Genomic DNA, 72089 nt, shown 5'->3' on the forward strand with positions numbered 1-72089 from the left:
TGAACCCGCACTGGTCGGGTTGGACCAGGTCCTGCAGGAGGGGTCGGAGTCTCTGAGCCAAGACAGTGGCGAAGAGCTTGATCTCCGTGTTGATCAGCTAGATCTGGCGGTAGTCTGCACAGTTCAAGGATGGCGGCTGCGTCATCGGAATTACCACTATTGTAGCCAAATCTGACATGACGGAAGAGGTCCAACAAATGGGGGGCCAAGATATCCTGAAAGGCCGCGTAGCACTCCTGAGGGTACCCATCGGCACCAGGCGTTTTACCAGGGAGTAAGAGCGAGATGGCATCCTGGATTTCCTCCAGGGTGACGGGCGGTCCAGAGTGTCTGCAGTCTCCTGAGAGAGAGAAGGCAGCTGGGTGTCAGTTCCGTCCAGCAGCTCAGCCAGAGGAGCGCCCGGGGGACGATCAGTGTAGAGGTGTGCGTAGAAGGCAGCAAAAGTTTGCTCTATGGCCGCGGACGCCACTTGGAGGGCTCCATTGTTTGAACGGACTTCGGGAATAATACGGTTGACTTTGGGATAAGACACAAGGTTGTGGAGGAGCCTTCCGTTCTTGTCTCCCCACCCATAAACGCGAGCAATTGACGAGCGCCAGAGCATCTTGGCTGACTCCAACGAGATCCGGTGGATCTCCTCGCAAACTGCTGCCAGTTGCCGGGAAGAGTCCTTCCGATCACCAGAGAATTGAGCAGCCTCCAGCTGCGCCGCTCGGGATTCCAATTGTTCAACTTGAACCGTCTGCTCCGATCGCTTTGTGTGGACCAACCCCCTAGCCACTCCTCGGACAACGGCCTTGGCAGCCTCCTGCAGCGTCCCCGGCGAGGGAACCGAGCCTGCATTGGTGGAAAAGAAATGACGGAGTTCCTGACCAAGTGACTCCACTAATTCCGAGTCCGGCAAGAACCAGGCGTTCAACTGCCAAACCGCTCGTGGACCCGTCGGAGGAAATCCCAGCCAGAGGGAGACAGGAGAGTGATCCGAGATCCCCCTGGGTAGGATTGCGGTGCCAGGGACCAGCTGGCAGTCGGTGGCCAGCATCAGGAGAAGGTCAATGCGAACGATCCTCGCGGGGCATCCAAACCCGCCAAACGTCGCTGAGACCAAGGGCCAAGGTCCAGCTTGATAGGATCTTAGCAGAGGTGACACGGGGCCCGGACGGGGTCCCCGTTGTATCATGCAGGGGCTGCAGAACGGCATTAAAATCTCCCCCAACCACCGTTAGTCCCTGCGGGAGGGAGTAAATAACTTGTGTAAGATGCCGAAGTGTCGGAGACAGGAGTGCAGGGGGAATGTAAAGGCTCAGGAGGCTCAAGGAGCGTTCTTGTATGGTACCCGATACTACCACATAGCGGCCCTGTATATCTGTCTCTGCAGTAGCCAGGGTAAAGGGAAGGCCTTTCCTAAGTAAAATAGCCACCCCCCGGGAGCCCCGTGTGATGCCGGAGAGTGCCAGACCCTGTCAAATCCGTAGCGGGCCAGGAAGTTGCACTGTGTACCTAGGAGGTGCGTCTCTTGGAGGAAAAGAATGTTTTGTGCGTGGAGGTGAGCAGCGTGGAGGACAGCTGTACGCTTGATCCAGTCTAAGAGGCCATTGACATTCCAGGAAAGGATGTGGATAGGTCTAGTGAGAGTGTGCGTCATCGGAAGAAATGGACTGGGGAGGGATGGATATCTACATGGGACCACGCCCAGCCGGAGGAGGGTACACACCTGGATGCAGGCTCAGAAAAGGGGCCATGAAAATTGGTGATCTGTTCATCAACTGTGAAGACCAAGATCGGAAGAAGTACGGCTGCCATCAGCCGCTCCCGATGGCGACCCATAGGCGGCAAAAATAACAAACTAGTGGAGGTTGTGATCTGCGTGTCAGCTGCGGACCTACCTGCGAGACAAAGCTAGTAAGGAGAACTGCAACCAGCGGCCCGTAGGCCGCAAAACGAAACAAACTGTCAAGGAATAATGATCCCCTGGCCCTCCCATCCCTCACAACACCCCCACCCTACACTTCTGAAGTGGAAGCAACTGTCGCCCCAAAACCCCAACAAGTAACCACCCCACCAAGAGGTGATACGCTATTCTAAAACGATTAGCAACAGTCAACCAGGAGCATGGCTGTGGAGGACCACCCTCCATGTATAGGGATGCATGCCCACATCAACATAACATGGAATGGATAGCGAAAAGTCACTGAGTAGTACAGATTCAGGATGGCCTTGCGAAGGTAATCCCTGGCCCTGTCATCCAGAGAAGCCAGGGAGGGACCCCGTCTGCCCGGCCGGGGACGGCCCGTTACCACAGGCCTCAAAGGGGGAACGGAGGCAGATAACCCGCGAACGAGTCACACCCTCTCCTCCCCACCAGAGCAGCGGATCACAGGGCTTCCAGACAGGTCCGAGTCCGACATGGCCCTCCACCGAGTGCCGTTTAGTGGCAGGGCGCTACCCGTGTCAATAAGGGAAGACACCAGGGTTGGGGAAGAAGCCCCCCGGCTCGAGGCCCGAGACGGGGAGTGTCGGGCCGTGCCCCGGCGACCGGGAGCCCCCCCCGGCAGTTGCCTCATCTTCTGGATCCAGTTCGGCGTCGCTGTGCCTAGGGTGCCTCTTTGCCTGATTGGATCTCCATTTTCCGGACAGGGGAGGCGGCTGTACGAGGTAGGAGGGGGTGCTCCTCCATAAGCCAGGTCCATGCTGCCTGCGGGGTGTCAAAGAAGAAGGTCTTATCCTGGAAAAACACCTTAAGGTGGGCCGGGAAAAGGAGTTCGTAGTGGAGGCCCAAGGCCCTGAGCTTCTGCTTGACCTCATCGTAAGACCGGCGTTGAGTCTGCACCTCTCTGGAGTAATTCAAGATCCTAATTTTGAAGTTTTGGAAGTGCAGTAGGCCTTGTGCCCTGGCGGCCTCCAGGATTGTATCCCGATCGCGGAAATTAAGGATACGGAGGATAATGGGGCGAGCAGGAGTGCCAGGAGGGGGTTTGGGAGCGAGGGAGCGGTGAGCACGCTCAACCTCAAACCAGGGGGAAAGTTTCTCTTTGGGGATCCATGACCAGACCCACTCCTCGATAAAGACATCAGTGCAACCTTTCTCCACTTCCTTCGGAAAACCCAGGAGGCGCAGGTTGTTTCTCCGGGCCCTATTTTCTGCGTCCTCGGCCCTTCGGGGGAACTCAGTGGTTTGCGTCTGCAGGCGGGCCACTTGAGACTTGAGAGAGCCCACGTCGTCCTCCACCGTGGAAAGACGAGATTCCGCCTCTGTAATGCGGGCCGTAGCGTTACGTAGGTCTTGTCGAATCAGCCCACATCGACCCGCACCTCCCCGATCCTGGTTTCCATCGAGGCCTGCGAGGCGCTGATCGCCTGCAGGATAGTGGAGAGGTCGCCCCCAGCTGCCCCAGGCGCTGCCCCGGACCAGACCGCCGGGTTGGGATCAGGCCAGGTGTATTGGACCATTATTGTTTGGGTGTAGGAGGGGGCGGCCTGCGTAGCGCGGTTTCTTCCCATGGTCACAAAGGGCAGGTGGGGGAATTTGACGGAGGGAGAGGGGGGACGCACCAGCGCTGCCGTCATAGCCCCCCGCCACCCTGTATGGTGTCCGAACCTCCTCCCACTCCCCTACAGCGAAGGAGGGCGGCCGCTGTCCGAGGCAATGTCGGTCCTCGGGGGGCCCCCGTCCTCATGGCCTCCCACAAGCTGCAACCACAAGATCTCTGACCTCCAGGGAAGAGGAAGAGGGGGGCAGGCACCCACGTGCGCCACCCGACGCAGCGGACAATCTGACCCTCCCCCAGCCGCAGTACACCCCACGGCCCGCAGCCACCAGACGAAGAAAGGCCTTTCAAACCACGGGGTCAAGGTGGACCAGGATGCCCGCCGGTCCCTCAGAGTCGGGCACTCCCTCTACCTGGCCCTGAGGCAGGCTGGGAGGACAAGCCACGTTATTGCAGTCTCTGCCGCCAGCGGTCAAGTGCCTCCACCGCCACAGGAAAAGTCCCGGGCCAGCTACCTCACCCCGTCATGGGTCTCGCAACACCCACCTCCCTCGCACCCCCAAGGCAGCGGGGGGCGTGATGAATCACTGTGGTCAGAGGGGGGAACCGAGGCTCGATGGGGGGCCCACTCCAGACTCAGAGCCAGGTCAGGCCCCAGGGCAATCCAATCAGCCCGTCAGTCGTACAGTGGTCAAGCCAGCCTTTCGCCGCAGCCGCAGCTCCGCCAGCTCGCGTCACCGTGGCCCGATACAGCCACCGAGGGGTTTAGGGGAACGGGGGCCTTCACATCACAACCCCCCGCCTCTTCACCTCCACCAAGTACAGCGCCGGGCGCCTCCAGCTGCAGGTCTCCTCTCGACACTCCGTTGGTCTCGCCACCCGGGGCTCAGCAGTTTCTCCAGGGCCCTCAGGCGGCCAGGCTCTGCCCGTCTTCCCGGGTCAGCCCAGATCCAGCCGTAGCTCAGCCGGCAGGAGACGCCACAACAGCGCGACCCAGTCGTACTCTCCCTCGGGTATCTCCGTCGCGGAGGGGGCCGTAAGCGCAGCTCTGCTTCCCACCCGCCTCCATTTCACTCCAGAGCCGGCCTACACTCCTCCACCGGCTCGGGGTCAGCAGGGCAGTCCACACGCCCAGTTCGCCTCAGCGAGGGCCGCAGGGGGGCGCAGGGGCGGACGATAGCAGCTTGGGCTCCCGGCCGCGAGGTCAGGCCTAGGGAGCTGCCATGTTGCGAGATGAAGGCCGCCCAGGGCAGAGGGCCGGCGAGGACGACACAAGTGCCTGGCAGGGCCCCAGAAGGAACAAGGCGATGCAGGTAGGGTTCAGAGTGCGCTCCCAGGACTCTGGGGCATCGATGGCTGGAGAAAGTGGGCTGATGCGAGGCGGATGACGGAGGGGGTCCGGAGCACTCTTAGAGTGCGACCGCCATCTTGACGCCTCAAGCCACGTCCCCTCCCTTCTACCTCTTGATGTTTTATTACTTAGGGGCATATGTACAAGCCCCTATCGCCACGGAACGTCACTTTTTCTGACGTTCCTGTGGAGATAGGGGCATTGCCTTATGTACCAGACAGCGTTAAGCTACTTAACGTGGCTTAACGCTGCCTTATACGTAAGGCACCCAGTGATGCTATGTTTAGGGTGAAAGGGGTGTGCAGTGGGTGCTGTTGTGGGCGTTCCACCACAACACTCATTGTACTTGACGCTGCCCCCTATGTATAAGGGTGGCGTACATAGAAGGCACGCCAAAATTAAGACCAGAAAAATCCTGGTCTTAAGTTGGCGAAACGAGGAGAAATGCATTATTTCTCCTTGTTTTTGCTTTTTCCATGTGTGCTGCTTTGTGTAGCACACATGGAAAAGGCAAAATGCCATGGTTTGTTTATGTACAGGAAGGTGTGCCTTCCTATACATAAACAAACCTTTAAAAAAAATGCCGTTTTGTAACTTTCATGCTGCATGAAGCAACACACATGAAAGTTACAAAATAGAATTTTAGGATTGTATATGTGCAGGAAGTGAAACCTTCCTACACATAACCAATCCTCCGCTGCACCCAGATACCCTTGCACTCTGGTGCAAGCGCGCCTGCTTTGGCACTAAGTTGTTAAATGGAGCACCATTGCAGGGGGAAATGCAAGGCTGCACCACATTCTTGTAAATATGGTGCAGCCTTGTGTTTCCGAAGTGGCGGAGCGTGTCATTATGCTCAGGAGGCTAACGACACGCTCCACCACTTCTTTGTACATATCCCCCTTAATTTCATATATATATAAAAATATCTCCGAACCTCTCTGCAGTACCCAGCCGGAACACAACCAAAGGACGAAATACAGATTCCAAGTGTTGTGGAAATGCAGGTCTTTTATTTCAAAGTTTTGTCAGACGCGTTTCGAATACCTCCGTATTCTTTCACAATTGACAAACAGATGGTCCGCTTTTAGTTTTTATACATTTTTTTGTGTGATGCTTTCACCTCATCTAAGTGATATATAGAAATAAAGGAAATACTATATACATATGCATGCTGGGACTTGTAGTTGTTTTGAGACAAGCCTAAATTTGATTGCTTAGCATGTTAACTTTATACAATATTGCAGCATGAATGCCGGTTCATATGAAATGTATATGGCGTTATGCACAGTTGTATTGATATTATAGCACAATGCACATTGTGATTAGATGGGTTTGCCACTTTCTGTGTATATTTCAATGAATATGAATAAATACATTAGTAAAATATGTCATACAAAAATATATATCTCTCTTTTAAAAAAAAAATATATATATAATAAATATGCATGTCATATATACAATATACAATATAAAAATAGAAATATACTATTAAAATATTGATACTCTACAATTATATACACACGTATCCCAAAATGAATTCCTAATTTCATATGGGCCTAACCACATTGATCTAGATTAGTCAAATAGAAAATGTGCAAATAGGGCAATGTGCAAAAATACAAAACAAGTGCAAATTTTACATTATTTTGTAGCAGCATAGAAGTATTTCCTTAAATAAAGTGCAAACAATCGATGTGATAATTACCCAACTTCATCAATTCAGTGCTCCTATTAAGAAAAATCTTGATTTTAACAAGATGTGTATTTTAAAATTTATAAGATAAAAATAATTTATGCTTATAATGTGAAAGACTAAAACCAATATTGAGAAAAATGGAAAAGAGACTGGGGCCACAGTTATGTTTTCAAAGTTATTTTATGAGATACAGGAGTTTGAGAACACATGGGAAACCTATAGCTAATGGACAGGACTTCAGAGAAAATGATGCAGGTCCTCAGTATTGTTTAATCCATTAGGCTGTCTGCTATCCAGTTCTACAATAAATTTGGATTCAAGCTGCCGCAGGCACTTTTCTCTATTGCCACCTCGCGGATTCTCCTTTACTGCTCCGATGACAAAATATTTTAAATCCGCTAGATTGTTTTGGTGGATTGCTTTAAAGTGTCTTGCGACAGGATACGTGCTATCGTTATTCACAATAGCACGCAAGTGTTGCAGAATTCTGACGTGTACTTGCTGCTTGGTACTACCCACATATCTGAGCCCGCAAGTACACGTCAGAATATAAACTGCATAGTCAGTTTTGCAATCATAGCATCCCTGAATTTTCAGTTCCTTCGGGCTAAAGGGTGTAGTGTATTTTTTGGTTGTTGTGCCAAACTTACAAGCTCGACAAGACGAGCATTTGTAAAAACCCTGTTTTTCTGGTAACCAAGGAGTACTTTTCTTTTTGGTACTGAGATCTGGGATGCTTTTAGCTATTTCGCTTCTCATGGAGATGCCTCTTCGATAAGTTATTGTGGGTTTTTGGGGCAACTCTGGTGTCATGACTGCATCTGTCTGCACTATCGACCAATTTCGATTAATTATTGATCGAATTTGGCGATGCTGGTTATTGTAGGTTAAAATTAACCTAGGTGTGTTTGAGGTTTCCTCACTTTCCTGCAGCATGATTCCTTCTGTATTTGACAGCAATGATTCCCTGGATCTACTATTGGCTTTGTCCAAAGCCCTTTGTAGATTGTTTGCCGTACAGCCTCTCCTACGGAATCTTTCAAACAGCTTCTCGCATGCATATATTTTGTTGTTCCTCACTACTACATATGCGTTCAATTCTGAGAAGCTCTCCGTAGGGAATGCTATCAATTAGGTGTCTGGGGTGGGCACTTGAGGCATGTAACGTAGAGTTACCGGCAGTGGATTTTCTATGCAGAGTTGTTCTTAATTCACCATTTTCTACATATACTTTTGTGTCCAGAAAATCTACTTCATTACAGCTTATATTCGAAGTGAAGTTAAGATTCATTTGGTTAACATTGATGTCATGTATAAAAGCATTGGCACTTTCATTATCCCCCTTCCACAAGACAAAGACATCGTCTATGAAACGTAACCACACTATTATGTGGTTCCCATATTTTGAGGATAGTTCTTGTCTGAGTGTCTGCTCCTCCCACCAGCCAACCACTAAACAGGCATAGCTGGGGGAGAAGCAAGACCCCATCGCCACGCCCCTGCATTGTCTGTATATCTTTTTGGAAAATGCAAAATAATTATTGTTTAGGCACCAGTCAATACTTTTCATGATTACTTTGTTGTGTTCATAATATTCGATGGGTCTGGTAGACAGGAAATGTTTTACTGCATCTAATCCCACTTGGTGATCTATACAAGTATATAAGGATTCAATGTCCATTGTTAACATTCTCATGCCATCTTCCCATTCAATATTGCTGATTTTGGTCAGAAAGTCACCAGTGTCCTTAACATAAGATGGTAATTCCCTGACCAGATCTTGCAAAAAGTAATCAATGTACTGTGATAGGTGCTCGCTTGCACTTTCAATAGCCGATATTATCGGGCGTCCTGGGACTGGAGTCCTCTCCTTGTGGGTTTTGGGAAGAAAGTATATGGACGGTAATACAGGTGAATCATTCCATAGAAAAGCATATTCCTCTTTGGAAATCATGTTGTCTCTTTTACATTGGAGTAGGTGTTTCCTCAATATTTCCAAAGCTCTTGTGTATTCTTTGTTGTTGGTTTCCACATAGAACTTAGTATCTGACAACTGTCGATTAGCTTCCCTTAGATAGTCTTGTTTGGGCCACAAGACTATGTTGTCGCCTTTATCTGAGGCTTTTATGATGATTTCAGTGTTGTTTCCTAGTTTGGTCATTAGACAATTGTATTGCAGTTGATTTGAATTTAGTTTTTTGGGGTGATGACTGACACGATGATGTAGGTCTTTTATGTCTTCCATCACCCTATCATGGAATATGTCTATCGCATCCTTCGGCATGACTGGTACAAACACTGATTTCGGTTTGAAAGGGCTTTTACCTGCCCCCAGCTGATTTATTGATGCCGATTATATATATATATTACAGGTAACTCCTCTGCCATTTCCCCTTAGCACGAGAAAGAAAACAGCGTGGACCACGTTAGCTGCTTGTCTTCAAGTTAATTTATTTCCATCCGAGGTGCAACAGCAGCCATGACACGTTTCGTCATGATCACATGACGCGCTCATGGTAACACAATTGGTTTAAATACTTTTTAACTTTTTTAACTTTTCTTCTACACAAACCATGTGACTAATTACCTTAGAACAGTGCCAAGAAACCAACCTGGTGTACGTGAGCTTAACAAATAAAGATTAACATAACATAACATAACATAACAAAATGTTAAAGTGACAGTGCATGAAGAATAAATAAAAAGTGCAAAATACCGTATATACATATATCCCTGAACAATAATCTGCCATATTGAGAGATCATGAAATAAATGCATAAAAATACAGACCCAATTAATCATCCAGTATAAATACTCTGTACATAAATATTTAAATACATAAATATATAAATAAATAAATATGTGCAAACATTGTCGAGAGGCAGTAAGGTTAAAACAGTAACTGTGTCTAATGATATCTCTTACATTGAACGGTTGTCGTTATTAACATTTAATAACAACTTGTTTTCCAATTTTATGAACCATACTGAATACCCTAGTTTCTAAGCCCCTTTCGAACTTTTATGCATACAAACGGTCTGATTTTATCCTCTATCAGCTCATAGTACATTCAAAAATAATCTTACTCCTATAATCCTTTGAATACTCTCAGTATAATTAAATTGTGCAGTTCATAGTTCGGGAGTTGAAAACATTCACAAATGGTGCAAGTGTTTGAGTTAATGTGTCAACTGTGCAAAACCCAATAAAAAAAATGTGAAGCAGGTAGCAGCTGTCCTGGTAATCTTTAAATTCAGTAAATGTTGATGATTCTGGAGGAAGAGAAATGCATGGAGAACAGAAATAGCCTTGTAAAGTTTGAGATTGTATAACTCATATGTCAATATTATGAAGTGTTGTATTTAACTTTACTACCTGCTATCTAATATCCCTAAACATGGGATGAATCATCTTCTAAAATAGGGGATTTAACATGGGGACATGAAGTAAAAATGAGAGCATGTGTAAACTGTGCGTTAGTATACATATAAATTAGCTAAAATCTACTTAATCACTATAAACATACAAAAATATACATATATAAATATATAAATATATTTTATAGATTGCAACCAAATAAATATCTAAAACCTACCACCTATGCACATATAGCATCCATTTAATCTTGCCCCAAATATGTATTGATAATTATTTAATATTTTAACTGCTAATCGCCCTTTTATTGACATTTGTTATCAGTCAAGGCTTGACCAAAGTTCTTCCGTTGCATTGAGGCCTCCCAGATATTTTGTATCCAGATTAAGAATGTACAGCATCTCTAATTTGTGAAGGGCCTTGGTCTGGTCACCACCTCTTTTCGAGATCGGGACCGAATCCACCAGATAATATTTAAGTTCCTTCGGATCCCCATTGTGTTTTTCATTAAAATGACGTGCCACTGGGTACGAGGGATCGTTGTTTTTGATGGCTCTAATATGCTGTAACACTCTTTTGTGGCCTTGTAAAACAGTACTCCCGACATATTTTAGTTTGCAAGGACATTCCAGTATGTAAATTACATGATCGGATTTGCAATTCAAGGCCTTGTCTATGACCCACTCCTTTTCACTGAAAGGGGACTTGCATTTGGTCATGGATACCCCGTGTTGACAGGCCTTGCATGTCTTGCATTTAAGAAAACTTTTTTGTTGGGATAACCATGTGTCCTTTGTCACTGGCCCACATGAATTTTTTTTACCGAAGTATCCTTCATAGACTTCCCCCGGCGATATGTTATTGCCCGTTGTTTGGAGACTGTTTTGCCAATAATCGGGTCCTGTTTGATGAGATGCCAATTTTTCTTGATAATCTTCCTGACTGCACCTTCATGCTGGTTGAATCTTAAAATAAATCTGAATTCATCATTAGACTGTACTTTGGTGGGGACATGGTGTCTAATTTTTAGTAGTGCATCCCTAGTTATTGAATTAGTGTTTCTTAGGGCCTCCTCTAGACACTTTTTACTATAGCACCTTTCCTTATTTATTTATTTATGCAATTTTATATAGCGCGAACTTTACCCGAAGGTTTCAGAGCACTTTACATAAGAACCATTTGAAAAACATAAGGACTTAGGATTACATGCGTTACATAAAGGATACAAACAGAAAAAAAAGCAAATGTACAAGATGTAAAGTCACACAAGGAGGAGATACAAATGGATATACTCTAAGAGTCAGAAAGGAATGGTAGATAGTACAAAGGTCTACTGCATATACTAGTGATTAGAGTTATCTCTATATACATAGGGAAGGGATACAAATGGATATACTCTAAGAGTCACATAGGAATGGTAGAGAGCACAACGGTCCTGTTCATTGCTACAAATGCTCTTCAGACATAAAAGTTCCCCATAGGGGATACTGTGGATTAGATGACCCGGGTGGGCGCTGGTAGCATGTAGAACAGAATTGCCTGCTGTAGGTTTTCTATGCAGAGCGTTTCAAGCTTGCCCTGTTCAATGAAAATTTCCATGTAAAAAAAATTGACTTGTTGGTTACAGATGTCGGCACTGAAATTTAAATTGAGGTCATTCACGTTGATCTCATTAATAAATGTTTTTGCCTCACTTGTAGTTCCTCGCCAGACTACGAATAAATCGTCAATAAACCTCCACCAGGCCTTAACGTGATTGGCCATAGTGTCTTTGTGTTTAACCATGAAAACCAGCTCCTCCCACCAGCTCATATGCAAACATGCATAGCTGGGGGAGAAGCTGGCTCCCATGGCAACACCTCTTGCCTGCTGATAGTAGTTGTTCTGAAACATAAAAATGTTATTGGTCAGACAACTCTCTATCATAGTCAATAACATGTTTGTATGCGCATTGTGTTATGGGCCTCTACGTGACAAATAATATTTTATTGCTCTAAGGCCACCTTTATGCCTAATAGACATATAAAGAGATGTTACATCTAAGGTAATCAACAAACACTCCTCACACCATTCAAAATCCAACATTTTTTCTAAAGAATCACCTGTGTCACGAATATAAGATTTCAAAGATTGTACATAGGGTTGAAGAAAGAAGTCTATATAAATTGAAGTTCGTTCGAAAATGCTATTCCGTGCGGATATTATTGGCCTATCTGGGGGGTTGGTCGCATCCTTATGTATTTTAGGAATTAAATATATAATTGGAGTCTTCGGATAATTGTTTTTCAAATATTTATATTCCTCCATGGAAAGCAATCCAGTACCCCCCCAGGCCCATAATTTCAAGTGATAACATCCATATGTTGCCGCTAAATTCTGCTTGCAACTACGGTTGTAGCATTCTAAATCATTCAGTTGGTGCATCGCCTCGCGGACATAATCTTCTTGTTTCCATAGAACGGCATTGCCGCCTTTGTCAGCGCTCCTTACAACTATATTGTTGTCATTACTCAGTTTGGTCATTAGTAGACGGTATTGGAGCTCCTTAGTGTTTTTCTTGCTTTTTTTCTTGGTCTCACAGGCATTTGCGCTTTGAGTTTTTCTATTTAACGCTTTAAAATTCTTCGTTACTTGATCTTGAAAGCTATCTATAGTGTCCTTTAGCATGACCGGATAGAAAGTGGATGGCGATTTGAACGAAGTGTAAGCCCTGGTTTGGATGTTATCAGGCGACAAGGGTGTATTATGAACTCCAGAAGAGATATCACCTTCATCCAGGAGTGCCTCCAGCACAGTTTCCAATACATTTTCATTTTCATTATCATTGGTAGTCTCACTGCTGAACAATGTGTCACCAGCACTCAGTTGTGTGTTGGTGTTAAGCATCTGGCTTGGTGTCTTGGATGTTTCTCCTGCCTTTGATTGAGCAAAGTATTTCTGGAGTTTTAATTTGCGCACGCTCTTGTAGATGTCTACCCTGGTCGCCGCATAGTTGAACAAACTTTCGGGACAATACGAAAGTCCCAATGATAACAATTGTTCCTCAGTTTTGTTCAAGACCAAGTTTGTTAAGTTGATGACAGTTTTTGAAGACGGTTCTGTAACCTCAATGCTTACTTGCGCCAAAATTTCTTCTGTTGGTGCTTCAGTTGTCTTTGATTGTTGTTCCCTTCTGCGCCTGCTTGCTTTCCACCTCGCCCTGTGGTTTTCGAGGACGCAATGTCTGCAGGCACTCTTGGCATAAAAAATCCACCTCTTCTGTGAGCGAGAATTTTCTTGTTGCATCCCTTCTGTTAACTTCCCGGGCTTCCTGCTCATGTTCACTTTCAGCAGCTGAACTTGCATCAGATGCTGATGTTAGTTCGGATTGAATGCCAGTATTGGTGGTTTCCATAGGATTTGTATTTTTGTTTTTAGTTCCCGCTTTACCTGATTTTATAGCTTCAAACTTGCGAGCAAATGTGAAAATGTTGCCATTTCATAGTCGCACCGGTCGCGATGAAACTTGAACGCTTTGCGTTCTTGTATAGTATCTTCTTTCTTTTTTAATCTTTTTTTCATATAGTTTTTTAGTCTGTCCAAATTACCCATTTCTCCCATTGCTTCCAATTCTCCATTTAATTTCTCTATTTCCTCAGCGAGCTCAATGCAATCTTTCTCTGCATATTTCACTAAATAAATCAGCTACTTCCGCGAAGATTCAAGATTGGTTTCCGCCCATTTGCGCATCATCTCTCGATTCGGTGCCTCGTAGCTGGAGGCCAACAATATTCGTAACCCCTGCGGTACTCTGCCAACATCTATGTACCGCTGCAGGGATTTGTCCTCCCACCAACTCTTTTGTTCGGTCCTCATAGCCTTCTCTAATCTTTTGCATTTATCTTTCATCCCCATGTTGGTGGGTGTGGATGATGTATTCTGGGTAATGGAGTCCGCGCCTGCCGCTGGCTCATCGCTGAACATAGCCGCCGCTGCCTGCTCCCTTTCTCTGAGCGCGTCTGCCGCCATTACCCCTCGCGCTTGGATTTCCGTAATTTTCAAACAGAACGTGACAGGGCGCTTCGATATTGCAGATGCCGTTTTTGGCGCCACTGCCCAACGTTGTTGCTAGTACTCAGCTCCCAGCCTCTAGAACATTAATGGGCGTTTTTTCCGAAATCCACCCGCAGGCATAACTATAGTCCGGTCGGTTCCAAGTCCGCCGACCAGAGACCGCTGACCAAACTGCATTAGTTCCCGCCGGCTTCTGCTTCAGTATAACAATCCCAATTATCTCTCCGCTGGGGGGCTGCTCACAGTTTGACCCTTACCGGATACCGACTTCAGGTCTGTTCCCAGACCGCTTCTTCTTTTGGAGCGAGTAGCCACAAATGCCGAGGGGTCCGCGTTAGGGACTGGAGAAGACTTCCACTCCCGTCATATTACAGGTAACTCCTTTGCCATTGCCCCATAGCACGAGAAGGGGGGCTTGGGGGAGGGCAGCCGACCCCTGGGAGGTCTCCTCCCCCAGGCGGTTTGGGAGATCTGGGTGGGGCTCTCCTTCTAGCAGATTCCATTTGGGCTCTTTTTGTTGTGGTTTTGGTTGGATGGGTGCGCAGCCTATAAATGGGCGGGGCTCCCCTCTCCGGGCACCATTTTGGGCTTAGGTGACCTGGTGGCCGGATTGATCATAGCTAGTTTTTTGTCAGAGTTTTGGTATTTCTTACCTTTCCTCTTGTAGTTATCTCTCTTTGATTATTATGGTTGGCGAAGATTATCGCGTTCTGGAAGCTATCCGTCTTCTCAGCGAGGCGGGTCATTTGGACCTGGTGATTGGTGACCGGGGGCAGGCCGAGCCTCCGCGTCCCCAGCGGGAGGCTTCGGCGAGGGTGTCGGCTGCGGTGGCAGCGTGTTTCTCCCCTAAGCGTTGGAGGCAGGATGGGGTAAGTGAAAGTGGTCGTTCCAGGACCAGGAGGGCGGGGGCGAGGTCCCGCCGCGGGAGTGATTCGGGGCCTTCGGATCCATCGGTTACTTTGGACCCCTCAATGGGGGGGGTGGTTTTGGAAGGAGACTTTCCTTCGGTGTCGGGGGAAGTTTCAACGGTTGGTTTTCGAGACAGGGCGGCCTCTGCTCCTGTTTTGCGAGGCCGTCGTGCTTCTAGGCAGCGTGGTTGCACGCATCGCTCTGTTTCGGCCTCCGCGGTGGCGGGTGCTGACGTCACTGTGGGAGGGGGGGCGGAGGCCATTTTGAATTTCGAAACTGTGGCGCCGCGACCGTTACAGGGCGGTCAGGTGCAGGTGGTGTCCGAAGTTGTCGCTCCTCAGAGCGTTATTCGACAGCACATAGTTTCGGCTCCTGTGGCGGTTGTCGCCAGTACAATGGGTGGTTCTACTGCACAGCCTTTAGAGTTATTGCCTGGTGTGGTTATGTCGGAGAGTTCTGGTGTGGTGGGGCGTTGTGCGTCGGTTAGGGACCAGAGTAGTCCTTTATTGTTTTCCCCTTCGGTTTCTATCAGAGGGGAAGCAGTTTCTGTATGTAGTGGTTCTTTGGGTGAGGGGGAATGGGCGCAGATGGGTTTGGTTGAGGGAGCTGGGCGTGTAGATGGGCCCTTTCCTGGGGGAGATCAGTATGGCGCTGGTATTCCTACGGGGAGTTTACATACGTTGGAGGTTTTGGAAGATCTCCCTTCTGGGGGGGAGGGGAGTGGTGATGCCTTTTTTCAGCAGGGTCTGGGTGTAGGTGTTTCTTTTCAGGGGTTGTCCGGGGATTTTCAGTTCCCGGGACTCATGGTTGATACGGGGGCGGCAACTCGGGGTTCTTCGGAGGAAGTGAGAGTTCAGGATTCTTCGGTACAGGGCCCTGCGTCACGGATTGTACAAGCTTTGCTGGATGTTAGTTCGGATGAAGAGGTGTGTCAACCGTCCCCTAGGCTTTGTGATGCTTTAAAAAGAAAAGGCGCAAGGGGTTCTGGGGTTATTGCTGAAGAGGGTCGGGGTGTTGGCGGTCGTGTTGGTGGTTTGTCTTCTGCTCCTAGAGTTGTGTTTAGTAAGGGACCCGGCACACCAGTCCGGCCTTTTTCATTGCAGGTTGGAGTTCGACCGGGAGTAGCAGACTTGGCAGGGCGGCAGGCAGCCCATTCACGCCGAGGAGAAGTGCGGGTGGAGCCTGGCGCGGTACGTCCCATAACAACGAGGGATCCCGTTGTGGCCATCCCACGCAGGTTCAGTACGACCTCGATGGCCCCAACGAGGGATTTCGACATAGGCGGTGCCAGCAGGTCAAGAGCGACCTTACCAGCCTCGACGGAGGTATCCAGCGCTGTTCACGGGAGCGGGTCATGCGCGACCTCTCTTGTGCCACGTGGTGGTCATGATGATGCTTTAATTTTTACAGTGAATCAACAGGTTGTAAGTGGTACTAGAGGAGGAGTGTATAGGCGGGTTCAGTCGTCATCCCCGCCAAGGTCAAGTGTGAGGGCTGGTAAGGCCCATGGTCGGTCTAAGACGGTGGAGACAGTACAGAAATCGGTGGTTGTACCTACCCCTTCCCAGTTGGAAGAATCGTTGATTTTAGACTATGATGAGGACAGCCCTGAAGAGGGCGAGGTTCGTGAAGTGGTATCTGGGGTGGGACATTCTAATGTTTCTCACAGTATGTTGCAGGTACCGGTGGTACGAAGTCGTACGGAATCGTCAAGGCCACGAGTGCTCGGCCCCTTGGTGAGGGCTCCTCGGAGGGCGGACGACGGTGCACATTCGGAGTGGAGGACGGAAGCCAGTCAGCCTCCTTTATTACGCCCAGGTGAGACTGTGGTACATTCTGTGCGGCCAAACATGGTCTCTATTGGTATTGGTGTGGACCTGGTATCTTCGGAGAGTGAGGGTAAATTATACAAAGGTCGTATTGTCAGAGACCAAGGTGTGGGCACAAATGTTGATGATGTCAGTACAAGCGCTAAAGTGGATAGTGGCACTTCCAATGTTGGTTTGGGCACTACTAAAAATGTACTACACAGCAAAGAGTTAAAAATTAAAAAGTTACCGTAAATGGGGGTTACTAAGCCCTTGGGGGCTCATTTAATGCTCAGTACAAAAGAGCGGATTTGGAACGGTGAGTATGTGGAACTCTTAAAGTTGTTGCACAGGGAGGTTCGAGCTAAGGAAGGTTCTAAGGAGGAGGAGTTTGAACTAGCTAAGCGCCCTAAGGTTCCATTAACTATTGAAAATTGGACGGCGGCCTTTTTAATATATGCCAGCGTCTATTGTGAAAAGTTCCCTGAGCGCTGCGTTTCATTATTTAAGTATATGGATGTCATTCGTAAAGCTCAACTTACTAGAAATGATTTTGCATGGGCTCAGTATGATGAGGAGTTTAGGGCGCGCATGGCATGGGACCCCGAGGCCAAATGGGGTGAGTTAGACCCTGACCTTTGGCAGCACACCATGGGCTCGGCTGCTAGTGGTAGAACGGTTTTCACAGCCAGTGGTCTTCCTTTAGTTTATCGACCCTTTCAGACTCGTCCCACCCGGGGAGGGGTGGGAGCCAGCTCTACCACTCAGTCGCCTACAGGCACGTGCTGGGATTTTAACAGAGGGGTGTGTAACAGAGAGTTCTGTAAGTTCCGACACGAATGTTCACAATGTGGTAGGAAGAGTCATCCGTTATCCAGATGCTGGGGTCCCAGGCCTTCCGGGGGTCCCCAGGCTTCACAACAGAGTTCAGGGGCTTTCGTCGCACCACAGCAATCACCAGCTCCCAGGGGAGGGAAGTCTTCATCCGGTGCTGGGCCCAAAGGCTCGTACACCGGTTAATGTGGATAATTTGGCTGCCGCTTTGCGGGATTACGAACCCGCTGAGCTGCGGTTGGTTTTGTTATCGGGTTTTCAGATTGGTTTTCGGTTGGGATACGAAGGACCACGTTTGAGGCGTTGGTCTAAGAATTTAAAGTCGGCAGGTGAACACCCTGCTATTGTTCAGACAAAATTGGATAAGGAAGTGAGTGAAGGTAGGATGGCGGGCCCCTTTGATGATTGGCCTTTGGCGAATTTGATTGTATCCCCTATTGGAGTGGTCCCCAAGAAGGAGCCTGGACAGTTTCGGCTCATTCAGCATTTATCATGGCCAGAGGGTGAGTCTATAAATGATTTCATTGATGACGATGCTGCCTCTGTGTCTTACTCTTCTGTTGATGTGGCTATGCAATTGGTTGTGACGGCAGGACCTGATGCTTTAATGGCAAAATGCGATATTAAATCTGCATTTCGACTGCTTCCAGTCCATCCTGAAGACTGGTGTCTCCTGGGCATCCATTTTCTTGGAAAATGGTACGTGGACAAAGCTCTGCCAATGGGTTGCTCTATGTCCTGTGCGTTGTTTGAAACCTTTAGTACGTTTCTGCAATGGTTTTTTACTCACCAAAGTGGACATGAGCTGGTCACACATTACCTGGATGATTTTTTCTTTGTGGGTACAGCAAATTCGCTGGTCTGCCATGATGCTCTCATGAAGTTTCAGTCCTTGATGAGTCATTTAGGGGTACCTTTGGCTCCAGAAAAGACCATGGGTCCTTGCGCGACCATGTCTTTTTTGGGGATTGAACTTGACTTGCATTTGATGCAAGCTCGTCTTCCCATGGACAAAAAACAGAAAATGCTGGATTTGGTGGGAGCACTGTTGGGAAAAGAGAAAGTGTTTGTGAGAGAGGTTCAGGTTCTGCTGGGGCACCTTAACTTTGCGTGCAGGGTGGTCAGGGCGGGTAGGACTTTCTGTAGGAGGTTGGGCAGAGCTCTGTCTGGTCATTCCCTGCCGCATCATCGGGTGAGGCTGTGGGCGGGGGTCAAAGAGGATTTACGCATGTGGATTTTCTTTTTACATTCCTTCAACGGTGTGCCTTTATGTCGGGAGGTGGACTGGTGTTGGGATGTGCAGATATACTCTGATGCTGCGGGCAGTGAGGGTTTTGGTCTTTACTGGCAGGGAAAGCGGTGTGCCCAGCAGTGGCCGGTTCAATGGAGGAATGGTGGAAGAAGTATTGCCTTTGAGGAGTTATTCCCTGTCGTGGTGGCCGTTACTTTGTGGGGTACAGCTTTGGCCCACAAAAAGGTGCTGTTTCGCATTGACGACATGGCTGTGGTTCAAGTGGTTAACAAACAGTCGGCCAGGGATCCTCAGATCTTAAAACTCCTTAGAGTGTTTGTGTTGGGATGTCTGAAGTATGATATCTGCTTTCGGGCCCTTCATGTTCCTGGCGTGGACAATGACATTGCGGATGCTTTGTCTCGTTCACAGTGGGAGAGATTCCGTGGGCTTGCTTCGGAGGCAGACGAGGAGCCGACTCCCATGCCGGACCACCTGTGGACGGTAGGCAACACCGGGTCATTCAACTGGTTTTAGGTTCATTGGCTCCTTCCACAAAAATGGCGTATGAGTTGGCCTGGAAAGAGTTTTTGGAGTCGGGTGCATGTCGGAGAGAGCTGGATTGGCAACGGTCTGAGGATGTGGTTCAGTTTATCTTGCGCCTAATGGACAGGGGTTTATCCAGAGTTACGATTTCTGGCAAACTGGCAGGTATTTCCTTTGTGGGAAAGCTCTTGTGGGGCTATTCTCCGTCGGCTGGGGAGTTGGGTAGGAGAATGTTGGAAGGGTGGTCCCGGGAGCGGGGATCTGTGCGAACCCTTCGTTCCCCTTTGTCGTGGCAAAAACTTTTTCAAGTGATTTCTGTGCTTCCGGTTGTATGTTCTGATAGAGTGGAAGCTTGTTTGTTTGCCACTTTGATGGTGTGGATGTTTTTTGGTGCGTTTCGTGTGTCTGAGTTGCTGGGCACCAAGTCCGCTCGAGGCCTTCTGTGGGGGACGTTCAGCTGTCGATCAGGGGAGTCCATGTTTGGCTCTCTCACTCCAAAACGGATCAGAGAAGTGCGGGTAGGGGGCTTTGGTTAGAGGTGGTGTCCCCTCCGGAAACCTGCCCTCTACGTTGGGCCCACTGCTGGAAAGAATTGTCGGGTGGGGTTGTGGACCACCCGGTTTTTCAACATTTGAATGGTTCATGGGTCTCTACTTATCAATTGCGCATGGTACTGCGAAAAGCGCTGCGTCATATTGGTCTAGATGGGTCGCTCTATGGAACTCACTCATTTAGGATTGGGGCGGCCACAGAGGCCTTTCACAGGGGTTGGTCGAGGGAAGATATCATGGGCTTGGGGCGCTGGACTTCTAATTGCTTTCAGCGCTATGTCAGGAGCGAATCTGCTGGAGCGCAGGCGTCTTCTTCTGTTTTTCCTGTCTGATACCCTTTTCTTTTGCAGGTTCTGTGGCTGGTCCCCGGGCTGCTTTCCTTACGGTGTGGATCGTGGGCCATTCATTCGTTAAAAGGGCCCAAGTTCAAGCTCGCCAAAGTTATTTCGGTTCATCATTGGGTTTTAATGACCGTTTATTTAATGTGGTGTGGAAAGGAAAAGGGGGCATGTTATGGAAGGAACTGATACCTGCCCTTAACTGTTGGTTGGCAGGGGGGGTTTGCCCAGATGTTTTGGTTATTCACCTGGGTGAGAATGATTTGGGTTCTGTGAAGGGGGTTGTTCTTCTTCGGGCGATCAAGAAAGACTTGTCTTTGTTACACAAGCAGTGGTCGGGGTGTCACGTTCTTTGGACGGAATTGGTCCCGCGGAGGGTTTGGAGGAATGCGGTGAAGCCAAAGGCGGTTGATAAATCTCGGAGGAAACTGAATTTGGAGGTTTCTAGGTTCTGTAGGGACCTGGGTTTCGGACGTATCGTTCACGGTGATATCAAATATGATGCAGTAGAGTTTTTTAGGGGTGACGGGGTACATTTGTCTCGAATGGGAATGGATTTGTATCTCCTGGAGCTGCGGGAGGTTTTGTCTCGCTGTTTGACCGTGCAACATTGTGTAGGTGAATAGTAGGTTGCTTTGTGGTCTTGCAGTTTTTGGCTTGCCTCTCCCATGTGGTTCCCCCCCCCCTGTTTTGGGCTTGTGGGGGGGGGCAGAAAGGTGGGGCTCTTTCCTTATCAGTCTTTCCCCCCACGGCTTTCTGGGTGGCGGTTTTGGTCTGTTATTGTCAGTTTTGGGCCAGGTTGGGACCCGTTTGTTGTGAAGTCGGATCTTGTTGGGGGAAGTTTTATACTGATTGAGTTTGGTTTCTGAGAATATGGGGTCGGGGGATATGTTCAGTTGGTTTATAATCGGGGATGTGATATTTTGTATTTGGTAATGTGATGTTATATTGTTATTGGGGTTTTTTGCATGGTTATGATGTTTTGGGTATGTACGGGTGGGGGCGGGTGTGATGGAGGGTGAGGGGTGGGGGCGGGGTTTGGGGATTTGAAATAAAACGAACAAAACTTGGTTGGGGTTTTAGATTGTGAGGCGGTTGCCGAGTTTGAGTATTTGTAAATGTGCACCTGTTCCAATAAAGCGGCCTTTTTCACACTCCAATGGTTTTTTGGTCTGCTCACTCTCCCCCACCCCTCTCTCCCAAGGGGGGCTTGGGGGAGGGCAGCCGACCCCTGGGAGGTCTCCTCCCCCGGGCGGTTTGGGAGATCTGGGTGGGGCTCTCCTTCTAGCAGATTCCATTTGGGCTCTTTTTGGTCTGGTTTTGGTTGGATGGGTGCGCAGCCTATAAATGGGCGGGGCTCCCCTCTCCGGGCACCATTTTGGGCTTAGGTGACCTGGTGGCCGGATTGATCATAGCTAGTTTTTTGTCCCTCCCTCCCTCCCTAGTTTTAGGTTTTTTCCCTTTCTTTTATTAATTATTTGTGGCGGCTGTTTGGGACATGTGGGCATAGGGGTTTTCAGCTTTGTTCCTTTGTCGCTTGGGACAGGTGCGTGGCGGTTTTGGTCTGTTATTGTCAGTTTTGGGCCAGGTTGGGACCCGTTTGTTGTGAAGTCGGATCTTGTTGGGGGAAGTTTTATACTGATTGAGTTTGGTTTCTGAGAATATGGGGTCGGGGGATATGTTCAGTTGGTTTATAATTGGGGATGTGATATTTTGTATTTGGTAAGGTGATGTTATAATGTTATTGGGGTTTTTTGCATGGTTATGATGTTTTGGGTATGTACGGGTGGGGGCGGGTGTGATGGAGGGTGAGGGGTGGGGGCGGGGTTTGGGGATTTGAAATAAAACGAACAAAACTTGGTTGGGGTTTTAGATTGTGAGGCGGTTGCCGAGTTTGTGTATTTGTAAATGTGCACCTGTTCCAATAAAGCGGCCTTTTTGGTCTGCTCACTCTCCCCCACCCCTCTCTCCCAAAGAATAGAGCGCGGACCACATTAGCTGGTTGTCTTCAAGTTAATTTATTTCCATCTGAGGTGCAACAGCTGCCATGACGCGTTCCGTCCCTCCAGGGGGATTTGATCACATTACGCGCTCCTGGTAGCACAATTGGTTTAAATACTTTTTAACTTTTTTATCTTTTTTTCTACACAAACTATGTGACTAAGATGTTAAAGTGACAGTGGAAGCGTGCCTGCTTTGGCACTGAGTTGTTAAACATAGCAACATTGCAGGGGGAAATGCAAGGCTGCACCACATTCTTGTAAATATGGTGCAGCCTTGTGTTTCCGAAGTGACGGAGCGTGTCATTAGGCTCAGGAGGCTAACGACACGCTCCGCCACTTCATTGTACCTATCCCCCTTAATTTCATATATATATATATATATGCATGATTGCATGATGTACTGTTCAATCATTGTGGTACATATACATTCTTGCCTTGCATTATGGACGCCGACCAATGAAATGCTGTTTTTCTACCGCCACGCCGCAAAGACGCAGACCGGATGCTGCCTGGAGTTGGTCTTGTATGACGGATAGACCGCATATTCATTTGAAGGAACGCCTTCTGGGAACATCACGTTTATGAAGGAATGACTGAGGGATACATATTTCTGAATTAAAAAGGTCCCGGTTTTATACTACTCTCTCATGAGACCCTAAGCAGAAGAGTCCCACGTTTTTTCTAGTTGGCCCAGTGGTTGGTAAGAAGCCTTTGCTTCATAATCGAACGTAGGAACCGCCAGATAACTCTGCTCCCTTGTATTTTTATACAATTTTTGTATAATTGAATCAGTGGTCCTGATGAAGGTGGTTAAAAGAATATGTTTTCCACCGAAACGTACGTCAGCCTTTGATCTTCTGCAATCCGACTCGTGAAAATATAGGACATCAATAAGAAATGAAACATGTATGATGTACATATTTAAAAATGAAATGACATCCTCTGTTATATTGTAACAAACGAAAGGACTTTCTTGCCTATATACAATGTCGGTTTCCACTTATCAGTATTTTTATATATAATTTTTATCACATGTGTGTTAGAGTGAATGACTGGTATGTTATGGAGTGTGTTTGCTGGTGTGTATGATGCTGCTGGGGCAGAGAAGTGATTTATAATGGCAACTTTTTCTGATCTTATTTGTGCATACTCTGTTTAATCCTGTTGAATTAATTGCAACATTTATATTTGTGATTGTTGTACTTAGCACTTTACAAAAAAATGAAATCCCACATTTTGTAACACAAAATATGAAAAATAAAAAAATAATGTTTTTTACATAATTTGTTATAGCTAAAGAAAATTTGTTTTTCGAGGAAAATGTGTTTTTCGAGCAAGAAACATGTGGTTTTCTTGGGGCAATATATAAGCCAATGGCTATGATCAAAAGAAATATAGGTTCGGCAAGAGGTCCTTCACAGATTTCTGCTGACATATACATGTTGATCACTTTTTATGTTCAAAACAATAAAGAAATGTGAGACACGAAAACAAAAGAATGACCCATTCAGAGCATATCTGTACGTTAACAGTCCAAATACGGTCCAAATATGCCCATCTGAGCATCTATTTAAATGATAATTTCTCAAAAAACGGCTGACCGGCTTTACACCAAATAACAAAAAGCACACTTTCGGAATACATTTTTAACTTTTTGTCACATTTGCTGCAGTTCCATTCAGCTGATTTTTTTTTTTATTTCAGAACACACTTTCCTGTGGGAATTAAAACATGAAACCTCATTTTTGGGACCACCGCCTTTTTCTGGGCTTCCTCTTGTGGAATCAGTAAAAAAAAAGCTTTACATGAATGAGCCAATGTAGATGAACTTCTTTGAGAAATTTGTAATCAGTGTATAAAGATTTACAGAAGCAAAAAATCCTTTCCTTAAAAAGCACAGAAATCTGGCAATTATGGTTTGCAGTGTATAAAACGGACACCGTAACTAATGCTCCCATCATGTTTTTCTCTTTTTAAACTGACTTTCATATCCTGTGTCATTGTAAAATGGTTGTTTTAACCATGGCGGGACATGTTAGTTATTGCGTCATTGTGTGCACCACCATCCATAACTGACAAATATCAGTGGTTTCATGTGATTGAATCATAAAAATAGCACATTTTAACTGTATTTTTAGTGAGTGTAATGTTGTTAATTCTTCCCTCACAGAGCACAGGATACCAGGTGAGTTGGAAACAAGTATTTATTTATTTTACAAATAGGATCGCTATCAAACAGAGCGCTGAGCATCTAACTGTCCCAAGCTCCGGTCGCTTCTCCGCTGTTTCTCCTTCGCACTCTTTCTCCCTCGCCTACTGCGCATGCGCCGGTGTTCCGCTCTTGCTCCGGCGCGGCACGTCATCACGCCGGCTGCCGGAGGCTAGAGCACAACACCACATATCTCCTCCTTTTACCAATAACAATTTCAACAATATAAGTTCTAGTTCAATAGTCACTCATGTCATAGTCTTTGAACCGGGTAGGCAGGGTGACTGCCCTCCCAGTACGGGTTTGTGTTACCGGGGTGAGATCTTCCTTGTTGCCTTCACCGGGAAGACTTCTTATGTCCTTCTGAGTGCTACTCTCCTTCTCTCCCTCCGGGGTCATGTTGGTCTCTGCTCTGTCCTCCATTTGTGAATCGTCGTTCACCTCATTTGCCTCTATGGCCGAACTTCCTGTCTGCCTCTGCCTTCCTGTCTCCATCATTTCTTCTACCTGGGTTTGCCCCTGATCCCCAGTTTCTTCCTGGAGACACAGTCGCCCTCATCCTCCTCGACCTCTCCGCAGCCTTCGACACGGTCTGTCATAGCACCCTTTTACAACGCCTCAGAAACATCGGAATCCAAGAAAGAGCACTGGAATGGATCACCTCGTTCCTCTCCGGAAGAACCCAGAGAGTCCGCCTTCCACCATTCAAGTCAGAGGCCACTGAAGTCATCTGCGGCGTACCTCAAGGGTCCTCACTCAGTCCCACCCTCTTCAACATTTACATGAGCCCCCTCGCTGCCATCGCGCGCCAACATAACCTCAACATCATCTCCTACGCCGACGACACTCAACTGATCCTATCACTCACCAGAGACCCTAACACGGCCAAAACCAACCTACACGAAGGAATGAAAGAAGTAGCCGAATGGATGAAGCACAGCCGTCTGAAACTGAACTCTGACAAAACAGAAGTCCTCATCTTAGGTACCTCCCCCTCCGCCTGGGACGACTCTTGGTGGCCAGAGGCCCTTGGAAAAGCACCCACCCCGACGGACCACGCACGGACCTGGGCGTCATCCTGGATTCCTCACTCTCGATGAACAGACAAGTCAACGCCGTTACTTCATCCTGCTTCAACATTCTTCGCATGCTCAAAAAAACATTTCGCTGGATCCCTACCGAAACTAGAAAAACAGTCACCCACGCTCTGGTCACGAGCCGTCTGGACTACGGAAACACCCTCTACGCCGGCACCACCGCAAAACTCCAGAAAAAACTACAACGCATCCAGAACGCCTCAGCCAGGCTCATATTAGACATCCCGTGTAAAGAACACATCTCTGATCACCTGAAAAACCTCCACTGGCTCCCCGTCAATAAGAGGATCACTTTCCGGCTCCTAACCCACGCACACAAAGCACTCTACGAAATCGGACCCGAATGCCTCAACACAAGACTATCCTTCTACACCCCCTCCCGCCAGCTACGATCCTCCAACCAAGCCCTTGCCACTGTACCTCACATCAACAAAACCACCATGGGAGGTAGATCCTTCTCCTATCTAGCAGCTAAAACTTGGAACTCACTTCCCACTCACCTTCGCCTCACTCAGAACCACCTAGCATTCAGAAAGCAACTCAAAACGTGGATATTCGACAAGTAACTCCCTACCCTTCTTCAAGCGCCTTGAGACCCTCTGGGTATGTAGCGCGCTATACAAATCTTTTGACTTGACTTGACTTGACTCCATGTCCGCCGGCCACTGCATGATCCTGTTGACTTTTGCCATGCGGTCTTGGGACCACACTCTCCCATCGCTGAGCAAGGCCGCTCTGCCATACACATCCTGCACTTGTAGAGGTTTGCTGTACTTGCTTTCGCCTTTCTTTTGGAGAGTTGAGAGTTTGACTCTAACCCATTCCCCTTTTTCCAGGATTGTGTTGTTAGTGCTGTGCCTCTTGTTGTAATGTGCAGCGTATACTTTCTGGGCCTTCTCCAGGTTGTGTTGAAACACTGCTGGTGACCACTTGCTAGTCACTGTTTTCTCTCTCCATACCACATTGTCTCTTGTAAATGGAAACCTGCCTCGTAGGATTTGGAAGGGGCTGTACCCTAGAACCGTTGGAGTAATCCTGTATGCCCACAGCGTGTTTTGGACTTCCAATTCCCAGTCTTTGCCCTGTATTATGGCGGCCTGTATAGACCTCATCAGTACACGGTTGAACCGTTCCACTTGACCATTACATGCGGGATGGTAGACGGCCGTGTGTTTTGACTTTATCCCGTTCCTCCCCATGTACTTGTTCCATTTAACTGAGGTTAACTGTGGCCCATTGTCACTTAATATTGTTCTCGGTATTCCTTCTCTCAAGAATAGCGAGGTGAGGAACTTTAACACTGCTTCTGTGTCAATGGATTCTTGCACATCTATCTCCGGCCACTTGGAGTATTTGTCTATGACCACACACAAGTATTTGGCTATCCCCTTGTTATCGAGGAGAGGGCCCAATATGTCCACTGCAATGTCTTCCCATGGGCTCAGAGGTCGCTCAAATTCTCCCAGTGCCGGTCTCAATGGTCTCAGCACTTTATCCGCTCCCTGGCATTGGACACACTCTCTGACCTGCTTCTCGATTTGACTGTCCATTCCTGGTCACCAGTACATTTGTTTTACTCTGCACTTCGTTTTCACTATGCCCAGGTGACCTTCGTGAAGCTGGCCCAATAGTATCGGGATTAACGTCACAGGAGGTATCACTTTGTCTCCTCGGTACAAAAAGACGCCGGAGTCACTCATCAACAACTCCTCCCGTATCTCATAGTACTTCCTCAGGTCCGCTTTGAGGTGATGTTTTTCTGGCCACCCAGAGACAAGGTATTGTTTGACTTCCTCCATTTCTCTGTCCTTCTCATACGCTAGGGCCCACTCCTGCCTGCTGATCGTTTTCTCTGAATCGTCCATTTCTGCAACCATTTCGTCAGTATCAGGTGGGGCAACTGGTGCTTCCTCCATGGCGGAGGCCCTGCTCAAATAGTCTGCTACTCTATTCTGTGTCCCCGGCAGGTACTCCACGTCATACGTGTAATCCAGCAACTTGAACGTCATCTTGGCAATGCGGGGGGTAGCTGTGTCATGGCCGCTGGATGTCAACACCTTGACCAAAGGTTTATGGTCAGTTTGCAGCTTGAAGCGGGTGCCCCAAATGAATTGCCTGAATTTCCCCATGGCCCATGTCACGGCCAGCATCTCTTTCTCCATGACGCTATATTTCTGCTCGGTAGGGGATAACGCCCTGGATGCGAAGCTGATAGTTTCTATGGAGCCATCCTTCCTTTCCTGTGCCAGTACTGCTCCCAATCCTTTCTCGCTGGCATCCGTTGTCGTATAGTGTTGCCTGCTGGGTCATGTCCATGTAGGGGGACTGCTCCACTTATGTCATCCTTCAGGCCTTCAAACTCGCGCTGTGCCTCTTCGTCCCATTTAAATTGCGACTGGTTCCTGATGAGTTGACGGAGTCTATAGGTCTTGGTGGCAAAGTGTCTCACAAATTTACTATAATACTCCGCCATTCCGAGGAATGATCTCATTCCTCCTTGTTGGCCGGGGCTCTGGCATCACAAATGGCCTTTACGTTCTGCCTTTTTGGGGATATGCCGTGACTTCCTATTTCGTGACCTAGGTAAGTGACGGAAGACATTCCCAGCCTGCACTTACTCCACTCAGCAGTGAGGCCCTTTTCTTGCAGTACTGTCAGCACTTTAGTCAGTTTGTTGTCATGGTCCACAAGGTCTGTTCCCTTGATCAGGATGTCGTCCTGGAAGTATTGGACGCCCGGTAGGTCTTTGAACAGACGGTGCATCAACTTCTGGAACACCGCGGCTGCCGAGGCCAGCCCAAACGGCATTCGTCGGAACTGATAACACCCGAAGGGTGTAATGAACGAGGTTAGTTTTCTGCTCGATGGATGCAAGTCGATTTGGTGATACGCCGATGTAAGGTCGATCGTAGAGAACCACGACACTCCTTTTGTTCTTGCCAACATTTCCTCGATCCTAGGTAGGGGAAATTTCTCCACTATTAAACATTTGTTGAGCTCACGGAGGTCTACGCATAGACGTACCTTGCCATTGGGTTTCCTGGCCACGACCAAGGGGGCCAGCCATTCCGAGCTGTCTATCGGTTCAATTATTCCCTAGTCTTCTAGTCTCTGGAGCTCCTGCTGGACCGCCTCCTTGACGGCAATGGGGATGTTCCTGACCTTGTGCGACACTGGGCGGGCATCTTCCTTGAGCAGTATCTTGTGAACAAACTTGTCCAGTTTTCCAACTGTGCCACCCAATACCTTGGGAAAGGCCAGCTTCAGCTTGTCCTGCTGTGGCCAGCGGCTGTCCTCTGTTAAGAGGATTTGCTCCTTGCCCCCTGGATCCAACTTGATTCCTAGATCGCCTTGGTCCCTCCAGCCCAGCACGGATGGCCCTCGTTCCGCCACATACAGCTTGCAGATCGCTGATCTCCCTCTGAATTCGAACTTTAGGGCGCGGAAACCCACCATGGGGATCGCGTTGCTGGTGTAAGAGATGGGACGGATGTCCGGCAGGTGTAGCTCCGGTTTTAGGGTGGGCACAAAATCTTCTTCCCACACCGATCGCTGCACTATTGAGTAGGGAGCGCCTGAGTCAATAGCAATGTGTACTTTCACTCCTCCTATGAGCATGTCCGTGCGTGGCTTGTCCGAGCGCTTGCCTGTCACCTCCAACACTTGGTCTTCAACACATAAAACCATGTCGTCGTCTTCCTGGTCTTCCTCCGTCTGATCCTCCGACAGGGACTGCCCTATGCACTTCACCATGGATTTCTTTCCTTTCTTGCGACACACTTTCTCAAAATGGCCGACCAGGCCACAGAAGGAGCATCTGGCGCGAAACGCTGGGCACCGTTTGTCTTGTGCCGAGTGGGTGGTGCTTCCACATCTATAGCGCGAGAATTTGCTGTCCGCGGGTTGTCTGCCGGGAGATGTCTGCTTCCCTGTCCACTTCGAATCCTGCTTCCTTTCTCCCATGGAACTTTTCTGCTTATAGGCTGATGGAGTTTCATCAATCTTAATGACCATCTGCCTCTGCGTGCTTTCCTTCTTGGCTGCGTCAGCACAGCGTTTCGATAGCTCCGCTTTCTTGACCATGGCGATGACGTCTTTGAGCGACGCTTCACCCTGCGCCCACAACTTATCCTGCACCGACTTGTTTGTAGTATGCATGACTATCTGGTCTTTGATGTATTCATCCTGTAGCTGCCCATATTTGCACGTGATGGCTAATCGTCTCAGTGCAGCCACGTAGTCATCTATCGACTCTCCCTCCTCCTGCTTCCGTTGCTGGAAGTTGTAGCGGTCGATGGATACACATACCGCCGGCCGATAGTGGTTGTCGAGGTCCTCCAGGGCATTCTTGAAGACGTCATCCTCAGTGTCTGCTCTTTCTTTAGGCACGATGTTAGCGAACACCCAAACACCTTCTGGGCCCAGGTTGTGCAGTAACAACCTCTTCTTCCTAGCACTGGGGAATGGCTCCCCATTCTCATCTTCCAACGCTTACACATAGTTCTTGAAATACTCCCTCCAGTCCTCCCATTTCATTAGGGCCTCACCCGGTCTGGGTAGGAAGGGTATGGGTGCCGTAAGGGCTGTTGCTTAGTTGCTCATTCTGGGCTCAGTTCTGGGCTCTCCGTCTTGGTTCCCTGGGCTGCCAGGTGCGCTGGGGTTCCCTCCACTGCTGGAGTCTTCGCCTTGGCTTTTGGGACTGCCCGGTGTACCGCTGGTTCCACCGCTTATGACGCTGGGGAGGTGTGCTTCACCCTCCTCCCTGTCACCGTCCCTTCTATCTGCCAGGGTATCAGCTGTGTGCCCCTCCACGCGCTGTGCAGGTTCTGACTTGCCTTGAAGTGGCTGGGGGCCACGTGGGTGCTGGCTGTCTTGGGTCTGCGCTGCTGCCACGCTCTGTCATGAATAGCGATGGTCCATCGGGCAGGCTCACTTCCTAGAGCTACTGTTTCAGAATCGGGTTAGCTGTAGACGTCTTGTCATCCAGTCCTGCACCCTCTGTGTAACTGCAAGGGGGTCGTGGGGTGATCCCAGTCCTCGTCACCACTGTAATGTTGTTAATTCTTCCCTCACAGAGCACAGGATACCAGGTGAGTTGGAAACAAGTATTTATTTCTTTTACAAATAGGATCGCTATCAAACAGAGCACCGAGCGTCTAACTGTCCCAAGCTCCGGTCGCTTCTCCGCTGTTTCTCCTTCGCGCTCTTTCTCCCTCGCCTACTGCGCATGCGCCGGTGTTCCGCTCTTGCTCCGGCGCGGCACGCCATCACGCCGGCTGCTGGAGGCTAGAGCACAACACCAAAGTGAGTTCCAAGCTTTTTTAGGTATTGCAGACCTAGCGCTTGAGCGCACATGCGCTCCTCGCTCTGCGAGGCTTATTGTTATCGATCCGATTTCAGAAGGGGACTTGAAGCCCCACCCATCATTCCTATTGGCTGGCGTCATCATTTATGTAAATCAATGGCCTCTGATTGAAAATTTGGCTTTTTTGTTACCGCCCTGTCTCCTTCTGGCCCGCCCACGCGGACTGCATCTTTTACTTGCGACGCTATACAGTCTCCTTCAATTACTCTGAGAGCACTTTTTTCCTCATTCGCACAATGGTGACAGCTTGTCCTAGAATGGCTCTCTGCCTGGCCCTTACACCAAATTTTCCCGCTCGTCTCTTGTCTTGCAACAATAGCTCCGTTTTTATACAGCACTTGTTATCACATTGATTCTGCTTCTTAACGCTTGGTATGAGTCGTATTAGAGTGCCTCCTGTTAGTGGCGGACCTTGCATTGAGGCTCGGAGGGTGCGTGACCGATAGGACATGCTGGGTTTTGAATCTGTCACCTAAATGCTGCGCGCAGTGTAGATGCATTAACCCACCATGCTACCTGCCTGACTCGCATCCTTGAAAGTCTAGTATATTTCTTTAATTTCACACGTTTCTATCCTTATTTTTGTCGCTTGATATCATAACTTTTAGTTTTACTGTTCTAACACCCAACCCCCCCAATACATTTCTTGTCACTCGTGCCCTCAGTGCTTTACCCTTTTTGGGCACCACCTTATCCTGTCACATTTTCTATCCTGCCATTTTGGCTCTCCGTTCGAACCCCTCCATATCCCAACTCTTCTTTATCTCATCGCTCCTGCTGTCAACAATATAAGCTTTTATGCACCCCCCCGCCTCCCCACACTCTTTCTATCCCCGTCATGGGTGTTTTAATGTCACAGTTTTTGAAGCAGTAAAACGCATTGTTTACAGCGCTTGAAATGACAAGATGAAGTCCAGCGCTACAAAAAGATCAAGTTAACACCTGTGTACTCATTGTGGCGTTTCATTACCGGCTCTATTTGTTTCATCTACTCCTTCTTAGCTCCTTCACTTGTTCTATTTTACGCACTTATTTAACTGCATCTCGTCCATCTCGTTTACTTGATTGGACCAATAGCAAGTGACGCTGTGTCTTCTTCCTCATTTATTCACACCACCTAAACCCCTTCAACCTCAGACGATACTGCGCATCTCTAGATTATTGTCAGAGTTTTGTTATGGGCCCTAGTGAAAGGAAGGAAATGCCCCACACCCTCCCCACCAGCTAATGCTTCAGTAACAAAATACAATACAAGGATACGGCATATTCTAGTCAACGTCGCCCTAACCACACATATCATAATATCACAGCATATGTTGTACCAAGCACATAGAAGCAGGCGTCTGGCGCAGTGCGGCCCTCTTAATCTCACGTTGGACATCTTGCGCTATGGAGACAGTGCTTCTAATAGCACCATTTAGGTGTTTCTAGTCCCACCCAACATCATTCAACCTTCTATTCAAAACTTGGCTCCCCGTTGCTCAACACTACAAACAATCCCCTCCACCCCATACACTCCTGCAAACAGGGGCGGCTCTAGGCTCATGGTGGCCCTGGGCAGGAAGCATAGGTAGGGGGCCCCGGAAGAGGGGGTCTGGGCGGGGCGGAGCGCGGAGGCCAGTGAAGAGGGGGGGGGTCAGGGTGTTTGGAAGTGGAACAGAGCCGGAGGCCACCAAATCCCTGCCAGGGGCCACCACACAAATATGTATCCATCCTCAGAGGATTATTATATTAAGGATATATATTAGTGTGGTGGCCCCTGGGGTTTGTTGGCCCTGTGCAGGTGCACAGCTAGCACATGCCTAAGGCCGGCCCTGCTGCAAATCATACAGTGTGTGGCCCCCACCCTGCTCTCGCCCCAACTCAATGGCACCGTCTCCCATTCAATCCATTCCCACTTTCTACCCCGGGTCACCAGGCCTTCACCTCCGTCGTAAAACTAAAAGCTCGTGACACTATCTGCAAATCTTTACACACCCTGCCTCCCCCTCGCCTACTAAAATTCAGGCTTCACAAACTGTCGTGTATGTTGCTAGGGGTAAAAAGCAACAAATGATTTACATAAAAGGGCCAATTTTGCATCTTTTTTTAACCTTATTTTTCTACACATTACAACATCACAACATCCTTGGGGGGTCTCGCTGCTGATGCATTAGCAGCCCCTGCACCAGCATGGACGCAGTTCAAATAGACTCTTTGTTCATTTTCCAGGGTGGCATTAATCATTTCGGACATAGAACACAATGCTGTCTTGTACTAGCCTGTCCCTTGACAGCACGCTGGGGAACGGTGCATCTTCTTACGTCTCAGGGCCTGGCAAATCTTTAGCAACAGCCTTGGAACAGCCAAGACAAGCACATTTTCTATTCAAGTAGTGTTACAAGAAGCTTGCCAGACTCCCTGGAAAATGCTATGGGCAGACAAAGGAGTAATAAACAAGCATTTGCAATGCAATAGGTCTCACATTTACCCGACTTTAAGCTATTTGCCTTGAAAATGATAATGCCTTTTATTTGTTTTAAAAACGAAAAAATAAAAGGCATTGTTATTTGCAATGTCAATAGCTTAAACTCGCGTAAATGCGAGACCTATTGCATTGCGAATGCTTGTTCTATAATGCACTTTACTCCTGACCCCCGCTGCAGAGAGCATTTGATGCGAGTAGGCCCTGTATCCAACCAACCATGGGTGGACAACACACTCTCCGCAAGGCCTCTTATCGTGTGCAATCATGTTGGCTGCAGGACCTAACTTGCAGACAGGCCCAGTACCCAATCCTCTACAGGTGCCATTCCCTAGGTTGGCTGCAGGGCATGGCCTCTGGTGAACACCCTACCCTGCTGCCCATACACACCGCTGCTCACAGTCTTCAGCTCTCTCCCTCTCTGCCTTCCCTTTCCTCTTTATCTCGCTGCCCCACACCCTTTCTTTGTCTTTTTCAACTCTTTGTTAAAATTACAAATAAAATCAGGTGTGTGAGTTTTTCACAATCTGGAAGATGAATCTACTACTTAAAATAGAAGCTTACACAATTGTGCTTTGAATTACACGCTGTTTTGTGAGGTTTTTTTTAGGTGTGGGGTTTGAGGTTTCCAAACCTCTTGCTCCCCCGGCACTTCCCTGAGGTTGAACACCTCGAATTGTGCCCCACTAACCCTTCATTGTTGTGGAATTTATTTCAAACAGTGTTAGAGTTGATAACCAAACTTGATTTTCAGTTTTTAAGATGGTGAGAAACACAGTCTACAGAGCCCTTTACCAGCCATTGGCATTTGTCAAAAAATTCAAATGTGATATACATAAGACTCGAAACACATCTTTAAACAGCAAAGAGATACAAAGGTGTTAACTATTTCATGCTCACCTTTTTCTAAATCCCCACATGTCAAAAACTAGTGAATTACAAATTTTAAATGATGTGGGATGCACTCGAATTTAAACGTGTGTCAACCAGAGTTTTTCATTATATGCGTGCAGCTTTGGTAAAGGTGCCTTGCCCAGGTGGCACCTACGTCATCATGAAAAAAAGGGGAAGTGAGGCACATGTCGCCTCAACCAAACGCACTGTCGAATATGCCTCATTGGCAATCGTGTATATATGTTTAATCCAATGTTTATCATTAGTTATTCAAGTTTCATGCAATGTCCATGTTCTTATCATTTTTACTCCAATATAAATCCCCATCAGGAAGCGAACGCCATTTTTCAAAATCTTCTATTGTTCAAACTGTGCCTCAATGACCTCTTGTAGGAACATGACAGAAGCGTAGTTCATCAGTAGCAGTGTTTATTCGAAAAAACCCAATGCATTTCAGGCATCACAGTGCCTTTCGTCAGGGGTCACTACAAATTACAGTCAAAAAAGATAAATTAAAATTCATCCATATTGTGTGTATCTTCATTCATCAAAATCATCGTATGCTAACATGTCTTCACTTTTTCTGACACCCCATATAGTTACTCTAAAACATAACCATGCTGTTTGGGACCTCGCTAATGTCCTTGATAGAACCCTCTCAATAAACACTCGTTTTTAAGATGGTATTACTTTCATAAAATCTATTTTCTAAAGAGCCCATGAAGTTGGCTCTGTATTATATTTTAAAACAGGTATGTAAGCATACGATGATTTTGATGAATGAAGATACACACAATATGGATGAATTTGAATTTATTCTTTTTTGATTGTAATTTGTAGTGACCCCTGACGAAAGGCACTGTGATGCCTGAAATGCATTGGGTTTTTTCGAATAAACACTGCTACTGATGAACTACGCTTCTGTCATGTTCCTACAAGAGGTCATTGAGGCACAGTTTGAACAAAAGAAGATTTTGAAAAATGGCGTTAACTTCCTGATGGGGATTTATATTGGAGTAAAAATGATAAGAACATGGACATTGCATGAAACTTGAATAACTAATGATAAACATTGGATTAAACATATATACACGATTGCCAATGAGGCATATTCGACAGTGCGTTTGGTTGAGGCGACATGTGCCTCACTTCCCCTTTTTTTCAAAAACTAGTGAATGGCATTACAGCAAACCAACAAAAGCACAATTTCCAGGTAAAGTTCTACTTTCATGGTAAGTTAGGTGTAAATCCATTCAGCCTTCTGCTCTAGGCACAAGCAGAATTTCATATAGGCATTAAAAAGGCAACTTTTTTTACCTCTCCAGTATCACTTTTTTACCCCTTGAACGGCATTGCATGATATTTGGCATGACAGATTTTACCTGACTACATTTTTCCTTTGCCAAATTTCGTGCAGATCTGTTCACAAGAGGCAGTGTGATAGGTAAATAAAAAAATGCCTCTCCAGTGGAAAGTGAGTCTAAGCCATAACTACATAACATCCATAAATTGTGACTGCAACTGCATAAAATGTATGGTATAATGTACCTCCCACGACCATTATCAGGATATTGCAAGTCTCTGAGGAGTTCCTTTATACGGTCATGAAACTCCTAGATGTTTTGCAATATCCTTTTAATGTACAGCAGATGGTATTTTCATATCCTTTGCAGACTAGAAGTATAAAATCAGAAGCTGTACTTTGAATCAATGTCGTGTAATCTGGAATAAAAAGGCCGTGACTCCCATTGTGTTGAAAAAGGCCGAGATTCTCGCTTTCATGTAATGACATGGAGTTTCATGTACATTTCCTTTCTGCTGACAATTTTGATTTTTAGACATGCATTGGCAATGCCAATAGGTTTGGTAGGGTAAGGTGAAGAATTACAAGTAAATATCATTGAAAAAGACACATATTTATGTGGAAGCAAGGAAGTGTAAAATAATATTGGTGTAGGTAAAATGGTCAAGTGACCGTTGCACTGTCAAGCCAGACCTAAAAATCCATGTAAGTCAGTGGTTGATTTGTGAAAAATGGGTGCTGGGGCTCTCGTCAACAGGCAGCTTGCAACTGACCATTGCTCCTGTTAGCACCGCCTACAACAGAACCAACTACTAACCATCAGACCCTACAAGCGTGGGTAGGGTGTGATATAATGGCCAGAGCTGCCAACCTTGGAGCTGGGGATCCAGGATCGAGTCTCGGCATAGGCTCAACATACTGTGATTCTAGGCAAATCACTTTATCTCCTGTGCATACCAAATATGAATCTGTCCTTAACTGATGGTCATGAAAAGAGCTCAAATACCTTTGGGTCGAGTTCGTGCAATAAGAGCCGGTGTTGACGATTAACTCAATCAATCATGGAATTTATATCGCGCACTACTCACCCGGAAGGGTCTCAAGGCACTAGGGGGAGGGGGTCTGCTACTGCTCGAACAGCCAGGTCTTGAGCTGTTTCCTGAAGGCGAGGTGGTCCTGGGTTAGCCGCAGGCGGACGGGCAGGGAGTTCCATGTCTTAGCCGCCAGGTAGGAGAAGGATCTTCCTCCGGCGGTGGCTCTCTGGATGCGAGGGGCGAGGGCGAGGTTCGCGGATCGTAGCAGGCGGGTGGGTGTGTAGAAGGTCAGGCGGTCGTTGAGGTACTTTGGGCCTAGGTCGTGGAGGGATTTGTGTGCGTGGGTGAGGAGTCTGAACGTGATCCTCTTGTTGACAGGGAGCCAGTGCAGGTCTCTCAGGTGGCTCGAGATGTGGCTGCGACGGGGGACGTCCAGGATGAGTCGGGCGGAGGCGTTCTGGATACGCTGAAGTCTTTTCTGTAGCTTGGCTGTTGTACCGGCATAGAGGGTGTTTCCATAGTCTAGTCTGCTGGTGACGAGGGCCTGGGTGACAGTCTTCCTGGTCTCGGTCGGGATCCATCGGAAGATCTTGCGGAGCATGCGGAGGTTGTGGAAGCAGGATGAGGAGACGGCGTTGACTTGTCTAGTCATCGAAAGGGAGGAGTCCAGGATGACACCCAAGTTGCGTGCGTGGTACGTTGGCTTGGGTGCGGTGCCTAGGGCCGGGGGCCACCAGGAGTCGTCCCATGCAGAGGGCGACGGTCCCAGGATGAGGACTTCTGTCTTGTCCGTGTTCAACTTCAGGCGGCTGATGTTCATCCACTCGGCGACGTCTTTCATCCCTTCGTGTAGGCTGGCTTTGGCGGTGTCGGGGTCTCTGGTGAGGGAGAGAATCAGCTGGGTGTCATCGGCGTAGGAAATGACGTTGAGGTTGTGTTGGCGTGCGACGGCAGCGAGGGGTTTCATGTAGATGTTGAAGAGAGTAGGGCTGAGCGACGATCCTTGCAGGACGCCGCAGATGACTTTGGTGGCCTCAGATCGGAACGGGGGGAGGCGTACTCTCTGTGTTCTGCCGGAAAGGTATGAGATGATCCATTCCAGAGCCTTCCCCTGGATGCCGGTGTCGTTGAGGGGTTGGACTAGGGTGCGGTGGCAGACAGTGTCAAATGCTGCGGAGAGGTCAAGGAGGATGAGAGCCGCTGTTTTACCGTTGTCGAGCAGGGCTCGGATGTCGTCGGTGGCTGCGATGAGGGCGGTCTCGGTGCTGTGGTTGGCTCTGAATCCGGACTGCGATGGGTCGAGGGATCCGTTCGTCTCGAGGAAGGCGGCCAGTTGCTTGTTGACGATCTTCTCAATGACTTTGGCAGGGAAGGGAAGGAGCGAGATGGGGCGGAAGTTCTTGAGGTCGGTCGGGTCCGCTGTTGGTTTCTTCAGTAGTGCGCTGAGCTCGGCGTGCTTCCAGCTCTCCGGGAAGGTGGCTGTGTCGAAGGAGGTGTTGATGATGTCTCGGAGGTGGGGAGCGATGGTAGAGGCGGCCTTGTTGAAGACATGGTGGGGGCATGGGTCGGTCGGAGATCCGGAGTGGATGGTGTTCATCATGCGTGTCGTGTCTTCGGGGGTCACTTTGGTCCATGTCTGGAGGATGGCGGCGGGGTGTGTAGGTTCGGTCGATGGGTGCGGTGGATTGCCAAAGCTGTTGTTGATGTCGTCGATCTTGCGGTGGAAGTACAAGGCGAGGGAGTCTCGGAGATCCTGCGAGGGAGTGATGTCGTTGTTGCCGGTGCTGGGGTTGGAGAACTCCTTGATGATGTTGAAGAGCTCCTTGCTGTCATGGGCGTTCTTGTCCAGTCGTTCCTTCAGAGATTTCTTCTTGGTGGTGCGGATGAGCTGGTGATGTCTGCGGGTGGCGAGTTTGAGGGCGGTCATGTTGTCGGTGGTCTTGTCGAGGAGCCAGGCCTTCTCGAGGGTGCGGCAGGCCTTCTTGGAGTCCTTGAGTTCGTTGGTGAACCAGGGGGCCTTCTTGCTTCTGGGCCTGGTGAGTGGGTTCTTCAGTGGGGCGAGGTCGTCGGCACAGGAGGTCAGCCATTACGTGAGGTCGAGGGCTGCTGTGTTAGGGTCCGTTGTCCTGATAGGTGGGTTCTGGCTGAGGGAGGTGGTGAGCTGGTCGACGGTGATCTTGCTCCAGTTTCTGTGGGGAACCTGCTTCGGGTGGTGGTGGACCGTGTTCTTTTTGAAGCTGAAGTGGACGCAGCTGTGGTCAGTCCAGTGGAGTCCGGTGCAGTGGCTGAAGGTGACGTGCTTGCTGGATGAGAAGAGAGGGTCGAGCGTGTGGCCGGCGTAGTGGGTGGGGGAGTAGACCAGTTGCTTGAGTCCGAGGTTGGCGAGGTCGTCCAGCAGGGCGGTGGTGTTGCGATCGTTGTTGTTCTCCAGGTGGAAGTTGAGGTCCCCGAGGAGGATGTAGTCGGCGGAGGGGAGGGCGTGAGGGCTGATGAAGTCTGTGATGTCTTCGCTGAACTGTGCGCGTGGTCCCGGGGGTCTGTAGATGAGGGTGCCCCTGAGGGTAGTCTTGGGGTCGGTGTGGATCTGGAAGTGCAGGTATTCGGCGGCGTTGAATGCGTCGATGCAGTCAGTTGAGATGCGAATGGTGCTTTGTGAACGATGGCGATGCCCCCTCCGGTCTGGTTGATGCGATCCTTCCTGATGATCTTGTAGCCGTCTGGGATGGCTATGGCGATATCGGGGGCTGAGGAGGCGTTCATCTAGGTTTCCGTGAGGAAGGCGACGTCTGGAGATGCGGTGTCGAGGAGGTTCCATAGTTCCATGGCGTGTCTCTGGACGGAGCGGGTGTTGACCAGGATGCACTTGAGGTGGTTGCTGTTGTCCGTCTTGGTGGGCGTAGTGCCTGTTCGAAGGCAGGAGAAGTTGCAGGATCGGCAGACGAAGGGTCCATGGGTGCGTAGCGGGACGCTTGGTAGCATCCAGGTGCTCGGGCGGTGTTGAGTGCGATGAGCGTGGCAAAGTTGTAGGTCCTGCGGGGGGGCTGGCGGGCGCGGGGACCAGGGGGTCTGGTGCTGGACGCGGTCCAGGCGCGGACGGGCGCAGACGTGCTTACCTTTGGCGCACCTTCGGCGCTCAATCAGCGCTCCCGCTGCGCGCGTCCGCTGCGCGGTCGCTGGGGGGGCGTCATAAGTAGGAGCCGGGAGGGAGGGTCAGCCGGGAGGCGGGAGGACCAATGGGAGAGGAGGGGAGGCGGAGCTACGGGTCAGCGGCGACGGGAAAGCGGCGGGAAGCACGGAGGTGACCGGGGCAGCGGGGACGGTGAGGAGCGGGGGCAGAGGCGGCAGGCTGCAGGCAGAAGGCGAACTTGAGGAAGATGTGGAGGGAAGCGACGTAGAGGAGGTGAGCGGAGGTCTTCAGCAATCAGGGAGCGGCCAGGCAGCAGCTAAGTCAGCAGGAAGGCAGGCGAGCGGCAGAGCAGCGTGGAGGGAGCGACCGCCTGCGAGGGCACAGGGGTCACCTGCCAGTGCCAAGCAGCCGAAACCACCAGCTCAAATTACGTACTGAGTAGGTTAATGAATGGTCTCCTCCTACCACGCAGCAACCAGAGAAAAACAAAATAAGTTATTTAGATATCTATGACACTTTAAATGCATTATAACTAAGGCTCCCTGTTTTCCGTACAGACAGAAAGCATATATTTTCTTGTCTGTATTTATTTTTAAATGTGGATAAAAACTGAAAATTGGGTTGCCTTTTAAATAATTCTAAATACTGTCTGACATGACTGCCAGGCCAATAGATGTGTGGATTGATAGATAAGTGAGTTAAAAAATAAAGGGATTTTAGTATAGAGGCTTTAACAGCAGTAGATATGCACAAGGTTGATGCTGAAATGTGTATATTTTCATACAAGAGCACTGATTTATCTTCTACCAGTGTTCACAGCACTGAAACCTGGAAGACATTGAAGCTTGAGTGCATATTTATCGATTAAATAAATGTGGAAATATACTAATTTTAGCTTACTTTTTCTGCAAAACCCAAGATAAATATGGATAAATACAGATAACATTTGCAAAAAATTAATATGGATAAATACAGACGGAAATGGCAAAAAAATAAATGCCATAAAACCGGGAGCCCTAATTATAACGTCATGTGAGTGCCTCTCAAATTTCAAGTGTAGACGACGGGATAAATACATGAAATGACCACAGCTGTGTAGAGGGCAAGCATTTTTTTTTGGAAGCACACAACCTCTGCCCAATCAAAACATGTACTCCTGGCCCCAACATGTGGGTGGAGCTAAAGCCCCTCTCTAGTGGTGCTTGCATAATTGTCTGGAGACAGCTGCGCTGTCAAGCCTGGCAGACCATAAAAAATGTACCAGAATAAGGAAATGGCAGTTTCCATTTTCCTTGTTTAAATCACAACCTGGTCTGTAGCGGGCACAAGGTGTTTCCCTTATGGGGCATTTTTTAACCGGGGGCCGGCAATATTGGCCCCCTGTAACAAAATCAGCCAAATCTGGCAATAGCAAACAGCTCGGCCGCACCTCCTCTCCCCCCCCACTGGGAGCCGGCGGAGCAGTTTGCCAGTGCCGGTTTTGGTTCCCAGTCCGGCCCTGAACACAGCTGTAATTATGATCTTTGTCCTGCCTCTCACCTGGCTGCTGGCTCTAGCTGTACAAAAGGGGGTGGTGATGGACGGAGCATCTGAATCAATCAAACACTCACACCCAGTCAAAAGATCTGGGTTTAATCCATCACCGTTCTTTAGCCCAAGTTCAGACATGGCTATATGCAAATCAATCTGACCCTGTGCCTCATGGGAACAGTCCAGCCCGAACTGCCAAGCCATGTCTTCCCTGGACCAGAAACAAGCTTCCGAGGACCGGTTTCTGGCATTCCAGCCGTCTTCAGCCCGGCTTGCTTGAATCCAGTGGCAAAGTGAGCAAGGGACTCACGTCTGAGCATACCCTGCCACACTTATGGCGGTCAAAAGCGGTACAAAAGGGGGTGGTGATGCGCAGAGCATCTGAATCAATCAAACACTCACACCCAGTCAAAAGATCTGGGTTTAATCCATCACCGTTCTTTAGCCCACTCTGCCACCCCAGTTCAGGCATGGCTATATGCAAATCAGTCTGACCCTGTGCTGTAGCGTAGTTCCTATTTTCCCAATAGGCCCTGCACATTGGAATAACATAAACAGTAGTATCGACGTAGAAGTGCGGATCTTCCAGGCCTCTACTGACTATGCTAAACTTAATTGGGTTTGTTACCAACTAGCTCAGAGGTCACTGGAAACTTTCTTGACTGAAATAGGAAGTGATCAGCTTCCCTGGCACAGACAAGAAGGGATTCAGTTTTCCAACAACCGTGCAACATGACAACTTTGCTCCTCAGATCAAGAGTCAATCTCTAGGGTCGTGTGAAACAATAGACAGTTATTTTACTCAGTCAGGTTGGTGCAGTTTACTTTCACAATATGTAGAGAACAGAGAGACGGGCGTTTGTCAATAAAAGGTTAACATTTATTGAACAGTCTTTCTTCTCGTACAAGAGAAACGAATTGCCACAATTGCAAGACTTGTTATGATAAAAAGTACGTACAGTAAGATAAGTATTGCGAAATAATACTGTAAAAGCATTGATATGGTTTCTTAGCCATACAATGGTTTAAAAGGAATAAAACATATATACATTCATATATACATTAGGCTAAAATACTCAACTGGTGCTTCTAACTACGCCTACCCCAGTGTACATGACCTAAGACTAATACTTGGGAGGGGAGTAAGTAAGTAGCTTTAAGTTAAGTTGGTTTTGCCAAGGTTTGCTTCAAGAATTCTCTCTCAAGGGTTTAGTCAACACCATACCTCTGGAATAGAATGATGGAGGTCTGGTATCTCCCTCAGGGCTCGATATCCCAGTCACCCGCAAGGGTAGACTAGAAACGCTGGAGCTGGATTTCTCGGCAGGAGAAAGACAGCGTCTCTTCTTCAGCGCGTCGAGGAGGAGAAGGAGGGGGGACAGCGTCCGCGGGCAGCTTGCATCTGCTGGGCTCTTGCAGAGGGACGGCTGTTCAGCTCCTAAGTTCACCACACCATCGTTCGCTAGTTAGCAGCGATAGCAGTAGCGATAGCAGCTATGATATCTTCAGCATAACAGCAGCTTCAGGCGACGGGCAACAGGGGACTTGCTTAAGGCCACGTTGGTAGTATTTATACCTGAAAGGTGCCATGTTTGACGTAAGTTTGCTGGACATAAGACGTCAATAAAGATGTCACTTAGGAAGTGATCGTCTATCAGTGCTCATTAGAGTTCTATTACTAATCAAAAGACAGCAAGCGGGGATTTCCAGGTTTGCTGAGTTTTTATCTTGTTGAAGAACTCAGAGTGTTAATCTAGGAATCTCAGATAGTAACTTCTGCTCTGTCATTGCACTAATTGGTTGCAAAGGAAGTGGCAGAGAAAGCTATTCTGGAATGTGGCTCTGTTTGTGTGAGGCCAGAGATGAGTTTCTGAATATCGCACTTGAACGGTTATGCCAATATAGGGAATAAATGGATTTATAGCCGAATAGGGGCATAAGGTCACAGTATCGATCAGGATCCTAGATAAGCACGCAGCACCCACTCCACAAATTCATGTCTATCAAATTACTAAAACTAGAGCAATATGATGCATGTGTAACATTGCCCACCCCAAAATAGATAAATGCATTTGAAATAGGCGTATATTGTAATACGTGAAATTTAGGTACTGTACGTTTTTGAAGCATAGAAATCATTCAAAAATTATAGCATATGAAATCAATGAACGATTATGCAAAAAGAATTACACATGAAATATCTCTGAAACAGAAGAAGGGCGAGATAAATCATCACATATAAATGCATTGCAATAAAATGTGCTAGAGGCTGGTGTAAAGTTATTATGTCTCTAGATGTATGTAGAAATAGAAGTTGAAGCTTCTGTTCTCTAAGAATAGTTTTTACTTTAAGCAAAGAAATTTTCGTGCCAAAAAAGGGTGAATATTAAAAAGTGTTCAATTCAAAAGAATTATTGCTTGAACGGGGAAATTAGAGTTCCAACGCTTTTAGCAGTTTTTGTTGTTCAAAACTGAAGGCCGAATTTAGAGTTCATGGGAACGCTGTGTGTCGGAATGTTTTTCCAAAGTTATTATTTCTGTTCGGGTAAGAACATCATATCAGACAGGCTCTCAAAGAATTGGTCTACAAAATCAGGTGACAGTTCAACCAAATTCGATAGTGCTGTAACTTGGCAGGCGTGAGAATGATTGCTGTCATCATAGTCGGGATCAGCAATGCTCACAGAAGGTCGTACCTGGGTGATGCTGCTTTTGTCACTTGCTCCACTGTTACCACCTAGTCGTAGCACAGGAGTCTCAACGAATGCCGTCATCAGGATTGGTAGCCGCTGGGGACAACACAATGCGTGAGCCATTATCGGACTGAGCAAAGTATCGACGTCCATTGGTACTGCTGATGGAAGTGAAAGACAGATGTCCAACATGCACTCATCTCCGCATAGCATACATCGTAGTACCGGTAAGATACAGTTCTGCCATATAGGTCTGAATGAAAGGAACCAGGTCATGCTTAGATCTCTCAGCCTGGCCAATTCAAGGACTATAGTTATTCTGTCCCGGTAGCGGATTGCTAGGATTGTCTCTTCCATTCCCATAGGAGCTATGTCTGAGCTTTGGCTTGCCATAACGAAGCAGGAGGGTCAAAAATAAAATCCCTGCTATAAGTCCCAAAAATAAGGGTATGCCGCCAAAAACAGAGTGGACAAAATTAGGAACAATTCCCAAAATTGCTTGAAAAGGTGTTAGCAGTCCCGTAAAAATCGTCTTAAATATGCCTGGGATGCCTGTGGCACTAGACATGTTAAGGAGTTGGCTAAGCATTTCTACGAAATGCACGGGGCAATTTGTTGATAAAAGGTCATGAACCTCCGTAGCTGTCCTTGCAACTAGAAGATCATACGTCTCTTTTGATGACGTTATGGGCACTGTTGTCTGTAAAAGCACAGACTTCATTTTGCTTAAAGTATCAATTGGTATAGAATAGAGATTCAAACGAGGAAGTCTCTGTGTCTACAAGCCAGCTCGGGAACAATGCTTGAATACAGCATTTGACCATGGATGTTACACTTACTAGATAACTTTTCCCTGGCACTAGGCCACAACATCTGTGATCCGTTCTAAGAATGTAACTCCCGTTAGCAAGTTGCATAAAGAAGGGCTCTATCTGAGTTGCAGGTGTGACTAGCTGGTGGCATGAAAGGTTGTTAGAATTACCTTCACAGGCTCCATGTAAATTAATACCCTGGCACAAAAGTATACCGCTTAGTGAATGTTTACAATTTGCACCACTAAGAAATACATTTTTGTCGCTGTCACTATAGCAAGAACGTGTGTATGGTAATTTCCATTCTGATTTTACATATCCTTTACCCAATTGTTCATACTGGCCAGTAGGTATGTATTCAAGGCACTTTTTAAATTGGAAAGTTGTTATCGGAATAGCGATAATTCCGTGTATTATCCATTCAATGACAGGACTCTCTGACATTGTCAATGGTAATCTCTCAAGTTTTTCGATGCTCAGGATTGTATAGTCTGCTCCTTTCTGAGCCAAACTGATTTGTTTATCAGTAAGGTTAAAAATGGAAAATAATGACGTTGTGTTGATTAAACGCCAAGGCACATAGCCTGAACGAAGATTTTGCAGCATCCAGCCTAATTGTACAATAGAACGTAATTGCGACTGGCCATGCTGTAACATTAGCAAGTCTCTGTCTTTTATGTCAAAGGCAGAAGATACAATATTGTCCAACGAATATATTCTGGAGGACAGAGTCATTAACCCATTGTCCACTACAGAAAGTGATTTTTCCAAATTAATACGATCAATTTCTCGTATTTTTTCAGCTGTTTCAATTTGTGTGACTTTCCAAGCCTCGTTGTACTCAGCATAGATACTGGTCGCTATGAAACGCTTTTGACGCTGTTTGCGTGGTCCAAGAATGAAATCGCGCAAATCAGCACCATCTTTTAGTAAAGACAAGTGTTGCTTAATTTCAGCCAGTGTGGATGTTCCTAGCCATTCGAGGCAGAGTTTCCCTACACTGTATGTTGTTACTATCCCTGGATGTTGTCTCTGGGAGTTTCTAGGGTCTTGTCTGGTCATTTTTAACCCCTGTGTTTTGTTCAGGAATCTATCTTGACAGCTGTTTGTGTCTGTAGGCCAGATTAACCACTTTTTTCCAATCAGGATGTGTTCTGTTAAAATGTAAAATTTTAGTTACGTCTATCTCAATATCTGTTGTTGCATTCTCAGGTATTGGCTTTGGAATAGACGGTTTGTTGTTAAGGTCTTTGATCTTAGCTAGGACAAGACAGGATGTTTGGTGAATTGTGTCATTTAAAAACATCATTTGTTCAGGTATCATGCAGGTTCTGAATAGTGCTTCAAGGCCTTGAACCTGCCAATCTTTTGTACCCCAAATAGTTTTCGTTTCAATGTTATTTTTCCAATAATCAAAACCAAATGTCATCATTTTTTCATAAAATGCTTCTGAATATATTAATTTAGTGTTTGTCAGCATTGTTTTCATTCCTGTTTTATCTAACAGTTTGTAATAAAACGTTTCTGCATCACTGGTGTTAAACCCTGAGAAGTACTTGAATTTCTCAAAAAATGCTTTAGAACTGCTTTTTGGTGGTGTAGCACAATGTTCCCATTGATTATACTTAAAAACATTTCTAGGCTGTGCAGATTTATGCTAATAATGATCGCCATAATGTGTGTAGCAGAATAACTGTTCATAACTAGACGAACCTTGTAAATAATCATGTTCTGTAAATCTAGCTGACATTACTAAATCAGACATCATGTCATTAATACTGTTAAAGTCCCAATCATCAGAGAATGTACTATGTTTTACAAAGTCACTTAAGGAAACCTTCAGTTGATGAGGATACTTCAGGATCTCGACCGGACCATAGATCTCATAGTCAGTTTTCTCCCATAATACCCCACCAGGTATTGGAATTGCTGTGACATTTACTGTTGACAGTTCTCTTTTCTTCACGTGGGATGATCTGTGTGGTTTGAGGACTAAGTTGATGTTCTGACTTGCTGTGTCCATTCAATTGTAATAAACTTTCCTAAAATTAAAATAAAATTATGCATAGTAGGAGTATGAATACCCCTGAAATAATCCAATGCTCAATCAACGGTGTATCCAGATATAATTCTTTGATTTGTTGAAGGAGTCCTGTTGTATTTTCTTTAGAAGTCTTTTTTTTGTTTCTGGCATCACTTTGGGGTCGTTTTGATCTTCAGAGAAGTTGTCGAAGTTGATGAAATAACCAGAGGCAGTTCTGTCAATTGTTGGGATTGTTCTTTCAATCTGTCTTTCGGTAGCATTTTCTGATGCCACATTATTGTAGACTGGTGTTTCTTGACGAACTGTTTCAATCTGTGTCTCAAGAGGCACGAGTTCCATGGCATTATTGCATAGTCCTTCTCTGTGCACTGCAGGCTGATCGAATGTGATTAGTCTTTCAGTTTGAACCTCTTGGATTGTTGCAAGTTTGGGTATTCTGTTGTTTCTTGGGAGTCCACAGGGCCTACTGTTGATTATAGGCCACATGGTTGTGGTTTTACCAGGTCGATAGACACAACTCTGTTCTCCTTTTTACCAGCAAGGGGCGGTAGTACTACTGATCTTGTTCCGGTGATTGCCAAGACAGGTACTGCTTTTCTGTAAGAAGGCCCAAATTCCTTCTTCACCGCGATTTTTTCTCTGACTAGATCCCCAATCTTTGGAATCCAGACAGGCCTTGCTGGGGCTGTTGCTTGTGGTGCCTCGTCAGTGGTATCTGGCTGTTGTTTTAACTTTACGTTGCTTAAGGATTTTCTTGTTTCATTCAGTTCCTGTAAAACAGCCAAACGATCTTTGATGTCAAAGTCTGTTGTTTTATCTTGTACCACTGATACCTGACTATCTAAGTCCTGAATTCTCATTCTAATTCCGAACAATAGTTTGTATGGGCTGAAACCTTTTAGAGATTTTCTTGGCAAATTGTTAAGACTGGACTGGACACTTATTAGATGTTTGACCCACCCAGCGCCTGAACCTAATACCTTCGCTGTTATAGATCGCTTTATGTCCCGGTTTTTTCTTTCAACCACACTATTCCCTTCGGGGTGCGACCGACAAGAATACCGCAACCCAATTCCCATGCTGGCCATGGCCTCCTTATAAGCTCGAGAGCTGAAAGCAGGACCCTGGTCAGAATGGAACGTGGTAATTGCGTATGTGCCGATATAGACTCGCAGATCTCTCTTATAACCGTTCTAGCGTCAGCCGAGCGCTGGAGGCCTCATTTTTTAAGTGTGTTTAGTCTTAACTGATTAATAGGACGCTGAATGGCTTGTGGACATCATTACCCTTTCTATAAATGGTAACTGTGCAACAGGCAGGACCGGCTCATTACTGCGATCCCTATCACAGTCCGGACAGTTCTTTACATATATCTGATGTTGCACGCTCATCCCCGGCCACCAGTATACTGATTGCAATTCAGTCAGAGATTCCCTCATCTGAATGTGCCTTGGACCATCACCCATGTGTGCGTCTGCTATTAATAATATTCTCCTGTTCGTGTTTGGAATTACCCTATCCCCGACTCCAGGGATTCGAGCAAAAGGAACGGAGTTTGCATCAATTACGTATGCATAATTGAGTGGATAGTTCACGGGTAGTGCTGCACAGTCGCCTTTTACGGTCGTTTTTACTGCCAGCATGGTTTCCCCGTCTATGTATTTTTCTGTACGCTTTTTTGTGGCTACGGAAGCCGGTTTAGTTGCTTCCGCTGTGGCTGTTTTAGCCAATGAATTCCCTGCAACGTGAAGGCCATCACGTTGAAGACTCTGTGCGTGTATCACGTGAGTCTTTTGTAGTTCTTTCTGTAAAAGAGCTACCTGTTTCCAGAGCAATTTATGCTTTATTGTGGCACCTGTGTCATCTTTGTAATCGTTTTCAATCCAACTCTGCAGTTTATTATTGTAAGAGTTGACGCATAAATGAAAATCGCACACTATAAGTGTCGGGAATTCTTGTTCTGCATTTTCGAGCGCCATCTTTAAACATCTGATTTCAGCTCTCGGAGCCGAACAGTTTCTCAATGATTCAGTTTTTGTTACTTTCGGTCTGAATTTACCGCACAGCCAACGACCTTTAACAATCGCACAGGCTGCATCGTAGGATTTGCTCTCTATGTTGTAATGCTGTACAAATCTATCTGTATAGATTATACAGGCGTACTGTGGGAGAGGCAGAAGTTCGATTGGCAGAGGATATTCTTCTTCATATTCTAAATTATTCAGTTCTTCAAATTGCGGAGCGAAATAGTATCTCACATCTTCGGCTCCTAGAGAATCTACACACTGTATCCATTTCGGATCCAGTGACACTGTAGGCAGGTTTACTGGGCTGAATAGCGCCTCGAAGGCGGATTCCGCTGTGAGGATATTAATCCTTTTGCCGTGTGCTAGTTCTCGTTCATTTGCTAATGCAATTTGCACTACTTCCACAGTTCTTTCTGTGTGACTGAATGTTTTTTCTGCTTGTGTGTACAAGTGAGATTTAATTGAAATTGGTACCTTTTCTCCCTCATTAGAGGTCAGGTACGTGAATCCGCATCTTCCTGGGATGACTCGGATTACAAGACCGCGTGTGTTGTCACGTGTATCTAATTTTGTTTTTGCTAACATGTCTGTTTGCAGTGATCTCAAAATTTCTGTGTGTTTTTGAGTCCAATTGATTTGTTTAAAATCAGGTTTAATTAGTTCGTAGAGAGGTTTAACCTTCTCTGTGTAATTTAGTATGTAAGTTCTTCCGAAATTCAGAAAACCTAGTATGGATTGTAAATTCTTCAGCGTTTTGGAGCTTGGAGTACAGCGCACTTCTCTAAGAAGTTGTCCGCTAGGCTTTTCCCTTCACTTGATAATTCGTACCCTAAGAATAGTACTGTCAGATGGGCAATTCGAGACTTTTTAAAGTTGAATTTGTAACCCTCTGCTGCGAACCCAAGCATAATGGTGTTCACTCTTTTCAAGTGAGTATCCAAGTCGTCGTCTGTGAGATAAATATCATCTACGTAAGATAATGCCTCATCATCAAATATTTGTAGTAACTCTGTTACCCTAGCTGAGAATAGTCCTGGGCTGTTCTTGAACCCCTGTGTGAGTCGACAGAATTTTTTCTGCGACCCAAATGCTGAGAAAGCGGTCAAATATATGCTTTCTGGTGCAATGTTTTGACAAAAGAAACCATTAGATATGTCTAATGTCGTTTTATATTTTTTCCTAACTATGTTATTCATTAGGGCTGCACTATGCGAGTTTTGTACTGCAAAAGTTTTGCAACATGCATTAAGGTGTCTGTAGTCCAAAACTAGACGATATGAATTGTCTGGCTTGGAGACAGGAAACAAAGGATTGTTCATTTGAGAGGTGCATGTTTCAATCACCCCCTGGTATTCACGTTGATCTAAGATCTCCCTGACTTGTTTTTTAGCTTCTTGCTTAATGGGATACTGCCGTTGGGCAGTTGGTTCACTTTTTAATTGGATTTTGTGAGGAGGAGAGTCCTCATCCCATCCTACATGATTTTTATATAATGCCGGTGCCTGGGCTACTGCCCATTTCCTTGCATATGTATATTTTTTGTGAATCGGAATGTGATTCGAGAAGGCAGGCATAATCACTTCTTCGCCACGAGGGCACTCCCTGACAAACTCTGGGGGCCAATCTTTTTCAGCTAACAGAATATCATAGCCTTTTGAGAGCTTATCCCAAAATAGACCCTTTATTTTCCTACTCTTATCACCCTCTATACGCAATGTTATTTCGTATATTTTATGGGGCTCGCTAAGTCTGGTGTCGGCAGTTTCAACCTGAATGTATTCATTCGTGTCCACTGTCTCCAGATGACTCATCAGGATCTTGCGGGCTATACTTATTTCTGCTGCACTGTCCAACATTGTCAATGCCCACTCCCCGTTTTTCAACTGTGTCCTCAGTATTCTCGGCATGGTTGACTACTCTAATACTGGCTACCTTCTTTTTCGGAAATTGAGATTTTTTACTCTGAGCAGGTTCCTTGTCTTTGGACTTGGTGTGCTCTCCTGGGTCTGACCGTCCTCTTCTTTCCGATTTCTGCGAAAAAGATCGAGAGGGACGTGTATCAATACTTTGATATCTATCAGGTTTTTTCAGATTATCCCTATTTCTAAGGTTGTATCTTTTCTCAGAGGGCTCCCTCTGGGGAGACTGGTGTTCTCGAGTCGGAGTTCTTTCCCTCCGTCGAGGAGACCTTCCTCTGGACTGGAAAACTTTTCCCTTGGGAGTGGATTGTTTATTTCCATCCCAGCTCTTTTTAGGAGTGTTTGAATTATTTTTAATAAATAATTTTTCAGGATTTTTGAGCAGTTGGGGCTTTACTGATTTTCCACCCAAGCTGTCTCTACCTAATTCTTCATAGCATTTTTCTATGATTCTGGCAAGCTCAACTGGCTGATCTGTTATATCTGTTTCCTTCAACTTCTGGCGGATCGCCACAGATGCTGCTTCTCCCTTTATGTTGGCTAATAATATAGCCGAGACCTGCCTGAAGTCTTTCAGTAATTTCATACCAAGATTTAAAGCGGGTTCTGGACCGTATTCATTCTGAATCTGTTTTAGCACTTCTGGTATTACCGCCATAGACGGAACACCGTGTGTTTTTGTGTAAATGGAAGCAAAGACTGTACCCCAAGTGTCGCAGTCCTCCACGTGTGGTGCGATTCCCATAGGAAGGCAGATGGTCAAGATTCTGTGTTTCTCAATAGGGGTAGTATCAGGAAATACTGCCTCTATTTGAGTGATTTTCTGTGCTAACCAGAAAGGAATTTGTTCCCGTTTTATGGGTGTTTTACCAAAACATGATTGTATGTTCTGTGGTGTGATTTTATTAGTGTTCCCCTGATGAGGGGTCAGCTGTGGTACATTAACAGCTGGCTGGACTGTTGCAGTCCGCATTACATATTGGACTAATTGCCTATGTATTTTTATTAATGTTTTTAGCTGTACTAACAGCTCTTCCTTTGACATTTTTGCAATGTCCGGATGTGGTGTGTAGCTGGCTAGAACCGGCCACGTTGCTCCTGGTCTTCCTAGTGGACCGAGCCTGGTAATATGATCATTATGTTTTAGGGCGCCATTAAACCAGAGCAGGTGCTCTTGGAATTTTAGTGGGATTTCAGTCTCCTCGAAAGGAGCGTACTCTTCCGGAGGTTTCTCTATTTTGTAATAGTGAAACTCTTTTGTTCTAGCGTTTGCCGCTGGAAAGTTTAACCATGAATAGAATACCTCTGTCTGCCGATATTCGTGTGCCTCTATCACGAAAATTACTGTACCACCTTGTGGTGTCAGTCCGTTTTCTATAAGTTTTAACGTTATAGATTTTCTTAAATGGACCGGGATGATAATTGCATCCGGGTCTGTGTCGTCGGGACCCTGCTGAGTCGCGTCTGCTGCGGCCCCAGTGGTTCCGTTTTCTCCTGGCATTGTATAAATGCAAGGTTTGCAGAGTAGGTCTCCAAGGAGACAAAGATTAGGTGCACAATATTTTGGAACACTGTATCCTTCAACGTTGAATAAACCAGAGCTTTACATAGGAATCTCTTCCTACTGAGTTCGGGCGGATTTTAACCTTTCACCCATTCCAGACGTCTATTGGAGTATTTACGGGAGAAAGGGGTCTGTGTGAAATATGCACGACTGAGTTACTCTAACGTCTTGCGTTAGTTTATCGCCTTACCAAACGTTGGGCGCCATGTAGCGTAGTTCCTATTTTCCCAATAGGCCCTGCGCATTGGAATAACATAAACAGTAGTATCGACGTTGATAGAATTCACTTTTCGATGCCCCAACTGTCTCTTCTCATATGTAAGTTAGCATCTTATGGCTAACTAATGAAGTTCGTATATGCACCTGTGTTGAAGTATTCCGCTTGCCATTTTTATTATTCAAATGTATGTGTGACTATACTAGATCCTTAGCTTAGCTTGTGTGCCACCATTTTGTGTATTCCTCTGTGACCGCGAGCCTCACTCGCTCATCTGCCCCTCCCGCAGGAATAGAGAATTTCCCTAAGACAGCAGTTTTCGTTTCTCGGCTTACTGTGGCCGAAGCTAACAAGTCTCTTTATCAGTAATGTTCTCATGCACCAGAGACGCTGAAGCCTAGCTCCATGGCCTTGAGTAAAGATAGCGATGTATCCCTTGCAGGTGCAGATGCCTGCTGTATGATGGCATTGTTCGCTGGTCTGGGTTTCAGTAATTTTCCAGAAGGGGCGTACCCCAACGGACTGTGTTGCATTATAATGTATTGCTGTGATGTAGAGAGTCAGTCCTCTCGTTCGCACTCCCAGGAATGAGGTCGGACAGGGCCCTCTCATATGAGTGTTGTTTGGCCTAATAAAGACTTTGTTTATTCTTCTCCACTGTCAGGCTGACTTCCTATATAATTACTATAGGTGAGTGCGGTAAGTCACTCGGGTGGATTTGAGCCACGCTTATCAGATGGCGCCCGAACAGGGACCCCGCGATAAGGATTTTTCTCACCCGTAAGGGGGTAGCAGAAGACCGGGGACCCGCTGGTCGGCACGGTGGCCCGGGTACCCATCTGATGCCGAGCTTGGTTCTCGCAGCGCTGCCCCACCCTGCTGATCGGGAGAGGTCCCGGTTCGGATCTTACGCCGGGGTCCAGAAGGCGGAACTCGAAGCTGACCGTGTTGGTCCTGGCAGCCGGAGGTGGAGAACGGTAGAGGTCGGTGCCGCCTACGGAAGGTGAGTGGTCCACCTGTGATTGTTTCAGGAACTGGAGTGTTCCGGGAGACTAGGGTGTCTCCAGAGGTTTGAAGGAGCCGGTGTGCTCTTGGGGCTAGTGTGCTCCGGAGAAATCAGAGTGCGAGTAGGCGCTCTGACAGACTTGACGAGGTTGGGGGAACGTCTAGTTATATTGTTTGTAGTGATCCGACCGGGTGGTACTGTGGTGAAGGCGCGGCTCATTGCGGGTGGACTCCGGTGCTTACCCTGAACTCCTAGAGTGGCGGTTCAGTGGAGGTGAGACCTGGGTCTCCCGCGGTAAAGTGCGCAGTGATCTATAGTGCCGCGCGGGGAGCGGATTTGTTTCCCCATCCTCAGAACAGTTAGAGTACTGTTCGGTCTGCGGTAGGGTCCAGGTTCCCCAGGACTTGGTCGACGGGCCTTGTCCCATTTGGTAACACGTGTTTGGAGGTATTGTATATGTGTGTGCGTGATTTTCCAGTGCATAAGTATATGTGTGTGTGAATGAGCTCGAGCTAAGTGATCCAAGGTAACGAAGTTGTTGACAGAGAAGTGTTTTAAAAATGCCGTGTTTTAGCAAGTTACGATGTTTTGGATGTTGTTGTCGACCCTCAGATACTAGACTGGCCGAGAGCCAACCAGCACCCCCTGAGGGCACTCCAAGCTTTGATATGTACGTCAAGCATGGATTGGTCTCTCTTTTGTTTGGAACTTTGTGGCACTGGTACACTGCTGATAATGTGGATTTGCAATGGCCCTTGACGGGTTCTTTAGATGAAGCCAAGTTGGATTATTTACAGGACAAATTGTTTGCTAGGCGTAGCCGTCAGAGCATGTTCGATTCTTTAAGGGTGTGGCAGAAAGAAGCCAGGAAGAGAAAGATGAGAGACGAGAAAGAGGCTTTTAAAAAGTCCACGCAAACAATGGCACAGAAAGCGAGAGAACAGGTTGGGAATGAGAACGCGCTGTGATTAGAGCGCGCAGACAGGCTTTGCAGGTTGAAAGAAAATAAAAGTTATGTAGTACGAGAAGATAACCCAGATGAGATGGAAGACATTTTGGAAACTCGACCCCCTCCCCCTTACGCCCCGCAGTCCTTGTATCCCTCCTTGCCAGCTCCGGCCTCCATTAGTGGGGTCCCAGGTCCATCAGCGAGTGCCCCCCAACCTAGCGCAGTTTCCTCGCCCCAGACACCTCTTGTTTCTTTACTCCAGACATATCTTCACCTGCACCCTCCCAATTCTCTTTAGCGCTCCCTACTGTCTCAGCTAGTACCACCCCCAACCAGGAGATGTTAACACCGAGCCGAGGCGCAGGGAGCGGACTATTCATACAGGTACGGAAGTTGCTTACGCGTTCTACAGTGGGTTTAGATGAGAAGAGTATAGTGGCTAATCAGGCATGCCAGTGGGCGAGGAATAATATTTACTCGTTTGAAGATATTTGGTCCACAATGAAAGATTTTGAGCCCTTAATGCAACAACACGCTTTGTGGCATATGTCGAATGTATTGATACAGTTATGGGAACAGGGGTATGGAGGTGTGGCTCCGGCGACTTTGCGGGACATACAGAGTGGAGCTTTCAGAACGAATACTGGGGTGAAGGAGGTGATGCGTAGTTTAAAAGCTCTACTACAGTATAGAAATGAATTGCCAGCTGCAGGTGCGCCCCATTTTCCAGGTATACATCCAATGCACGAAGTGCACCCTATTTTTCATCCCGAGATCCCAGAAATGGTAGATCCAGTTACGAAGGCTGTCACTAGGGACAGGATAGATGCACATTTCCAGGAACAATGGGTGTATACCCCATGGAAGAGAAGTGAGGTATTATCATTGAAGGCTCAGCTCCCAGATTCTAGGAAAAATCCGACTGCCTACTACAAAGAGCTGACAGAAGCTGCGTCTTCCACTGTAATGACTTTGGCAGATGTTGAATTGTTTTTTGGGCTTTTGGTCCCAGTTGACGTGTGGCGGCAGGTAAAAGGTACAGACCATTCGGAGGAGTTGGGAGGTACGTGGCAGGAATTACAGGACTGGGATAAGGAACGTAAGCCAGGAGAAAAGCCGAAAGCTGAGATTTTGGCCTTGCCGGGGCGCATAATAAAATACATGCATTCTCTCATTCCCCCGAAGAAGGTAGATTGGGACAAGTTGACGGCTTGTAAGCAGAAAAAGAATGAGGCAGTCTCGGACTTCTTTACAAGGTTTGAAGAAACGTTTATAGATTTTAGTGGGCAAGATGTGTCACAGGACGGAGGGATTGCCCACTGCTTCAGTCGAATGCTGGTCCAGGACGAGGAAGAGGAAGAGGTAGTGGTGATTATGGGAGACAGGCTGCACGGTCAGAAGGAGGCGGGAGACAGGTGAGGAAATATACATTTTATGGTCAAGAAATGTTCCCTAACGTGTACCCCACCGTCTCCATGTACGAGCTTAAAGTGCATGTAACTTCCCTCCTGTGCCAGCTATGAAGACGCAAATACATTTGCGTCCAACGTTAACATGTCCTCTTTCAGATCCACCCTGAACGGGTTGAATACTCCGTTTCTAAGTATGCCGTGCCAACGTCTTTATGTAGTGTACTTTACACGTTTCCCAGCCCAGGCGAAGTAGGCCCTGAATTCTGCCATCGAGCCTTTTCCTGCTTTCTGACTCTGAATGCCTCAGCCTGGGCCTGCCTCTGTATCTGTGACCTCTGCCTTACTCCCTGTGCGGCTAACGGCGCTTAGCTCAGCCTTCTGCCTGCCAAGACTGTATTCAACCTTCGAATTATCTGCTCCGCTCCTCAAAATTACATTCCTGCCTACTAGTTCAAATAAACATCCTTCCAGCTGCAGAGCAAAGGGCCCGGCCTCACTGTCTCCGTGCAAGTAATTCATAGCTTCTGTTACCATGGTAGGCCCATGCCCCCTCGCATCTCATGCAGACACATAGACGCTTATACACGCACTCACAGTCAGTATAGAATAGCCTCTGCCCAAGAGACCTTTCCCTCTAGATAATATGGTTCCCAAACATCAGATATCAGATATGATATAGGTTCGAGTTGATCTGACATGCCAGACTTCTGTCTCTTTCCGCTAGTGTAAATGTCAAGTCCCCTGCACCCTCCAGCTTCACGTCAATCACACGTCATGCAGCTGCGCGCGCATCCAGGTCTCAGATTTCTGCTGACATTGCAAGATTCTGCTATGTACCCACCTACTTGTGACACTTTCATGTGACGTTTCTAGCACACACCCCTATGTTTCACGCCTAGTTCACGCCTTTTTGATTACGTATTGCTAACACGTGTATGCTTTTATCTTGTTTCTCTCAGCTGTTACGCCTACTGTATTGGTTACCATTATATGATTTAAGTATAAAAGTTATGTCTTGTCAATAAAGTATGCTCTATCCCTTCCTGAACCCCAGTGGTGTCAGGAACACGATATCCGGTTCAAGAACCATTCCTTTTTAAGGAATAAAACCCCTAAGAACTCTAACACCACGGACTCTGCGTCTTTCTTTCCGATTGAGTTATTCTATTTTTAGTACTTACCTGCATAGAAATTAAGACGGTAATTAAATATTTACCACATTATTTTGGCGCCCGAATAGGGACCCCTCCCCCACCTTACGCGCCGGTTGGTGCGTTGCAACCTTTGCCCCCTGCCATAAGTCAAGACGGACAATTACGCGTACCCTCAGGATTTCCTGTATCTCCCTCAGGCCTACGGAGGCGACGGAGACTGCGATCAGCACCCAGACGAGGCGGTGAGGAGTGCGGAGGATCCTGACCAGAGCCTAGCCGAAAGAAGCAAGGTCCGAGGTGTCAAGAGGCCCACCAGTTCCGAAGTATTCACGTATCGAGCCGAGTCCAGTCCAGTCCGGTCCAGTCCAGTCGAGTTTTCCGAGGCCTTCTGTTCCGTGCTTCCCGGTGAGTACCATTGCTGGGGACGCATCTAGACGGGTGCATTATTATGTATCCGGTAAAGACGGGTTTGGGTACACAAACACGGTCTGCACTGTTTTAGACAGTGTATCTGTACTGTTTAGCAGTACATCAGTTATTCAAGTTCTTGCACTGTTCTCAACAGTGTATCTGTGCTGTTTAGCAGTACATCTAGTATCGTGGGTAGTCATATGTGTTCAAAATGTTTTCATGTAATTAATGTCGTGGTATGAGTGATTGTTTGATGTACATTATTGTGTTTTTGTGTAACTAGCTGTGTTCAGAGTAAGTAACAAGTATCGAGTATCCAGTACTAAGTAACAAGATGCCGTTTTTCAATAAATTAAGACAGATAGGAACTAGGAAAGGGATACTAGAGGAAGAAATTCCTATCCCCCCTAGGGACACTCCTGGAAGTTTTATGTATCATAAGCATGGCTTAGATGCCATACTGTATCTAGATTTATGGGCCGATTATACCAAGCACCTAGAGGAGAGACACAGATGGCCCGTTACAGGAACATGGGATGCCGAGTGCATCATGAAGGTAGAAGAAGCGCTATGGAAAAAGAAAGCCAGACAATCTCAGAAAGACGCCATAGAATTTTGGCGTAAAGAATCACATAAACGTGCCGAAAAAGCACTCCGAAAAGAAGACAGACATAGAGAAGAGTCGGATAGAGTCCGAGAAAACGAATTAGTTAATGAAGGGATCCGAGTAAAAGCAGAACAAGTAGACCGCATGCGAAACAATCTTGTAAATGGCATGTACTTAGTGGCCGAGGGTTTGCCTAAAGCCACTTCAGAAATACCGAAAGATCTGCCGCCACCATTGGTTCCGACTAAAGTAAGTCACAGGACCACCAAAGACATATTCCTTGCTTCCTATCTAGACGATGTAGCACCCGCTTACACCAATCCACGTGCCCACGTACCGCCTACTGACGGTGACGGAGGTGGCAATCCGCTCCAAGACAATATCCAGCCATTACCGCAACAAGGTTCACCCGTTCGACAGCCTGCTCTGCCTGCTCCTCCACCTCCACCACTTCCCACATCTAAGATTGACACACTAAATCCGTTTGCGCCTGATCCTAGTAAGAGACAAGTTCAGGTACAGATACCGACTCCACAGACATACAATTTTCAAGCCTCCGCTACAGGAGGTGCGACAGGAGGTCTCCAGACTCCGCCATCAACACACAGATTGAACTTTAGGGACATAATGAAGCAACGTACACCGCAAACACCACGTTTAGACATGCTTAAAGAACCCCTTCCAATTTGCAGATACGATCCAGTACCCGGTAAAGACGACAGAATGTTGTTAGCATCACTACGCTTACGAAAAGTTGCAGATTACCTAGTGTTATTTCCAGGAATGACTGAACACCTAGATAGAATATATCACTTTATCCAGACTGGGGAAAATCCTGAAAGTATTAAAGAGGCCCTGGCTCACCAGAAAGTTGACACTCAAGGTTGTATATTACGTTTCTTCATAAATTGCTTAATAAGAGAACGAGACAGGCCTGGAGTAGACCAGGAAGAGATGGAAGCACTAAACAGGTGGGGTCAAAATATAGCCGACGGAAACCATGATAAACTGAATTGTATAGCAAGTATGTACAAGAAAATTAGAAAAGCAGTAATAGAAATACACGAAAAAGAAAAAGAAAAAGAAAGTGACAGGAATGACTCCTCCGAGGAGGAAGGACCTGAAGAACCAGACACGGCTAAAGAAATGATAGCGTATGTAGGTAAGGGAAATTACCTTAGGAAAGGCATTCGCCCAGAAAGCAAGAGAGTTTTTCTCTCTGGCATATCAAAACCGAGTTCTCCTGAATATCTGTTTCAGGGTACCGATAAAATTCTTCAAGAACAAATGGGGTACCATGTACTCAATTCTATGGATGAACAAGAACTAGCCCGGTCAGCAGTGCTATGGGCTGACAATCCTAGCACATACAATGATGATACAGTAGCACAGACATTTCTGAACCTTTCTCCAGACGAGCAGAAATTAGCTGGTGTATACATGATTCAGCATCTCATCACGTTATACAGACAACAACATTCTGATCCAGGTCCCTTACCTGATACATTAGAAGCACTACTTATGAATAGATGGAGAGGCCTAAGTACCAGATTAATTCAAATAATTCTAGAACAACGACGCAAATATAACGCTTTCTTAGGCCCACAATATGTTTCAGCTCCGCCCCCAGAAAGAAAAATGTGTCATTTTGACAGGCAGAATCCTTTACGAGAAGTACACCCAGTTATGAATGCCAATCATGCCTTGGAACGTGTGTTTGTGTACACACCTTTAACAAAGTTGGAATTGTTAGAGATGAAGAAACTAGTACCCTGTCATGATAAAGACCCTGCAGGTTTTCACCGAGAACTTAAAGACATGTTACTCATGGGAGATTACACGTATACGGATATCATGAAATTGTTAAAAGTACTGCTGCCCACCGGCATTTACGAGAAACTCAAGGAAAAAGAATGGGAGGTGGGAGATAAAAAGATTATCTGGACTGAGATAGAAGACGAGGAAAAAGGCCGTACCCCAGGGCTAGGCCTTGGGGACAAAGCTAAAGCATTACCAGGTTTAATAGTAAAGGTTTTGCCAAGATTATTGACAACTAAAAAGGAAGACTGGGATGCAATCTCAGCCTGTAAACAGAAACACGATGAAGATACTAGTGACTTCTATTCAAGATTCGAGAAATGTTTCATTATTAATAGTGGCCTGAAACCAGGTAGCGAGTCATACCCACATCTTTTTGTAACGAAATTAGTCGAGAATTCCCTGACACAAGTTAAGAACCGTGTATATAAAGTTGAAAGTACATGGCAAGCAAATACGCCATCCCAGATGTTACAAATGTTACAATACCACCAGAACAGAATTAGAGAAGAACAGGATCACGAACAGAGACGTATGAAAGACACGAAAATGAAAATGTTAGTGGCCCAGTCGGTTCCAGCCGACGGTCAGAGAAAGGGTGCGACCCAGACAGGTAATTCGGCAGCTCCCGTTAAAGGGACATGTAACTATTGCAAACAGCCAGGTCACTACGTACATGAATGTCCAGTCCTGAAACACAATATATCAACAAGTAAAACTAAAGAAAGACCGCGTCAGCCTAGACAAGACCAGGTTCAGCCACAGACTTCACAGAATTCACAGCCTATGCATGCTCCACCACATACAGCACAGACCGCAGCGGTATCACAGCCACAGCCACAGCCCATTGCCGCGACGCAGCAAGTTTCACGACAGATGAACCAGTATGCCCAATCTGATTATCCCGATTATCAGCGATACACATGAAACAGCCTAGAGAGGGAGGTTGGCTTGCCTCTTATTGAGATTCCTGTAGATCAAGGGGGTCCTTATGTACACAGTCAAGTATTGGGAAAAGACAGAAAGTTTTTAATTGACACAGGGGCAAGCCGCACAACGATCAGCCATGATGAAGTCCCAGGGGCACCCCTCTCAGGCTCACAGAATGATTCCCTTGGTTTTTCAGGACAGCCTATTGTAAATGAAGTATCGAAACCAGTCCCCCTAGCAGTAGGTCCATTATCACGCGTTACAGACTTGTTACTCACGAAATCATGTCCAGAAAACTTGTTAGGTATCAAAACATTGAAGGCTCTAGGAGCTGTGATATGTTGTTCTCCGGAAGGAGTTAGACTTTTCCTGCATGACTTTAAGGGTCACTATGTATTACGAGAGTTTGATGTCAGATTGAAAAATGTACCGAAACACCTGTGGGCACAAGGCCCAACCGATGTAGGTTGCATGCACATTACACCATACCGTGTTACACTCAAACCAGGAGTTGTTTTACCACGAATCAGACAATACAAGTTACCACCCGATGCTGTAGTGGCTTTACTGGAAATCGTTGAAGAGCTCATTGCCCAAGGAGTGGTCATAGAGACCGACTCCAATATCTGTAATTCTCCTATCATTCCGATTCTTAAACGTACTGATCCCAATGCACCGCCAGTATATCGGCTGGTGATTGATTTACGAGAACTGAATAAATGCATTGTTCCACAGTACCCTGTGGTTCCCGACATCTCATCCTTATTGACTGTTATTGATTCAGAAGCGACGTTCTTTACCGTAATTGACCTCAAGAACGCCTTTTTCAGTGTGCCCATTGATCCAGAGAGCCAATATCTCTTCGGATTCAGTTTAAATGGACGAAGTTTCAAATTTTCACGCGCACCTCAAGGATTCACAGAAAGCCCCAGCATCTATAGCCAAGCACTGAAAAGACAACTTGATTGTATCCAAATGCCAGTTAACACTGCCTTACTACAGTACGTCGATGATCTGCTGATCACCGCACGAAGTGAACCCGAATGTGAACTAGCATCACTGACAGTTTTACATTTTCTGTCCGACAAGGGACACAAGGTGTCTCCTTCGAAGCTACAATTCTGTGTTCAGCAAGTTGTGTACCTGGGTCACTTGCTGTCCAAAGTGGGGAGACAGCTCACTCCTGATTGCATCCAGTTAATTGTAAACATGCCACAACCCCAGACACAAAAGGAAGTGCGGGCCTTTATAGGCCTCACCTCGTACTGCAGACAATGGATTCCTCAATATGCATTTCTAGCTAAGCCACTCATTCAGTTGACAACACAGGAGGCAGCGACTTCGACTGCCCTCCCTTGGACTCAGGAACATACACAGGCCTTTGAGGAATTAAAGAAAGCTTTATGTCAAGCATCAGTTTTAGCGACACCATGTTACAGCAAACCTTTTACACTTTTTGTTACAGAACGTGATGGTACAGCGTTGTCTGTCCTCACTCAAGATCAAGCAGGTTCACATAAGCCTTGTGCTTATTTTTCAAGTACATTGGATTCAGTAGCCCAGGCACTCCCTGCGTGCTTAAAATCAGTTGCAGCGACAGCCCTAGCAATAAGACAGAGTGACTCAATTGTATTAGGACATCCATTGACAGTACAAGTTCCACATTCTGTAGAGGTTCTTTTAAACCGAACCCAGACTCAACACTTGACTATAGCACGACTGACAGGTTATGAATTGACGCTATTCCAGCCACACATAGAAATCAGACGCTGTAACATTCTAAATCCTGCAACATTGTTACCTTCAATTACGACAGATTCAGCCCCGCATGATTGTATAGAAATCATTAATGCAGTAACAAAGCCCCGACGCGACTTAACAGATGTTCCACTGACAAATCCAGACCTGACACTTTACGTGGATGGTTCATGTATGAGAACAAGCACAGGAGAATTAGTGGCCGCGTATGCAGTGACCACTGAAACTGAAGTTAAAGAAACACATCGTATTGATACACTGTCCGCTCAAGCAGCAGAGCTTATCGCTCTGACCCGAGCCTGTATACTAGCCAAGAACAGAAATGTTAACATATACACAGATTCACGTTATGCTTTCGGAGTCGTACACGACTTCGGAGTGTTATGGCAAGAACGAGGTTTCTTGACCTCTCACGGTGCCAAGATCCAACACGGTCCCCTTATTCAAGCACTGTTAGAAGCAATACATCTGCCTTCAGGCATTTCTATCATGAAGTGTAAAGCACATACTAAAGTTACAGACTCTATTTCCCAGGGTAACGACCTGGCAGACCAAACAGCAAAACATACAGCATTGACTCACACCCAGACAACTGATGTGACAAAGACAATAGTGCCGACACATTGTATGACAGTTAGGGATCCCACACTAGATGTAATCGATATTCAGACACATGCTACTCCAGATGAAATCAAGAAATGGACTGAACTAGGAGGGATCCAGACAGATCAGGGATGGATGACGAAGGGAAAATCTACATGGTTTCTCCCCGATTCTATGGTTCAAGTCATAATAAATACAGCACATAGTCCAGCACACCTAGGAGAAAAAGCTATGTTAGACAGTTTACAGAATCTCTGGTACAACAAACATTTACGAGCAGCAGCAAAACAGAAAGTGCGTACTTGCATGATCTGCTGTCAGTTCAATCCAGGTAAAAGCGTCCCTGTAGAGCAAGGTGGATTTCATCCTCCCGATCACCCTTTTGAAGTCCTCCAGATGGATTATATCCAGATGGACCGTTGTCGAGGATTCAAGTACGTCCTCGTAGTTGTTTGTGCACTTTCCCGTTGGACCGAAGCATATCCAGTCCCAGATTACACTGCCCCGACCACTGCTAAGCAGCTGGTTCGTGAATTCTTCCCACGGTACGGCTTGCCTCGTATCGTGTACTCAGATAACGGACAGCCATTCTCATCCGAGCTCATGAAGCAGGTTTCACTCTTGTTAGGATACCAGTGGAAATTCCATTGCGTCCGACATCCCGAGGCAGCTGGCCTTGTAGAAAGACACAATCAGACATTGAAGACACGTCTCGCCAAAATATGTAAAGAGAAAGGGGTCGACTGGATAGTCGCCCTGCCAGTTGCACTATTCTACATGAGAATGGTCCCCCATTCGAGATCAGGACTATCCCCGTATGAAGTGGTCTTTGGCCGACCACCAAATATGTGGGGGACGCCCATGCCTAAGAAAATAACCGATGTTGATTGTAATATGCTGACAGATTACCTTGCCTCCTTGATGTCTGCACTCCAATCATGTCGTTCACAGGTTGCCGCAGCCTTTCCCGACAACACTGATGTGAAGCCACACGATGTCCGTCCTGGTGATACTGTCCTGATACGAAATTTCAATAGGAGGAGTCCGCTGGAGCCCCGTTGGCAGGAGCCGAAGCTCGTCCTTCTGACCACGAGGACTGCAATCAAGGTGGAGGGCCGAAAGGGGTGGATCCATACGAGTCACATTAAAAAGTGTAATGAACTGTTGCCAGAAACTGACTCTTCCACCCCCTCAAAGGACTGCCCCGATTCTAGTGACTTTAAAGTTCCTAAGAGAGAGAAAACTCTGCAAGAGGAGTATAAATTAAAATTGCGGTCTAGCAAGTCAGACAGTTTAATTGTTTAAGTCCTCCCCTAGGTGAATCGGTTAAATTAGTTTCTGACATGTATCCCCTAGACCGAGATAGAGAGAGAGAGAGACAACTCAAGAAACATGCATATTGTAAATCACTTCGTAGTCACTGTATAGTGACATTATTGGTTATGTTTTTTCTAAGCCTTCTGACGATTATTGCCAGTATATTGCTGCATATATATTACCCTATCTTCAAGCATACCCAATCTGCTTACAATGTCACTGCCGAACATTCTTTTAGCGAATTACCCCCTCACGAGTTATCTTACAGATTTGCGCTGCGCAACAACACATTCATTAGTATGTTACATCACTCCCATCAGACTAATAATGCTACAAACTGTTGGATATGTGGCCGACTCCCTCCCTATCAGAAATACAAGGGAGTTCTGCCCCTTTTTCCATACCCGTTCACTCACAATGGCTCATGTGGAGCATGGTTTAGATTAATTAATTCTTTAGATTCTGATATTGCTGTTTTCGAAGGAAATTGGGTTTGGGGAAACCTGAACTTAGTTTTGCTTAACGCCTGTTACCCTGACAAGAAGGGACTTCCCACTAGGACAGGAACTGATCTAGAAAATGAAGTATATGGATTAGGTAATTACACAATTAACCTCATGATTCTTACTGTTGAGTCCGAAGCTGCACCAGTTTTGCCTGCTATGTCAGTATTACCAGTCACGGGTGACTTATGTGTCAGAAAGAAGGGTTCAGTACACTTAGGTCATAGTAAATGTACTACTGTGGTCGAATTCAGTGATCAAGGCAGGTCTACATTTAGAGCTACTCGCCATTCCTACTTTGTTTGTGGCCATACTGCATACATACGCTTACCTCCAGATTGGGATGGTACCTGTTACATTGCATTCCTTCTGCCACCTGTTTTCCTAGCCCCTCCTGATTATCACAGAAATACAAATCTAGTAACCACTAGACTCCGAAGAGATCTCCCGATTGTCGACTATACTGAAACGGCATGGGAGCAATACACAGATTTCAATAAAGGTTTCTTCCCCTACTTAGGTACCGTCTTTAATAGTAAACTGATACGAAAATTAACTAGAACCCTCGAAGCAGTAGTGAATGAAACTACTTCCGCTCTAGGCAACTTAACAGAGGAGCAATCTGCCATGCGGGTTGTTGTTCTTCAAAATCGTCTTGTTATTGACGTCATCCTAGCAGATAGGGGCGGAGCCTGTAAGGTCATCGGGTCAAGTTGCTGTGTTTTCATTCCAGAAAACGCGCCAACAGTATATAAAGCTATCACACGTCTTCATAAAATTGCAAGTTTGATACATCAGAATCCAGGCACCTGGACTTGGTCCGGTTGGTTCTGGACAACGTTGACCGCTTGGGGATGGAAGATCCTATCCTTCCTAGGCATTGCCCTTCTCATAGTATTCAGTTGCTGCCTGTGCCTACAATGTGGGCCAGCGATTTGTGGTCTGTGCGCCACATCATGTATTCCGCATTCAAGTTTCCACTCAAAACGCGAAAAGAAGAAAGAAGAGCAAATGATGTTACATGAATAGACTGATCGGTTCATGAGGATTGATATATCATGAAGGGTCCGTAGGGAACAAAGAGGGAATGAGGAAATATAAATTTTATGGTCAAGAAATGTTCCCTAACGTGTACCCCACCGTCTCCATGTACGAGCTTAAAGTGCATGTAACTTCCCTCCTGTGCCAGCTATGAAGACGCAAATACATTTGCGTCCAACGTTAACATGTCCTCTTTCAGATCCACCCTGAACGGGTTGAATACTCCGTTTCTAAGTATGCCGTGCCAACGTCTTTATGTAGTGTACTTTACACGTTTCCCAGCCCAGGCGAAGTAGGCCCTGAATTCTGCCATCGAGCCTTTTCCTGCTTTCTGACTCTGAATGCCTCAGCCTGGGCCTGCCTCTGTATCTGTGACCTCTGCCTTACTCCCTGTGCGGCTAACGGCGCTTAGCTCAGCCTGCTGCCTGCCAAGACTGTATTCAACCTTCGAATTATCTGCTCCGCTCCTCAAAATTACATTCCTGCCTACTAGTTCAAGTAAACATCCTTCCAGCTGCAGAGCAAAGGGCCCGGCCTCACTGTCTCCGTGCAAGTAATTCATAGCTTCTGTTACCATGGTAGGCCCATGCCCCCTCGCATCTCATGCAGACACGTAGACGCTTATACACGCACTCACAGTCAGTATAGAATAGCCTCTGCCCAAGAGACCTTTCCCTCTAGATAATATGGTTCCCAAACATCAGATATCAGATATGATATAGGTTCGAGTTGATCTGACATGCCAGACTTCTGTCTCTTTCCGCTAGTGTAAATGTCAAGTCCCCTGCACCCTCCAGCTTCACGTCAATCACACGTCATGCAGCTGCGCGCGCATCCAGATCTCAGATTTCTGCTGACATTGCAAGATTCTGCTATGTACCCACCTACTTGTGACACTTTCATGTGACGTTTCTAGCACACACCCCTATGTTTCACGCCTAGTTCACGCCTTTTTGATTACGTATTGCTAACACGTGTATGCTTTTATCTTGTTTCTCTCAGCTGTTACGCCTACTGTATTGGTTACCATTATATGATTTAAGTATAAAAGTTATGTCTTGTCAATAAAGTATGCTCTATCCCTTCCTGAACCCCAGTGGTGTCAGGAACACGATATCCGGTTCAAGAACCATTCCTTTTTAAGGAATAAAACCCCTAAGAACTCTAACACCACGGACTCTGCGTTTTTCTTTCCGATTGAGTTATTCTATTTTTAGTACTTACCTGCATAGAAATTAAGACGGTAATTAAATATTTACCACACAGGGAGGCAATTATTTTGACAACAGTGCGGATAGACAACAGTTGCAGAGGGGCGGCGGTCAGTACTACAATGATGACTACTCAGTAGACGATCTGACAGGATTCTCCCACAACTAGGACAGCGTAGGACAGAGCGAGGGACCAGTGCCTGTGGAAGTTGATCAAAGGGGACCCTATGTCGAGGCAGACTTATTGGGGTCTCAACAGAAATTTCTAGTGGATACGGGTGCAATGAAAAGTTCAGTGGCTCATTCTCGGGTCCCAGGGGCGGCTCTGTCTGGCAAGAATAATATCTCTGTGGGTTTTGCAGGTACCCCGGTGATTAGCCCCATTTCTAAACCCCTCACGTTAACGATTGGTCCTTTTACTGTTGATTCACCGTTCCTGTTGACTTCGAATTGTGGAGAAAATTTGTTGGGCTTAGATCTTTTGAAGAGACTGCACGCCACTATCTATTGTTCCCCGGATGGTGTGTATCTTACGTTAGGCCCGAATGTCGCTCGCCCACTACAGTGTTTTTCCAAAGATGATCCATTACTACCTGAATTTCAAGGAATACCCGGCAGTCTCTGGGCTGTGAATGACACTGATGTAGGTAAAATGGATATAGCCCCGCTGACAATTAGAGTAAAGGTGGGAGCGAAATTGCCCCGGGTTCCACAGTACAGGATTCCTAGGGAGGGAGAAAAGGCCCTGTTAAAAATAATACAAGATTTGATTCGGTCTGGTGTAGTGGAAGAGACGGATTCGAACATATGTAACAGCCCTATTCTACCTATCCTTAAAAGACGATCACCCGATGCTACAGATAATACTCCTGATGTATATAGGTTCGTGATTGATTTGCGTCACGTGAATAGAGTAGTGGAGCCACAATACCCGGTGGTCTCGGATATCACTACGATATTGACGATGATTCCCCCTTCTGCCAAATATTTCTCTGTTCTGGATCTGAAGAATGCTTTCTTCAGTATTCCAGTCCACGAGGATAGTCGATATTTTTCGGATTCTCATTGGCTGGCCAAAGCTTCAGGTTTAAGAGAATTCCCCAGGGGTACACTGAAAGTCCGAGTATATATAGTCAGGCTCTGAAGGCACAATTGGATGAACTGGAACTTCCACCTGGCAACGTCATGTTGCAGTATGTGGATGATATCCTGATAGCGTCGGACGACGAGACAGGTTGTCGGGATGCTACTGTCAAATTACTACACCATTTGGCAAAAAGGGGGCATAAAGTGTCCCTTCCAAAGTTTCAATACTGTCGAACGGAGGTCACCTACCTCGGTCACCTCCTTTCGAAAGTGGGGAGGAGATTGACACCAGAGCGCATAAAAGCTATCACTAACATGAAGGTACCTAACACGCAGCGAGAGGTGCGCGCGTTTTTGGGCATAACATCGTATTGTCGCCAGTGGATACCTAACTATGTGTTGCTAACGAAACCCCTATTGTATCTGACTACCAAAGAAGTGCGCGAGCCCCTACCCTGGACCCCTGCATGTCAGGAAGCGTTTGATCTACTAAAAGATGCTTTATGTTCTGCGCCCGTTCTTGGAACACCTGATTACCAGAAGCCTTTTGTTCTTTACGTACATGAGGCGGAAGGTTGCGCGTTGTCTGTTCTAACTCAGTGTTTTGGGGGGAAACAGAGACCCTACGCTTACTTTTCCGCAATGCTTGACAATGTGGCAAGAGCACTGCCGAGTTGTCTGAGAGCCACGGCGGCTGCTGCGGTCTCTATAAGACAATCGGCAGGGCTCGTATTGGGATCAGACCTCACAGTAATGGTACCGCATGCTGTGGACATTTTGCTAAACAGAACACAGACGCAGCACTTAACTAGTGCTCGTCTTACCGGTTATGAGATGACTCTCTTTGCACCTCATGTGACGATCAAAAGATGTGCTACATTGAATCCTGCCACATTGTTACCTATCCCCACAGATATAAAGGACGATGACATACACGACTGTTTGTTTAGGACCGAGGAAGAGACAAAGGGGAGGGTGGATCTGACAGACAGGCCCCTAGACGTACCGGATGGGGAGTTGTATGTGGGCGGGTCTTGTTTCAAATTGCCAGATGGTACATCGACAGCAGCATATGCAATAACAACGTTACAGACAGTGGTAGAGACATCTAGGATTCCTTACAATTCGGCCCAAGCTGCTGAGATAATAGCCCTATTGAGAGCATGTGAAATGAGTGAGGGACTGGACGTGAATATTTACACTGACAGCCAATACGCCTTTGGCGTGGCTCATAATTATGGGCGACTCTGGGCAGAACGGGGATTTCTGACTTCACACGGCCAACGCATACAACATGGCCCACTGATACTACGACTGTTAGCGGCACTAACGTTACCCAAAAGATTGGCTGTAATAAAGTGTAGCGCACACAAGACAATAGTGGATGACGTAGGGCGAGGCAACGCCTTTGCAGATGAAACTGCAAAAGAGACCGCTCGGACAAAATTACCACGGATGTTTGTGGCAGGACCAGCTAGATGGGTCCCAGATGTGAATATGTTCTCAGATACTGTACAGAGTGTAAAAAATATACAAGGAAAAGTGACAGAAGATGAATTGAGGGCATGGAAGGATGGGCAGGGACGATTGGATGCGGATGAATGTTGGACAGATGTGACTGATAAGAGACGATGGTTACTCCCGAATGCATATGTACTCCCAGTAGTGACGATGGCTCACTGGCCTGCACATATTAGCGCGAAAGGCATATGCAAATTGTTGGACCCAGTGTGGAGCAATAAGAATATCTCCAAAGTGGCGACCCACTTGGTTCGACAGTGCATGGTGTGTTTGAGGCACAATCCTGGGATGGGTACCCCTGTCCCAGCTGGAAATTTTGCACCTCCCTCTTTCCCTTTTGAAGTGATTCAAATGGATTACATAGAAATGGAGAGGGTTAACAACTTGAAATATGTTCTTGTGGTTGTATGTGCTTTTAGCAGGTGGGTGGAGGCTTTTCCAACTAAGGATTGCACGGCCATTTCTACTGCAAAAATGTTGATAAAGGAGTATTTTTCTCGTTTCGGATTACCCAGGGTGATCTGGAGTGATAACGGTACGTCCTTTAATGCAGAACTAGTCAAACAAATATGTAAAGGTTTACAGATTTCCCAAAAGTTCCACTCGGCCCTACACCCTCAGGCAGCGGGTCTTGTGGAGCGGTTTAATGGAACGCTTAAACTGAAAATGGCCAAAATACAGGAGAGTACAGGTCTCCGCTGGCCAGATGCCCTTCCCTTAGCCTTGCTTTCTACGAGAGTAACAGTGAATTCGAAAACGGGCGTCTCCCCCCACGAAGTGATATTCGGCCGACCGGCCAATGTCTGGGGAGTGCCCAGGCCGAAATGCTTTTCCGAAATTCAGTACCCTTTGTTGACAGACTACTTGTATGCTTTGACTAAAGATCTTCGTTCTATTCATCAGCAGGTAGCAGACACCCTGAAGCCGTTGCCGGAGGGGCCCGGACACTCCATCAACGCAGGCGACTGGGTTGTCGTCCGAAGATACCAACGGAAGTCCTGTCTGGAGCCGAGGTGGTCGGAGCCGCGTCAGGTGCTCCTCACGACGCGTACGGCGCTTCGGGTGGAAGGAAGGAAGGCGTGGACGCACGCCTCGCACGTGAAGAAAGTCCCGCTGCCGCTACCCTATGATCAATGGGTAAAGGAAGGCATTGCTGACGAGGAACACGAGCAAATACCCAGATATGTTCCCTTCTCGGATGCTTCACTGATTGGAGAAGAGCAAAGCAGAATTGAGAATTCAGTGAGCTCTACTACTCCCGTTGCTACTAGTGAAGAGACATCAGAGAGTCCAGCATCTGCCATAGATACACCTGGCTTGTTCATTGATCCCGAAGTGCCAGGGAGCACTCGCTATAATCTGCGGCCCCGAAGAAAATAAATAAGAGTGACAAATGTGATGGACTAAACACTGGAAGAAGAGCTTAGTGGACTTTCTGAATACGAAGATTTAGTGGTAGGGATGGACTTGTAAGAGCCCTGGTGTTTAGCCGAAGATTGTGTTCTATGAGACTATAGAGTGGTGCGGGGCCCGGATTAAGTGCTCCCTTGTTTTCAATTGCTGTGTGTTAAGCGACGTTGGAATAAGGTATGGACGGTAAAAGCCTGCCTGTGAGGCTTTGAAGGACACAGGGAGAAGATACCTTTTTAGGGTTGAAGAACCCCTCTGGCTGGTTTTGCGGACTGTCTGGGACTATTTTTTTAGTAGAAGTGTTTTTTTCTTTTTTCATTTTTGATATATTTGAACGTCTTTGAGAATGTATCCTTTTGGCCGCCCCATCCCTGATAAGGAGCAGCCCTTTGCGGCTCCTCCGAGACCCGTGCCTGATTCCCCTTGGTTGGCCCTTTCTCGGAAAGGGAAAATAGTGGTCATCATCATTGTTTTAATTGCTTTTATAGTGACTCTTGGTATATTGTTTTTCCTGGATAAATCCTATCCCGTTCATGTGTTTGCACCCACACCTACTGCCGTTCCTGAACATAACATGATTACTGTGGATTATGGTGAACGAATGTTGAGGAAGGGTTACAAAGAAAATGTTTTTATTAAGACTTTGCACCATGCACATGCCACCACCAATTTGACTGACTGCTGGGTCTGTGGGCTCCTCCCTTCGGCTGCCTATAAGAAAGATAGATTCCTAGCACTCTCTTTGACTCCTGTGAATAGTTGTGTGGGGTGGTATACTCTCATAGGCCTTGTTAAATATTTTCAGCAGCCAGATTTTCTGACTCCTAGACTGCAGAATAGGGGATCGACTATGACAATGCGAGTACG

This window comes from Lissotriton vulgaris, chromosome 4_1, assembly GCF_964263255.1.
Source record: "Lissotriton vulgaris chromosome 4_1, aLisVul1.2, whole genome shotgun sequence".
NCBI classification, from domain to species: Eukaryota; Metazoa; Chordata; class Amphibia; order Caudata; family Salamandridae; genus Lissotriton; species Lissotriton vulgaris.